Source organism: Ochotona curzoniae, unplaced genomic scaffold (assembly GCF_017591425.1).
Source record: "Ochotona curzoniae isolate NIBS_2020 unplaced genomic scaffold, NIBS_Ocur_1.0 scaffold_1037, whole genome shotgun sequence".
Lineage (NCBI taxonomy): Eukaryota > Metazoa > Chordata > Mammalia > Lagomorpha > Ochotonidae > Ochotona > Ochotona curzoniae.
The window spans coordinates 20,459,566-20,531,654 of record NW_024467083.1 but is presented as its reverse complement, the minus strand read 5'-3'; the positions used below and the strand labels follow the sequence as shown (position 1 = coordinate 20,531,654).

Genomic DNA, 72,089 nt, shown 5'->3' with positions numbered 1-72,089 from the left:
ACCGGCGCCCATATGGGATCCCGGGCGTGCAAGGCAAGGACCTTTAACCACTTGCGCCACCGCGCCGGGCCCTATTACTGTTTATTTAAAATTGTTTATTTTGTTCATATACAGTTCTGTTGAGTTGCCTCTGTTCTCTTGCACAGCTTCTTGAGCTTTCTTTTTTTTTTAAAGATTTATTTCCATTATTTTTTTTATTGGAAAGGTGGATATACAGAGAGCAGAGACAGAGAAGAAGATCTTCCGTCCGATGATTCACTCCTCAAGTGAGTGCAACGGCCGATGCTATGCCGATCTGAAGCCAGGAGCCTCTTCAGGGTCTCCCACACGGGTGCAGGGTCCCAAAGCTTTGGGCCGTCCTCGACTGCTTTCCCGGGCCACAGGCAGGGAGCTGGAAGGGAAGCGGGGCTGCCGGGATTAGAACCGGTGCCCATATGGGATCCCAGGGCGTGCAAGGCGAGGACCTTAACCACTGCGCCACCGCGCCGGGCCCTCTTGAGCTTTCTTAAAACAATTATTTTGGATTATTTGTCAGGCAATTCATAGTTCTATTTCTTTGAATTTAGTTACTGGAAAAATGTGTTCCTGTAGTATCCCTGTTTCCTTAAGTCTTTATGTTTCTTGTGGCCTTGAGTTGATGCATGCTTTGCTCTTTGCACAGGATGGTCAGCTCTTCTGTGTAGTATGAACTGGCCTCCGTGGGAAAGACTTTCACTCATAAGGAGTGCCAAAACACCATGTGAGCTCCAGCTGTGAGGGGATGCAGCATCGGCTCCAGACCCATGATGAGCACATTGGTGCAGTCTATGTAGCTTCCTAGCTAAGAGTGAAAAATCGCAGTGAAGCAGTCAGGGCTTCCAGTGTCCATGGCAGCCGTGAGGGCTGTTCAACTCTGTAGTAGCATATGGTGAAGTCATGGCCAGGGAGATCCCTTGGGGGCTGCTCCCAGGGTATGCCACACTCATATGGCCAGTGGGGCTAGTATTCAGTGTGCGAGTGTGCCTGGAGCGGTCAGTGCCTCTAGGACTTGAGGTGTGGTTATGCCTTTCCCAGTGGGGGTGCCAGTGTCAGAGACGAGGTCCCTTATGGAATGGCCTTGGCTGCAGGGGCCAGGGTGTGTGTCCAGTTGTGGTCCAGGCACAGCAGCAGCTCCTTCCCCGAGAGATCAGTAGTGTGAACACTACTCTGTCAGTTGGCAGGGGTCCTGGGGAGTTAAAACTATGGACGGTGGGGGTCCTCCTGCTCACCTTTGCTCCCATGGGGAGGTCATGCCGTGGGGAGCCCTCTTGATGCCAATAATTCCAGACCAGGGGGAGGATTGTGAGATGATGTAATTAGGACACTTCTGACACTTCTTCATGTGGCCACATTTGGATGTGTGCTCCTCTGATCTTGCGTTGCACAACAGCACTTTCCCAGAGCTATTTTAATTGGTATGTAGTTGTTTACTCTTTGGGATTTTTGTTGGATTCTTTTTTTTTTTGCTAGTACAATGACTAATGGGCCTCATTAGGCCATCCACTTTGTGATGTCACCCTGACTTGCAATTTTTCCACTGATTTGAAACCATTTCTCCTCTTTTCTAATTAATTTGTTTGAGAGGCAGAGAGAGGAGAGAAACAGCACATTCCCACCCACTGGTTTACTTTCCAAATGCCTGGAAAGGCTGAGTCGGAGTCAGGCCAAAACTGGAAGTTGAGAACTCAAGGTGGACCTCCCACAAGGTGATACGGTGCCCAATTGCTTGAGCCATCACCTGCTGCCTCCCAGGACCAACATTAGCAAGCAGCCGGAATCATGACTCCAAACCAAGTACTCTGATATGGGAACCGGCATCCTAATTGCTGAGACAGACGCCTGCCTCTCCTATCTTCGTGATTAGTTCATATGGGTATTGAGTTCTATGAATTCCCTCGGGTACTGCTTTAAGTATGCCCCACAAATATTCATGTCACCTTTTCCTTTTCATTCAGTTAAAATGTTTTTTCCAAATTCTCCTTTGCCTTTTTTCTTTGAGCCATCATTTAGAATGTGTTGTTTTCCAGATTTTTGAAGATTTTTCCAGAGACCTTTCTGTTACTTATTTCCAGTTTAATTTCTTTGTGCTTCAAGGACATCACTAGGGGCAGGCATGGTGGCTCAGTGGGTTAAGCTGGGACACCAGCATCCCATCCGGGAGGGCTGCTTTGTGTCCAGCTGCTCTAAGTCAGCTTCTTGCTAATGCACCTGGACTTGAACCTCTGACGATCACATAGGAGACTCAGATGCAGTCCTGGGCACTGGGGGAGGGGATCAGCAGATGGAAGAGATGAAAACCCTCTCTGTTTCTCTTTTTCTGTCGCTCTGCCCTTCAAATATGTAAACAAGGATCTGGCATGTGGGTCAAGACACCACCCTCGACCGTGACGTCCCATATTGGAGTACCAGTTCAAGCCTCAGTCGCTCCGATTCTGCCTGCAAAGTGGAGGGCGATGGCCTACAGGCTTGGAGCCCTGCTCTCACCCGGGGGACCTGCCTGGGCTTCCGGCTGAGGCGGACATTCAGGGAAGTGCCACTGGAGAGAAGATTTCTGTCTCTCACTCTCCTTTACTCTGCCTTTTGAATAAACAGTTTGAAACAAATATACAAATTCTTAAAAGTCCGTTTACATTTATCAAGACATTTCAATGGCCAACAATATCTCTGTGGCAAATGTTCTGTGTGCTCTCAAGAGTACGATGTGCTATTTTGAAATTGGGTGGAATATTCAGTAATGGTTCTATCTGAGAGGCAAAGAGAGCAAGAAAGAGAGAAAAGCAGAAAGACAGAGAGAGAGAGATAGAGAGAGGTTTCACATTTACTCACTCACTGCCTAAATGCCAGCAGTGGCTAAGCCTCAGCCAGGCTGGAGCTGGGTGCTAGGATCTCAATCTTGCTCGCTCTTGTGGGTGCCAGGGACTGGACCACCTGGGCCGTCACGGGCTGCCTGCACGGGGAGCATCAACACAAAGCTGAGACCAGAAGCAGAGCTGGGACTTGAACCTTGAACCTCTGATTCGGGAGGCAGCCTCCACGCTTAACCTCTAGGCCAACACAGTCCCCAAGTTTTTGTACTTAAAGTGGTGTCTTATAAGAGAGAATATATTTCAGTGTTACTCCTTAATCACATTCTGAAATGTTCTGCCTTTAGTTTGCTATTTATAGTTTATTAATGTTTTACTTTAAATGAACAATCTTGCTCATTTTTTTTTTGCCCTTTCTCTCTTTCTGTTTGTTTTAAGAGTATTGTACGCTTCTGCTTCTATCTTGTTAGATGGCTAGCTTTCAGTTGTTTTTTTTGGTTTTCCCTTGCAGGTTGCTTTTAGGTTTTTAATGTATATCTTAAACTTTTGATTTATTTTCATGTGATGTTAATATGGATTCACACGCAAGAATTTTACATGGGTCTGTGTTGCGGTATGGTAGGTTAAGCTGGTCACTGCAGCTTACAGGCACCCGTTTAACACCCAGTTGCTCCACTTCTGATCCAGCTCCCTGTTCATGTGCCTGGGAAAATGATGTTTCAAGTGCTTGAGCGCATGTACCCTGGGCATCACCTGGGTGGGGTTCCTGGCTTTGGCCTGGTCCAGTCGTGACTGTTGCAGTCGTTCAGGGGCATAACCCAGTGCCTGGAGAGCTCTCTCTGTCTCAGTAATTCTACCTTTTAAATAAATAATGCTTTGTTTTTTTAATGTTACAATAGGACACTTCTATTTTTCCTCTTTCAGTTCTTGTGCTATTGTTGTCATGCTTTTTTTTTAAAAAAGACTTATTTATTTTTATTGCAAAGTCAGATACACAAGGAGGAGGAGAGACAGAGAAGAAGATCTTCCATCCACTGGTTCACTCCCCAAGTGGCCGCAACGACTGCAGCTGTGCTGATCTGAAGCCAGGAGCCAGGAGCCTCTTCCAGGTCTCTCGCGTGGGTGCAGGGTTCCAGAGCTGTGGGCCGTCCTCGACTACTTTCCCAGGTCACAAGCAGGGAGCTGGATGGGGAACGGGGCTGCCGGGATTAGAACCCGTGCCCAATGGGATCCCAGTACATTTAAGATGAGGACTTTAGCTGCTAGGCTACTGCTCCAGGCTCTGTCATAATTTTTTTCAACATATGAATCCCTCAATATATTATGCTGGATTTTAAACATTATAAAGAAGAAAAAAGAAAAAAGAGAAGGAAAGAGTGAGAGAAAAATAGAGAAGGAAAGAGAAAAAGAAGGAAAGAATAGAAAAAAAGAAAGAAAAAGGGAGAGAAGAAGGGAGGGAGGGGAGAGAGAACAGTGCAGTCTTTGGTGCTCGCCCGTGTGGTGGTGGCCTTTCGTTGGTGCAGATGCACATCTCTGGCATTCTGCCTTCAGTCGTCCCTTTAATGGTCCTTGTACTGCAGGCCTGTTTTGCACAGATTCATTGCATTTGTGCGTGCTCAAGGAGCGTTTTCCTTCTGTCTTGGCTTGTGAGAAGGGAGAGGGCTTTCATCTGGGTGGAGACCCTGATTCACAGCTGCTTTCCGTGGGCCTGTGGAGGTGCTGTTCCGTTCTCTCCAGGACTGTAGTTACTTGGGTTTGTTTGTTTTGTTTTGTCGGCCAAGATATATTTAATTTACTTGAAAAGCAGAGTTTCAGAGACAGAGGGGAAGAGACACAGAGAGAGAGATCCTCCATTCATTGGTTCTCTCCCTAAGTGACAGTAATGTCTGGGGCCGGGAGAGGCCAAAGCCAGAAGCCAGGAGCTTCTTCTGAATCTCCCACGTAGGTGTGGGGGTCGAGCCATCTTCCACTGCTTTCTCGGCCACATCAGCAGTGAGCTGGATTGGAAGTGAAGCAGCTGGGACTCAGGCCAGTATGCACGTGGAGTGCTGGTTCCGCATCAGGAGGATTTACTGGCTGCACTGCGGGCACCTCAGTTCTTACCCTTGGTCACCTCAGTGTAAATTTCCCTCCTCTGCTTTAAAGGCATTCTCTTTGCTCCTGATTTCAAACAATTTTTACCATAATACTTTAATTTTAATCCCCCTTTTTTTTAGACTTGGATTGTTGACTTCATATCTGGATTAGTCATCTTCATCACATTTGGAAACTCTTAGCTGTTACTCACTGAAATGTTTTCCCTCAGCTATTTCAATTAAAAATCATAATAGAACACATGAACCTTTCCTAAAGATTCATGCTAGATTATTCATTTGAAAACCTTTTATTTTCTGTTTCCTTTTTCAAAAAAGATGTATTTATTTATTTGAAAGGCAGAATTACAAAGAGAAAGGGCGAGATGCAAATCTTCCATCTGCTGGTTCATTCCTTGGATTGCTATGGCAGCTGGGGATGGGCCAGGCTGAGAGCAGGAGTTTTGTCTGGGTCAGCCATGGAGCTGGCATTGTCCTGCTCACTTGGGCCATCATCCATTGCTTTCCTAGGTGCATTAGCGGGGAGCTGAACCGAAGGTGCTGAGGCAGGGACTCAAATTGGCACTCATATGGGATGCTGGCATTGCAGGCAGTGGCTTAACATGCTGTGCTACAACACCAGCCCCATTTATTTCATTATGAATGTTTTCCATTTCTTTTTAAATATATTTAATTTTTTGATGATGTTTACATCATTGAGAAGGATGCATGCCCACGTGGACCACTGATGAGGGTAGGGAGGCTTGAGGAATAGAGAAAAGTAGATGAGCCAATTGTTTCCAATTTTTTTTTGCTTCCTGTATTTGGGGGAAGATGAGAGTATATCAGTACTTGGGGATGGCGGACTGCCACTTGATGTCATCCTAAGATTCCCCCATGTGGGCACGTTCTGAGGGGACTGTTTAAGTGGTTTCAATTGTTCTGAGATGCTGTTGATCTCATTGCTCCAAGGTTGAGGAAACCCTTCCAAGGTCCATTGGCTGACAGAGTCCTCCTTAGAGTCTCCGTTTGCCCAGATACTTGCTGTCAACGCGTGAGTCCTACCCTCCATGGTAGTAGACGTCCTCTGTAGGCCTAAGTGAGCTATTGCGTCCTCCATGTGCATCTGGGCATGCCGCCCACTGCACAGACTCCAGCAACCAAGGAGGCCCAGTTCTGACAGACCACACTTCCTATGATTTCCTATGTGCTTGGTGTTTTAAGTCCAGCAGTCCAGTTGGGGGGTGGTGGCAAAGAAACCTCACCAGAGGCGATCCAAGGCCTGCCTCCTGTGTGTGCCAGCCAGTGCGGGGTCCGGCTAACTCTGCCACATCAGTCTACACACAGGTGGTTGCAGTTGCCTGGTCAGTTCTGTCCCCAGCCCCATGGATGTGTTTATTTCTATTTCTTCAAGGTGAACAATCATTCTTGCATAGTATAAAATCTTCTGTTATTATCATACAATGTTTTCTTTATTCCAGACATTTTTACATATTCCATGTTCCTAATTTATTTTTAAAAATTCTTTTATTTTGATAATCTTTACATAGTTGATTAGGGCACAGAGGGTCAAGGGCTACAGGAAAGTGGGTAAGACCATTGTTTACATGTTAATATATATTTTTTCTGTATCTGGGGTAAGGGGAGAAATAAAGGGAGAAGCCCCATCCAGTCTCCCACCCATCCCTGGATCCCCAACAGGGTGCATGCTCCGAGGGTCCTGCTCAAGCAGTTTTGATAGTTTAACAGTGCTGAATTGCTGCCAATCTCGCCATTCCAAGCTTGATGAAATCTCTTCAGAATCCACTGGCTGACATAGTCTCTTCATGGTTGGGGTTCTGAGATCAGCAGTTCACTTGGAGGGATCCACAGAGAAACTTCATCTGAGGTGATCCCAGACCTGATTCTTGTGTGCTTGCCAGTACAGGATCTGGCACAGTCCATTGCCCGTGGTCAACTTATTTAGATGCTGGTGGTTGCGATTGCTGGGTCAGTTCTGTTTCCAGACCTCTTCCACAGGACCAGTGGGTGTTGCAGTCAAGCCTAATTCTGTCTACTTCGCACTCGGCCCTCATGCAAACCAGTGGGAGCTGCAGCCTAGTCGGGGCAACTCCCTATAACCTCCACCAGGCCTGATCCCTACCCTGGTTCCAATGCTTGCCACTACGTACGGCAGACTTGTTCAATCTGTCCCACTTCCCATTTAGCTCTTATATATGTTACTGGACATTGAAGCCTAGTTCAACCTAACCAGCCCTGCTATTCAGCCCACACACATGTTGGTGGGCACCACTCTCTGTCTAGCCACTCCTGCCCCAGGCCTGGTTTTCATGCTCTCCAGTGGGAGTGGTAACCCAAGAGGGAGGTGCCCGCTATTTCCCTACTGGCCCACTTGCACTGCTGGATCATGCACTTTCCAGGTGGTTCTGTGGTTTAACTTGACAGAATTAGCCCCCAGTGCCAGCTTCTGCTAGCTGATGCTGGGCAAAGCCCAACCAACCCTCACCCACTCTGATTAATGCTTGCACCAGTCAGAACAGTCAGCCCAGCCTGGCTTTTCCCTGGTCTAGCTCACATGCGGCCCACAGGTATTGTATCCTTCTCCCAGCATTTTCTTGGAAGCCATCCTACACGGGCTGAGTTGCACAGAAAGCTGGAACAATCTTCTAGACACAAGCTGAAACCCTTCTTTCTTCCCTACTTCCCCACTTCACGTTTAGCGCCAGTGCCAGAGGTCATATTCATAAAATACAACCTTTGTATCAGTCCATCAGCTGAGGGAGTACAGTGCTGCTTAGGAGTATTTCTGCAAGCTACTCCTATCGTGACAAGGCTAGCACAAACTTGAGCACCCATGCAAGTGATTGCAAATGACATGACTCAGACTGCTCAAAAGATAGTTTCCCAGGCTATAATAAAAGGCAAGAAAAAAAGATCCCCCCTCCATTCAACTTATCTTTTATTAATTTGCTGATTTACAAGGTAAAGAGACGGATAAAGAGATTTTAACCACTTGCTGGTTCACTCTCCAAGAACCTGTAGCAGCCAGGCCTGGGCCAGACCAAAGCCAGGAACCCTGGAACTCATTCTGGGTCTCCTACGTGGGTGTCAGGGACTGAAGTGCATGAGCCACCCCGTGCTGTCTCGATGGGCTTGCTCAGCAGGAAGGCGGCAATGGAGGTGGAGCTTGGGCTCGAACCCTGCACTCTGATATGGGATATAAGTGTCCCAACCTGACACCTTAACTGCTGTGCTAAATCCCCACTCAATTTACCTATAGCTGAATTGCAAGAATGTGTGTAGCCACCCCTCCTAGGCTACTCATCACAGACAAGATGCTCTGGCATAGCATAAAGCTGCCACTGGGTGGCTAGCACCCCATATAGTGCCAGTGCATGACCCGGTTGCTTCACTTCAGATCCAGCTCCCTGCTAATGGCCTGGGGAAAGCACTGGAAAAAGTCCTAAGTGTTTGGGCCCCTGTGTTCATGTGGAAGACTCGAATGAAGCGCTTGGCCTCTTCCTTGTCCAGCACTGGCCATTGCAACCATCTGGGGGTTAACCAGTGAGTGGAAGAGCTCTCCCTCTAATTCTCTATTTCTCTATGTAACACCTTCTCTAAAAAATGGTGTATTTACAAATTTTATAAGACCATATACCACATTGTTTGGGCACTATAGGATTTGGACAGGATCTCACTGGTGATGCACCTTGAAACTTCCCCTTTCAAAAAAAGATTATTCGAAAGGCAGAGTTAGAGCAAGAGAGGGAGAACAGATTTTCCGTCTGCTGATCCGTTCCCCAGAAGGCTGCAACAACCAGGGTTGGACCAGACAGAAACTAGGAGCCTGGAACTCCATGCAGGCCTTCCATGTGGGCTCAAGCACTCAGGCCATCTTCCACTGCTTTCCCCGCGTGTATCAGCAGGAGACTGGGTCAGAAGTGGCATAGACTTGGAACAGGTGCCATATGGGGCACTGTCATAGGCAATCATAAGCAGCAGCTTAACCTGATGTGCTAAAATGCCCACCCCAGACCTTGGAATATGCCTTCCTGGTGCAGGCGTCTCTGTGGCCCCGCCAGGCCCGCTCACTGCGGCTCAGCGCCGAGTGGGCTCCCTCCCAGGCAGCCCTGTGCTTCCTCACACAGTTCCCAGGCCACCAGCCCCTTCAGACATCTCGCCAGGTGCCTGTTGGCAGATCAGAACCTTGTAGGACACCCCTCCTTACCTGGGAGCATCTGCCCCTCCTTGAAGACCAGCACAGATGTCACCTCCCTGCGAGCCTTCCCGACCTCGCTGGGGATAACCAGTGCAGCCACAGCTGGTTCCAGATGACCTTGTGTTTCATGCCTGCCTCTCCCGCCAGCATCTACTACAGTCCCTCCTCCCCTGCATGGGGGTGCTGACTTAGCTTGCTCCTCTGCCCCGGCTCTCCGCATGCATTCCAACCATCGCGCTCTCCTCATTTTCCTTCCACTGCCTCCTGCTGACTTCCTTGGCTCCTTAGGCTTTTGTGTTTTACGGCGTCAACAGCATAGGAAAAGCAAGACGGTTCAGAAGCTGAATTAGATGGATGGGTGAACCAAACAAGGCTGCCAGAGCTTTTCCAGGCTGATTATGACATTAAGGAAGCATCCACTGCACGGCCAATGCTCTCGGTGCTGCCTGAAGTGCACTAACAGCTTTTGCTTATTGAGGGGGCTTTGCCCTTAAAATTTTATTTAACCTGAGAAGACGTGTGTGTGTGTGTGTGTGTGTGTGTGTGTGTGTGTGTGTAGGATAAACAGCAGGAACAAACAAGAGAGGGTGAAAGGGAGGGAGAGATCCGCTTGCTGGCTCACTCCCCCAGTGCCAGCAATGGTCCAGAACCCAGACGAAGCCAGGAGCAGGCAGGTGGATGCAGTTCTCACGTGCCCATCAGGCCCTCGGTCCATCCCTGCTGTTTCTCCAGCGTCCACACTAGTAAGAAGCAGGACTCGGGATTTTAAGTCTTGGATTTGCTCTCGGAACGTTCACCAGAAGCACGTGCAAAGCACGTTCCTCTGACCTCTTCCACGAGAGAAGGCTGCCGCGCTGCGGGTCTCCGGTCCACCTGCGGCTCGCGGCCGCCGACCTGACCTTGCCTGTCGGCGGAGGTGGAGGACAGCAGGGGGCGCCCGCGGGTCGGCGTGCCGCAGCAGGGCGGGGCTGCCTGCGGGAGGCGCCGGCCTGGCCAGCTGCTGTCCTGGGGGAGGGGGTGCGGGTGGCGCTGGCCCGGGAATCGCAACACCCACGGGTGAAGCTGCCCTGCCAACCCGCAGCGCCTTGCCACCCAGGAAGTGCTTCTGTGCCAGGGGTCCACCCCAACGGGGAGGTCCACCCTGTGATGCCCAGGTCGGGGTTAGCAGAGGTTCCCTCACTTGCCCACACATTTGAGACACCTGTCGGGGCACCCGGGTAAAGTATCACCTCTATGAGACTTAGGCCGTCATCAGAGTACAGTAAATTTCAGCCCTTAGTAAGTTATGTGAAGCCGACTCCACACTTTGCTCTGTGTGTGGCGTGTCCTCAAGCATGGCCCAGCGCCTGCGCAGACCCAGCAGCAGCAAACACCTGTGGGACACGACTCCCAGTGTTCTGTGCCCGGTTCCGCCTGCCAAGCCCGCTGGGCCTGCCAGCTCTCAGAGGGCCAGCAGGAAAGGAATGTGCGTGTGTGGGGAGCGGTGGGGCTGGGGGGAAGTGAGGGCAGGGAGCAGAGCTTTCCCATGGGGAGAATAAGGCCCACATAGAGAGCAAGGCGAGAGCCATGCCAAGATGGGGGCGCGGGCAGAAGGGAACCGGGCTCTGAATGGGGCCTTGTGTGTGCCTGCGGTGGCGGCACCGGCTCCCCGAGGCTGGGAGGGGGAGGAGGGCATGCAGGAAGAAGGGGCCTATATGTGCGTTGGGCGCCGCCCCCAAACCGCCCCACCACTCAAAACTGCCCCTGGACCAGGATCTTCCCAGCGACACCGGATCAGCTCTGATGCGCAAAAAGATCTGCGAGGCCTGGATCCAGCTGCGGGGTTGGGGAGAGTGGCGGCTGGAGAGTGGTGGTGGAGGAGGAGGTGGTTGGGGAGACCTCTCCTGCACCCCCAGGTGTGGCGAGGGGCTTGCCAGCAAAGTGGGGTCGGAGCAAATGCCCGGGGGCTTGTGGGCCCCGCGGGATGGAGCAAGGTGAGCTGATGGAGGATCTAGCCACTGGGGTCCCATTGCCACCCTTACTGCAGCAAACCTGTTCGGGGACATAAAGCCAAGGATTTTGTGGAGACAGGTGTGGCAGGCGCATGGGGCAGCAGGGTGAAGATCCAGGCTAGGGCCGGATGAGGCAGTCAGACTGGCTTTAGCCACTGGGGACCCTCCCTTAGGGACAAGGCTGGCAGCCAAGGAGTGTTTTGTTTTTTACAAGTTTTGTTTTCATTTCGCTTGATAGGCAGAGTATATATGAATATATATGTACATAAAATCTAATCTATGTGTATATAAGGTCTATTCACTAGTTCCCTCTCCAGATGCCCCATAGCAACCTGGGCTGGGCCAGGTCAAGGCCAAGAGCTGAGAACTCCACCCACGTATCCCGTGTGGGACGGGCACCCTTGTACACGGGCTGTCTTCTGCTGCCTCCCGTGGGGTGCGGGCATGGGAGCAGGGGACCTGACCCAGACATTCTGATGTGTGGTGACAGGAACACAGCTGCTCCAAGCTGCAGCTTCACAGCTGAGTCCACATATGTGCCCCCAACAAGTGTTGGAAACGACTAATGTATCACTGCTGTCCTGAGGCTGCGGGGTTTCCAGTGGCAGGAGTAGGCACTTGAAAACCAGAGGGGAGAGGTACCTGGACTGTCAGGACTGCTTGGAGGGGGGCTTCCTGTGTCCCAGCAAGCTTCAATGACCTCATGGGGCAAGTGCGCTAGTAAGTCCCATGTGCAGTGCGCCTGGCTGAAAGCAGTCCCTTGGAGAGGGACAGAGCGTGTCCTCCTTCTGTCAGGGCCTTCGCTGAGGACAGTGTGGACTCTGGGGTGGGCACCGGGGGACAGACAGGAGGCTGGCCCGGCATTGTTGCAGGGATCCGTACCTCAGGCAAAGGGGAAGCTGCCAGGCACAGGGTCTGGATCCAAGGCCGCTGCCAAGCCGACCAGAGGTCTTGAAGCTGGGATGGACATAAGAAGTCTTCCGATTTGGGACAAGGGAGCACGTATACGCTGAGCGGGAGCTGGGCAGGATGGGCGCGTGTCCGCACTGACACTGGCTGTCACGTAGGCAGCTTCTGTATGGTGGCTGACAGCAGCGCCGGCACTTGCTGGCACCACCAAGCGTCTGCGCTGGGAAGCAGGGCTCTTGTGCAGTAAGGACTCCTGGGGATGAAGTGACTCATGCTGACACACTGCCTGGGAATTCCTCAGGGCCAAGTGGGCCCGGTGTGGTGACACTGCCCAGTGGTCCAATGAAAACATTGGCTCCACAGCCAGAAGCTGCTCCCAGAGCCCCCCAGGGAGGAAGTCACTCGCAAGCGTGCCCTGAAGACTTGCGCTCAGTTCTCAGCTTCCTCACCTGCTTACAGGGTCTGAGGGGCTGTGCCCAAGGGCTGGGGGGATGAGAGGAGGCTGATGGGGAACGTGGCATTTTGGTGCCTGGGTCCTTGGTCAACCTGCACAGTTGTGTCTAGGGGCTCCATCTACCAGCCCCAGCAGAAACCACGCCCGGTGTCTGTCTTCACAAGGGTCCTCAGTTCTTGAGGGCTCCTGATGTCACTGTCTCTGGCCTCACCTTAGTCATGCTGAGCCACTGTGCAGGTCCAGGAAAGCACCACTCAGCGGTGAAGACCTCAGTTCCTTCTCTAGCCAGCCTTTTTCCTGCCCACCAACAGCCCTGTCCCCTCAGAGCCACCAAGCAGCAGCTGGCCAGTTCCTCCCTGTGGCTTTCCGAGCTGTGGAATCAGGGCCCTGTAAGTGTTGAGGTATTGCTTCCCCACCTAGACTGAGAGTACCCTGAGGGCAAGGAATGGGTTTGAACTTGCGTCTTAATAGCTGCCTGGCTTTCTGACTCATCTCCAGACCCTTGGGGGAGGGGTGGAGGGGGAATTCATTAAGATGTTTTGCTTCTGTCGGAGGAGGAGGAGGATCGAGGTCTCAAGGCTTAGGCGAAGTCTGAAAGCTCTGATCATCCAAGTCTCACTGTGGGCAGGATGTGCTGTGTGCAGCAGGGCTTCTGGGACTTGCTCTAGCTTCAGACTCACCTTGAGCCCCACCTTGGCCCTCTGAGTCGCTCACTGAGCCTCCTGCACCAGGGCCACACAGACCAAAGTAACAACAACAACAAAAAACCCAACTCAATGAAACGACCTTTATCTACACTCAGGGTGGGCAGGAGACAGATCAACATTTCCCAACTAGACCTGGTTTACCCAGCAGAATCATGGAGGCCCCTCTGTTTTTACCCTTACTAAAACAGTAGCCTGATCTTAACCAATCAGCCTTGATTGTTCCCTCAGTCCCCACACGGAAGCAACCAGCCTGCTCTCTGGTGTGGCTGTTTTCTTCAGCCTGAAAACCTGCTCCGCCCATCTCAACACTCATTCTGCTTTCATGGAATTCTAGACTTGCACATAAAGCCAGCTAAGATCTTGATGTTTGTTGTAGCATTGTCTTTCGACTGGTTTAAGTCCCGCTGTCACTTGCTAAGGGCCCTTGTGTAAATCTCCAGTCCTCCAGCACCTCCTCAGTGCTCGGGCTGCCGGGAGCTGACAGCAGCCAGGTGGGGACTGGGAGGGTCATGTACACGTGAAGCCGTTCACCCGGGAGCCCAAGAAGCCGCTCTCGCCTCTACGTGCTGTTGACCTTGTCGTACATGAGTTTTAGGAGCTCAGGTTTCCTTAGGACAGAGGCAAATAACAAAAAGGTGAAGCACTGATTCTCTAAAAGGGTCCTGAATCCCCAGGAATCTTTATTTCTGGCAGGTTTCCCAGGTTATATTCAGTAGTTTGAACATGGCTACCCCCATGTCTGTCCTCATTTTGCTTCTAGCAATGAGCTGGCCACTGACATGCAAAGGAGGGACAGGCTCTCAAGTTCTCTCAACTGGCGCAGTAGCAGTTAAGTTAGGAATGACTGCTGTGGAACAAGTCATGACGCCCTCTGACTCATTAGGAAAATGCATCCCTCTGTGAAGCCAGCAGTTCGAGACAGTTGGAATTCTGTTGCAAGTACTGAGCAACAGAGTCATCTTTATAAATCCCACACAAACACACTGACAAGCCAGTGCTGCTGACAGTTGAGGCTGTTATGGGAAAACGCAAACGGCCAGTGTTTGTTGAAATGATCATTAACTGTTTTAAATGCTTGAAATCGAAGATGTGTAAGCCACCACACTGTTTGACCATCTTTTGTGCATCGAAGGATTTCTCCAAGTGCTGTTGTCTGCTTACAGCTGGTGTCTGCAGACAGCCCTGCAGCACTCACCAGAAGTTGGGGACATGAGTTAATGTGCAATGAGAGGGCAGGGAATGACGGGACACTAAGCTGGAGTCCAGCAGCCCCGGGCAGCGCCGGGGTCCCTGCAGCCTGGGAAGCACATAGACATTCTTTTCTCTGAGGATGGAATCCTCTGGCTTCTTTCAGCTTCTCAAAATGTCCAGAACCCCCAAATGGCTTTAAAATTAGATTGGAATCCTGGGAAGGGTTTTTCCAGCTCTCAGGAAAACCGATGCTCCAGTTAAGCAGGGTGGGGAGGGGAGGGCTTTACTCCGATGGGTCCATAGACTTCACTTGGTGCTTCAACACCACCATCAAGTGCTCCCACTAAACCACCCACCCATTCCTTCCTCGGGAAAATATGCCCAAATTGCACAATATTCTCGGTTTTGTACAAACAAGACTCTTCTCCCCCAGACAGGGATGATTTAACTTGTTTTAATGTAGTTTGCTATAAAAAAATTGAAGATTTCTGCATGGTACATTTGGCTTTACAAATATTAATGACTAACAGTTAATGCCTGTGTTACATGTTGTACATCATTATCATACACAGCTTTCTCATCATGGGTTAATATCAAAGCTGCAAATCCTGGGTTTTTCCTAGCACACACACGCACACATACACAATCTACAGCAAACTTAAATACTAACCTATAACTAACTGGATTATTGGATCCATTGCAGGATTGTGCTTGTTTATCTCAGAAGATAGGCAACTTAGCAAAAATACACATCTCTCTTGCATATCCCCACTCCCAAGTTACACTGTAAAAGAAATACATTATTCAGTGTACTTCCTAAGAAATAAATGTTCTTAGTTTTCTTTCTCTCTCATTTTATATATTTATATATATAATCTAACCCCAAAACAAAGGAAGAGCACATGCAACGTTTAAGATTACCACATAAAGCAAGAGAGGTACTAAGAGGGGCAACGAAGCCCCCACCTGTTCAGGCTAACTGCTTCATCAACATCGCTTATTTTGGTTGTGCATGGGGATCAGGTTCAATGCATGATTGCTTTGGGTGGTTTCAGACACCTCGCTACATCATTTTGGTAGGTATCCTGGGTATTTTAAATATATTTGCTTTAATCAAATCCTAGGCCGTGGGGTCGGTAATGGTATACTACTCTACCATCAGTTAGTCACTGATTTCCATCACCTGTCTCTCCCTCTGTCCACTTGCACTGGAATAACATGCAACAGAGTTGAATTACAGCAGGGTGGGTGCTGCTGGGATGGCTGTTGGCTGGCAGAATGTACGGGAAGACACCCAAGCCTTGGCCTGCAGCACACCAGGTCCCGGCTGCCCTACCACCGAGAGGCTGGTTGGGAAGAGCAGGTGATCGCTTCAGTCTGCACCCGTGTCAGCACCCCAGTTCACACACTTCAGAGGCCCCCCAGCTTCTGTCCACACAAATGTGATATGATGGCAATGAGAGGAGAGAAATTCTGGCAATGAAGGGGGCTACAACTTGGCAGCTTCGCGGCTCGATCCAGCTGCAGGAATGTTTACTTAACTAGCTGTGTTTAAACATTTCTTCAATCAGTTCTTAACATTGAAAAATGAGAATGCTTCTTGTGAAAAGTTGGATTTCACAAGACTTCGAAGAGCTGGCACCCCTGGGTCTAGAAGTCCTGCAGCACAGGAAGCAGCTGGAGCTGAAGTGGGGGCTCCCAAAGGGCCTGGGTGCTGTAGTCCGCTCCAGCTGTTCTGTGGCACTGAGGGAGTGACCCGCTTCGCCTCCTGGTGTAGCTGGTTTTGGTGTGAAGCCTTGCTTCTGCCTTTGTATGCAGGCCGGTCTACGTTTGGAATTTCCCCACCATCCCAGCCACGTGTCATTGCTTTGGTAGGTAATCTTAATGTGCCATTCTACTTGTCCTTTATGCTATATTGCAAACTTCAAACATAAAATCACACTAATATTAATGTGTTCAAGTGTGTGTATGTCTGGCACGTAAAGGGGTATTTGTCTATACAGATACATGAATATTTCCATTTAGCAAAAGTTAATTTGGTTCCACAGATACAGACAAGTGCTGGCAGCTTAGGAGAATAAACATAACAATTTGGTTAACGTGTCTAGAATTCTGACTTATAATATTACAAAGACTGAATCTTAAGTTATTGCTTTTTGATTACAGCATGAAGATTCTACTCTGCTGTAAAACTTTTATACAAAGTAACTATTTCCTATTCAAGTAATATCATTGGACTCAGAAGTTCCTTACACAACAGTAGATGCTTGAATGGTGGTTTCATTCTATTCTAGAATGTACGAAGGACACTGGGAACGACTGAATGTTTCAACCCCAGCGGCCTGGAGCTCAGGAGGGCTGCTCCAGGGCTCCGCCAGGTCAGCGTTCCCGTGAGGCCACCCCCAACTCCGGGGTTCCCGTTCTGCGGAGACAGCCTGGCTGCAGAACACGAAGCTTGTATTAAACACAGGACAAGAGGATTAAAAGCAGTGTTGGTGCTTAACATTCAGAATTCACAGAGGATCTCATTCTCTGCAATTCAGTGATCCGTTTTGTGTTTTTGCCGCAGAAATCACATTCATATGGCAGGCATATTTCAGGCACTTTTAGAACATGTTCATTTGGAATAAAAATCTGCACAAACCGCTTCTGCATAATTCAAGAATGAGGGTTGAGAGATGCTGGTCCCCAAACAGACAGCACATCACCACCTGCTAGTCGATTAGCTTTCTCCGTAACAACCTGACAGCGACTGCTGAGCTTGAGACGTCTCAGTGCCCTTCTAGCTTCAGTACAAAGATGGGAGCCATAAAAATCGAAACGCCTAGGTTTCTACTTAAAAAAGAAAAATACAAAAAGGTACAACCCACTAAACGTATTATACAGATGGTTTCAGCCACTATCAAAATAAATAACATACATACTCTGACTCAATGGTCTGACTTGGAGCTTTCAGATGAAGTAGGACGGAATGTCTAATGTGGAGACCTGCCCTTGGGGACTAGCTGCTGGTGGGCAAAAGTATATCAACGTCCTTGCCGTTGGCCACCACGGTGTTGGCAGCGCAGCTGCTGGCGAGGTCTTCTGTGGTGGCCAGAGAGGAGGCCTGCGGGTGAGTTTTGGTCGGTGGAAGAGTAGCAGATGCAGTAGGGGTGAGGCCAGGCTTTTTGGGTGGGATGGGTGGAGGGTTCCCTCTCTCAGCCCTGGGGATGGTGGGGGACTTGATTCCCGGAGACAGGGGGCTCAGAGGACTGGACACTTTCCCTGGAGTAGGTGAGTGGCTGCTGTCGCCTCGGGGACTGGCAGTGCTGGCCAGATTACGGTAGTCTGTGCCGAAGGGAGAGCTGTTGGGAGAGACAGGCTTGATGGGCCCTTGTTGGCTGGTGAATCGGGAGAGCACCTGAGTGACTGTGTTTCGGGCCAGCTGCTTGGCGGCCAAGTTGTCCAGGAGGGTGGGGGACAGATCCCTGGATGGAGGGCTCTGGAGCCCACTGGCTTGTTGGTCCTGATCGGCTTGGGACTGAAATTTGTGTCGAGCTGCGTGGAAGCGCTGGTTGATCCCTACTTGGTAGGAGGTCTGGTAGCCGGGGCTGCTGGCTGACGAGCCCAGCAGGCGTTTGCTGAGCACTGGTGAGGAGCAGGGAGAGGATGTGAGAGAGGAGGAGGCGGTGCTGCTGGGGGACAGGGAGCTCCCACTGGAAGGGAGGTGTGTGGCTGCTGGCACCGTGGTCTCGGGTCCCACTGGACACCCGCCGTTCTCCACTGGTCTCTCCTGGGCTGATGCTGAGGACTTCTCGCGTGGGGACACTTGGTTTTCAGCACCACTGCCTGTGCTCAGCTCCCTGGCTGTCTGTGTCTCCAGGTCACAGTGGCCATTGGCTTTGGCGTAAGAGTAAGCAGGACTGGAAGGAACAGGCAGCCCAGGGCTTGTCACCTTGGCTAAGTTGCTCCCGTGGATTTTTTCCACTGGAAAACTCTCTGTTTGGCAAAATACAGACACTAGCATGGGCGGCTCCGTTGCTGTGCCCTGGGACATGGTTGCTGGTTTCTTCAGCTGCCCTTGTGGGCCTTGGAGCTGGTGGGAGGCCTCCAGGTCCTTCACTACCTTCTTCAAACTTTCCATCTCTTCTTTCAGAGTTTTGGTCCGGTTTTCCTCTCGGTTCAGTTTTGCTCTAAGCTGTTCCCTCTCGATGTCAAACTCGGACAACTGCTTTTCCACCTGTGCCTCGGTCTGAAGGCCCCGCTTCCGCTCGGCCGCCAGCTCTTCCTCCAGCTTGCTCACCCGGCTCTTCTCCTTCTCCAGCTTCAGGCTCAGCTCTCCGGCCTTCTGGCCCTCCTCGGCGGCCTTGCTGCTGGCTTTCTTGCACTCGAGCACCAGCATGGATGACAGCTGCTTGTGGCGCGAGCGTTCCTCTTCCAGCTGACTGGACAGCTTCTTCTGCTCTTTTTCAAATTTTTTTACTTGGGACTTTTCAAATTCCAGCTAGAGAAAAACACAACCACTCTAATTAGAGCAAGGAAACAGAGAGACTGTGAATTTGGGATCAGGTGTAGTGACGGGGCTAAGAGTTATCTGATACACAAGAGTGCCATGGAAGTCCTGGTGCTCAGAGCAGGTGCTTCCGGGGAACACTCTCTGGATGTTCTCCAGTAACTCAGCAGGCACTTTGGGTTCTTCTGTTGTCTTGGGGTTCTCAGTGGGAGGTATGATACAACATTGTGTTGGGAGTACCCAGCACCAGAACCAATCGAGACATCAGAAAAGCTACACAAACCAAATTTTGTGATGCATGTGGCAAAAGCCACAAGTTTTACAGTTTCAGCAGTAATTTTCTCTAGCCTTAAAAATAAGAAAATTTGTTAGGCTGAATCTTAATTTTTATACAAATGTAGGTTGTTTCAGTTGTTTTCCGTGTTTAGGGACAGAGAAGGATGAGAGGGAAGGAGTTAAAGGAAACTCTTTTGTCACCCACCCATTTTTCAATCTCTGGGACTCATTAGTGTGTGAAGAAACTAGCTTAGTGAGCCGCGGTCAGAACTGATAGCAGAAACAGAAGACCTCACTGTGTGCTGCAGGCAGTCAGGGTAATGCACCATTGCTTCTGGCATGTGTGTGCATGTGCCCATGACTGGGGGCTGCAGCTCTAAGTGCTCCTTGGTGGGTCCTGGGGAGCAAGGTACCACAGGAGGATCTCTGTCCCAGAAGTTAATAGGAGAGCCTGGATTTGCTCAGCACTCGACATGTGACAAAGACTCCTGAGAGCTGTTGTATCCTGCAGATGCTGACACCCACAGTTAGGAACCTGTTCATTGGCCTAACCAAGAGTTTTCAGACTTGACCACAGAGGCCTTCCTCTGGGCAGGACCATTACATCCTGCAGAATCCTGGAGGAAGGCTACTCCGGGCGGATGTGGTCAGGATTACTCCACCCTACTTACCTGTTGAGTCAGCCTCTCTCTCTCCTTTTCCAACATGTAGGTGACATCGTCTCCTTCAGCTGTGTCCTGTGCGTGCCTTTGCCGTTCCTCTTCAAGGTCTAGGATCACCTTGAATTTATTTCCAAACAGGAAAGGGTCACATGTACAATACAACCAATACAAATGCCTAACTAAGTGCCTAATACAGGTCCAGAGATGAACTAAATCAATGAAAGCCAGCCAAGGACCATGAAAGATCACACTTCCTGGCAGAGTGAGATATGCAAACTATGTGCTAGAAAACAGGAAGATACTTACTTTCAGCAAGTATACAATAATATGTAAACAGAGAGAAAAGAGTAAGCAATCAGTAAGCTGTAGAGGTTGAGACAGAAAGCCTAGGAAACTGTAGGCAGTGTGGTGTGACTAACGGTCAGAGACGGAGTAAGATGGGGCCACAGAACGCTTAAATCACTGGAGGCACCGAAGAAGGACTCCAAAATTAAGCATTTAAAATACGTGACATCCTAACTGTGTCTCGCTCAATTAGTAATATGCATTCTTTTTTTTTTGAATCAATAAATATTTATTGTATGTGGATGAAATGATTAATTTGTCATTCTATTATTGGTTTTAGCTGATGTCTTTGTTTGTTTTTTATTGATTACATTGCATTATGTGACATAGTTTTATAGGCACTGGGATTCGCCCCCCTCCCTAAACCACCCCCACGGTGGATTCCTCCACCTTGTTGCATTACCACAGTTCAAATTCAGTTGAGATTCTTTCATTGCAAGCATCTACCAAGCATAAAGTCCAGCATCTTATTGTCCAGATAAGTTTAATGGTTTCTTGGGGAGACCATCTCTGGTCTGAAGGTATAGCCGAAAGAGTATCATCCCGATCAATTAAAAGCCCCGACATTACATCAGTAATGATTTATAATGTTATGGAATTAGTTGACATGGTATTGAGTAACCAATATGTTAAAAGAGGAAAAAAAAAAAAAGAATGCAAGTTCTGAACCACATCCTGTGAATTTTACATTGACATTTCACTTATTAGTTTATATACAACTGGGTTCTATACACCTAAAATGGCTATAGATTACTATTCAGCTGTCTCATGTCTATTTTAATTTTAGTATTTAGCAGTTTATAGCATTGAAGCATGATTTTGCTGAACCTGGCTGTTTTACAGGTAGTCTAACTCTATAACTCTAACAAGGCATATGTCAACAGTTTAGGTGAACAGTTTTAGGAGGGGAGTGCAGAGAAATCTTCAATACCCCAGTGAGGAGTAATTAATAGTTTTAAGTAGTAATATGCGTTCTTAATGTATGCTAGATAAAAGGTGAAATGAGTCTTTGTCTTATACATAAAATGGCTTGATTACTAGGATTTTAAGTGGAGACTTTTCATGAGGTCTTTGACTTAACCTGTCTACCCCTATTCTACTTAACCTGGGACCAAAGGTCTAATTCCAGTTTTAAAGAGCATACAAATTTAAACGGCTGCTTTCCCCATAACCCTACTGATGGCTGCAAGATATCCTGAATGGCAGCCTCTGCCTGTTCTGCAGGCTGGCTCGGCTCAGACCTCCAGGGCAGAGCCCTGATGGCCCACTCTAATACAGTCTTCCTGCTTTATAATAATTTAAACATAAAATTTTTTGGTGTACTTCTGGTTAAAAAAAAAGGTTTAATTTCTCAATTTAATAAGCTGACTTTTGGATGAAGGTGGTGGGCTATCTCTTTTTTTAAGATTTTAAAAATGTATATATTTCTTTGAAAGGCAGAGTAATAGAGACAGAGGCAGATAGAGACAGAGAAATCTTCTATGTGCTACTTCACTCCCTCAGTGTCCCCAGTGGCCAAGGCTGGGGCCCAGGTCCGGAGCGAGGATTCCCAGCACTCGGGCCATCATCTGCTGCCCCCGAGGGGTGTTACCAGGAAGCTGGATCAGAAGCGGAGCAGCCTGGCCTTGAATCAGGCACAGTGATAAGGGATATGGACTGTGGGCAGCCCAAGTAGTACTTAGCCTGCTGTGCTACAACACTCTTCTTGCTTTAGATTACAGAAACGTAATGGGAAGACATATAAAAAGAACGAGATGTTAGCAAGTGGGAAATGCTGATAACACTTGAAGAAGGCACAAGACTGGAGGAATGGTGACTCCTGTAGCTTGAGCCACTGTAACATGCTGAGCCTCAGGGAGATGGAACTTGGAATTGATAGGTGCTGTGGTGGAAAGGTAAAAAGTCAGAAGGAAAGCTGGGGAACTTTTTTTTTTTATTATTATATTTTTGACAATCTTTACATAGTTAATTAGGATAAAAAGGTTCAAGGGCTACAGGAAAGTGGGTAAGACTATTATTTCCACATCGTTTCCTTCATGTATCTGAGGTAAAGGGGGATATTGTGGGAGAAGCCTCACCTAGTTTCCCACCCCCCCAGGGTGGAAAACTGGGGAACTATTCAAGGTCTGTTTTAGAAGTCGTCTGGGTCCCGGCGTGATAGCGTAGCAGTTGAAGTCTTCACCTTGCACGCCCGGGATCCCATATGGGTGCCAGTTCTAATCACGCCAGTTCCACTTCTGCTTGGGGCCTGGAAAAGCAGTCCAGGACAACCCCAAGCTTTGGGACCCTGCACCTGCATGGGAGACCCGGAAAAGGCTCCTGGCTTCGGATCAGCTCAGCTCCAGTCATTGTGGCCACTTTGGGAGTGAGCCATCGGATGGAAGATCTTCCTCTCTGTCTCTCCTCCTCTCTGTATATCTGCCTTTCCAATAAAAAGAAATACATCTTAAAAAGAAAGAAAGAAAAAACCGTCTGTCCTCTGCCTGTGATTCTTGCACATACTTGTCTAGTGTTAGCACCCAGGAACCTACAGCCCAGGGACTCGAAAGAGAATGGGATGAAAAAGGGAGATTTGGTTTCTTTGGAAAAGGTGGCAAGGGGTGGAAAGGAAAGCATTTTGGAAAAGATGGAGAGCGGGAAGGAACAAACTAGGGAACTCTGTGTTTTTTGTTTTTGTTTTTTTCATTATTATTATTACAAGCAGAGAGTAACTGTTCAAATCAAAACTGTTGTGGGGTGGGCATCTGGTACACATCCTCCAACGCGGATATCCCCTATCAGAGTGCCTGGGTTGGGCCTTGGCTTTCTGCACCAGTCCAGCCTCCTGCCAGTCCATACCCTGGGAAGCATTCGATGCGTGTGTGAGTACCAGGGTCCCTGCCATTCATGCAGGAAACCCAGATGGAGTTCTAGACTCCTGGCTTTGGCCTAGACCAGCTATGACCAGCTATGACCAGCTATGACTACTGTAGGCACTTGGGGAGTAAATCAGCTGATGGAAGAGCTCTCTGTTTTTCTCTCTCTCTCTGCCATTCAAATAAAAAAAATGAAAAAAAAATTAAACTCAGAAAAATTCTGAGTCAAAAGGGTTAGTACCTGAATGAAAGCAAAAGTTTTAAACTGGGGATTCCCTTGGAGAAAAATGGAACCATGGACAACCTAATTATGCCTGTAGGTGCTATCTGATATCTAGTGAAGTTGGTAACCTACTTTGATAGAACACTTATGAAAAGAGCAGACCAGTCCTTGCTCTCAAGAATTTAACACTAGGAATGTTTCACATTGAAATATTGTGTCAAGGAATTGTGAATTATTTTTAATTTCCTCTCTCAAGTCGCCTAGTGCTACAAATCTTCTGAATACTGCATGTTCCACAGCCCTGACCACTAGCCATCCCCCTCCGCATAACTCAGTTCTCTCTTACATAAAGTGGAAATAAAGCCTGCCAACAGAGTAAGGATATTGTGTGGATTTTCTTAGAGGATTGCAGAAAAGGTCACAAAATTTAGACAACAACTCTAACGTGTTGATCTCTTTTCAATTGCAGCATAAACTTTCTTTGGGTCCTTGGGAAAATTTGAGAATCTGATTAAAGCCACTGAAAGATGCACAGTCCTCTGACAGTTCATGACTGTGGAATGTCTGAAGGCCATGCATGGTTAACAGCCTTTCCTTTGGCCTCTGACAGGAAGAGTCATGGACAAACTGTTGTGACTTAAGCAGGTGGCTCCAACGTAGGTAACCACAAAAGTAAACTACAGCCCACAGCATTTTGCAGCTGCTAACTCAAGTTTCCCAATCTGTTTCTTAACAAAATGCACTGATACATTTAAACTAACGGTTTTGAAAAGGGCAGATTCCAGCCAAGCCTCTTTTACAGGTCAAATCTAAGCTCTAAATGACAAGCTTGGGAATATCATCACAAGCACTGGAATTCCATTAAGTCGAGGCAGGGGGGAACACAAGTTTACTTTCCTCAGACATGGAAACACACACACACCACTTCCCAATGGAGTAGAACAGTTTTCAGGTAAACAACCCTAGCGACTGTTATGACTTCATGAGTAGTAAAATGCAATGAAACCCCAAATCAGGAATAAATGAAAATAATCTATTTGGCTTGTGAGTTTATATTGAGGTAAATTCTTTCTTTCTCTGGGATACAGCATTCCCCAAATACCTGTGAATCTCTATTTATCACTAACGTAAGCAAACAGAGAACACTCTGTTCAGCTTCAAGTTTGGCCAAACCCCAGTTTGGAAGATCAAGGGGCTGAGAAAATATATTAGGTGCACTGGACTGATATATCAAGAAGAAAAGTCATCTTAAAGAATGTGTCTGGCACGCTCCCTCCATTTAACACTTGCAATGACTTGTGTTTTGTATCTTCTAGCTCCTACATAAGCCAAGAGTCTTTTCCATACCCAGGAGGAGGAAGCTGGCAGCTGCCGGAGGGTGTCAGCCTTGCCCTGCCCCCCGGGGGCCCTACCTTTCGGTGCCTGCTCTCGGCAGCAGCCAGCTGGGACAGCATGCGCTCCTGCATGTTCTTGCACTGCTTTATCACCATCTTGAGGATGGACAGTGGGTTTGTGCAGACCGGCTGCTTCTCCCCATCATTCTTCTCCTTCAGTGTTTCAAAATCTCTCTGCAGAGCCATTAAAGGATCGCTGATGTTATATTTTCCATAACGTTCTTCAATGAAAGTGTCTCTGTGTTGGGCCTGTGAGAGGGAAAACAGCAAATGTGTTTTTTTTAAAATGACGGAGGAGGGAATTTCTTAGTAGCAAGCAGGTAAACATTCAAGGAGTGGTCTGTGTAAAAATGTAACCTGCTGACTACAAATCAGATCAAACCCTGTATATACACAGGCAACATTAGCAAGGTGGCATGAAACGAATCTCTAGAGAGCTAATGATGATTTCAAATTTAAAGTCATTTGTAGATGAGAAAAGTATTGCAGAGAAGTTAAATAATGGTCCAGATTACTCACATACCAAGCTGTCAGAACAGGGATTTAAACCCAAGCAGCCTGGCTCCCAAGTCAGTATCCTCGGCCACTATGCTCACTGCCTCTGCTTAGGTCTGCTTCTACTGCCAGCACATGCGTCTTTTCTTTCTGTATTATGACATTTGCATTTCTAAAATATATTAAACATAATACTTTCTTGAGTCCACATACTTAGAGACCTGTTAAGGTGCCCAAAGGCATGTCAAGGCTGTTCACATTATAATGCAGAACCAGTTATAATTTGTACCCAGCAAACTTCACTCTGGTTGGCCTGTGAGGCTGGAAGCACTACGACCAGAGCTGTACAGACAAAACCCTCCCGTCTCTTGCCAGATCCCACCCTCTCCTACGTCTCTCTAGTTGCTGCCTCTCGCCCTCCTTTCTGTTGGCAACAGGACTTGGTAGGCCTTGAGGGGGAGAAGATGAGAACTGGATGCGGACAAGGCGTGTGAGCCTGCTCAGAGGTGACAAGATCAGAGGGTGGGCTTCACACGTTTTAAAACTCTGCTAGGAGCCTGAAGTACAACTTCGCACGAACATCATATACTACATGCAGACAAACAGAGTGACACTAATGGCTACTACAGACATAAAAAAGCTTCCAGACATTTTGTATAAGCAAAAACAAAGTGTTACCAAAGGGCTGGGGAAAACTTTTTGAAAAAGGAAAGACGCAATTTTAAGTTTTCAAGTTGAATCTGTTTATGTAAATAACTGATGGATTTCGGTGGAAGTTGTGCTTTTTTTTTCCACTGCCAAACAGATAGAGGAGTCCATATGAAAAAGATACAATCTCACGGCTATGCTTCAACTTAAAAACATTCACTAACATAAAGCAGACATGGAGTTTACGCAGAGGTATGCTTCAATGTTGAATATCTGCTGCCTTCTTCCACTGACGTCCAAGGTTAGGCTCCAGGAACTGCCTGGACTTCCGCTGCAAATGTGTGTTGGTGTTGGGGGCAGATGTTGAAAGCAGGAGCAGTGGCTCTGGCTTTTGCCTCTGGCTTGACAACAACCACTCTGGGATCCGGATGATACGTGTACATTGGAAATATGAAGAGACCTGTTTCTCTGACAGCCATCTCTCTAACCTTACTACGGGTGTGTGTGAATTAAAGTGTGTGTTCCTCTCTCTACAGTATATGGCAGAGAGAGAGAAAGAGAGATGAGTGTGTTGTGTGTAGTGGGGGGGGGGGGTCTTCTTTTCTGGCTGCATTTCCAGGGGCATCAAGGGGGGCACGCATGCTCCAGGGTTGGCCGGGGCGGGAGGGGATTGTCCTGCTCAGCTGTGGCCTGGGGCTGCAGCGTCCCCACCTGGCTCTGGGAAGGAGCAGGTTGACATAGCGGCCACAAAGGGCCAAATCCCTCTCCCACTGGCGTGATCCTGAGGGACTGAGCAAAGTGAATTTTGAGAATCTTCAAGTCCAAGGTCTTGCTTCTGGGTCTTCTTGCGGCTCTTTTCTCCATAAGTAAGCCGTTGCTCTTCATAAAGAACAGAAAGGATAACGGTGCTAAATTTGCTCTGATTCCTACAGAGCTGAATTCATCGACTGGAGACCACGTGAGTCGTCCTCGGCTGGAAACATGAGTCACCCACAGCCTCTGGCCTGGTGGCACGAAGCTGGGACCCGAGCAATGAAATCACTGTGCATGCAAACATGAGGAATACACAGGACTCCCTGAAAATATTTGGTTGTAGCCACTAATGTTCTTCTTTTTTCTTTTTTAAAGATTCATTTTATTTTTATTGGATAGTCAGATATACAAGAGGAGAAGAGACAGAGAGGAAAATCTTCTATCCGTTGATTCACTGCCCAAGAGACCGCAACAGCCGCAGCTGAGCTGATCCAAAGCTAAGATCCCAAAAGCCTCTTCCGGGTCTCCCCTGTGGGCGCAGGGTCCCAAGGCTCTGGGCCATCCTTGACTGCTTTTCCAGGCCACATGTAGCCACTAATGTTCTAAGACAAATCTAGGTTTAGAGAATTACTTAAGAAAAGGAAGCAAGAAGAAATAAAAACCTTCATTTAGTAACTGAAATACTTTCATTTATTATCCTTGATGACCATTTCTGAGTGGCTAATGATGGCAAAGGAAATTATTACTGTTACAGAAATTATTTTAATAAGGCAAAAAAATTGGAAAACATACATTTGAACACCCTGAGGACAGCAGGCTGGGGGAGTGGGAGTTGGGTCTGGGCTGCTTCTCAGGTTGAGTGTACTGCTAACTAAGTGAAATACGACTTTTAAAAGCCCACACTGTGATTAGCTTGTGTTATTAATAAGTGTCGCAGCATTATGAGGGACAGATAGGAAGCTTCTGTGGTGTGCCTTTCGCCTAGTAGTAGGCTGTCGGTCTTCCCTGGAAGTACTTCAAAGTAATTCCCTGGGCACTCGCAGGTGATTACAAGGTCAATGCAGGGCTTCGCCTGAAATGAAAAGGATCTGTGCACTAATCTAAAAAAGGCTCCTGTCACACAGCCGTTCTTCTAAGCATTGACATCCTAATATCAGGTCAAATATAGGAAGAGTTAACTCTAAGTCTGCACTTCAACAAGTACTGTGGCAAATGGGAGATGGAATGCCATATTTTTCAACAACTAATGACTCAGGCAAGCTGTGGATTAACAGGTTTAACAGTGCAAATAGCAACAATAACCAAAACCAGAGGTTAACATCTGAAGAATGAAAACAGCTTTAATAGAAATGTATATTGGTTATGTATTCCCATACTAATCTAGCAGCTCAAATAACACCCACTGTTTAATGCCACAGTTTGGGGGGTCAGATATCTAGGAGGGGCCTGGGCGGGCGTCTCTGGCTCTGGGTCTCATTAGGCTGTAATCACACTGCTGGTGCGGCGACATCAGGGAAGCTATGGGGAAGCCATGCCGGGGGCGTGGGGGTCCATTCCTGGACTTGCTCACGTAGCTACTGGCAAAGGTCTTGGCTCCCTGCAAATGCCAGCTTCCCACGCAGCAAATAAGGAAGACTGGAGGAGGAGAGGAGGAAGGCAAGAGGGTAGGGGGTGGAGGGGAGGGAAAGGGGGAGAAAGAAAGACCCTTAAGATGAAAGTCCCAGTTTTTTTGTTTTAAACTATTTGTTTAATTAACCTGCTTACTTGAAAGGCAGAAAGACAGACATCTTCCATCCATTTGCTCACTTCCCCAAAGTCATCAACAACTGGGCCAGGCTAGGCCAAAGCCAAAAACTCCACCTGGGCTTCCCATGTACTTGAGCCTCATCCAAGACCTTCCTGCATGAACTAGCAGGGAGCTGGACTGGACACTGAGCAGCTGGGACCCAAACTGGCACTCAGATATGGGATGTAGATATCCCATTACACCCCACCCCCGGTGCCTTCTAGCAATTCAACGTACCACTCACTGCTTCTGAGACACTTTCCTGGTTACAAAGAGTAAACGGGGTGAATGTGGGAGGAGGGCTATCTAAGGGTGTATGGGCGGGGGGGGGGGGGGAGTAGACCTGGAGGTTGGCTGCCATACTGTGAGCGACTAGCTGTGACACCACTATAATTTATATCCTTGGTCAATTTAAACACCAAATATCTAAACTCAAAAGTGTAAAGGCTGAGTTTTAATACTGTAATTGTATTTCAGATAATTAATAAGAGATTTTAGCTGATTTTGAATTTGAGTCTTTTGGGAAGTTCAGTAATAAAATTAAGTAACCTAGTGGCTGAAGTCCTTGCTTTGCATGTTCCAGGATCCCATATGAGTGCTGTATCCCAGCTGCTGCACTTCCCTTCTAGCTTTCTGCTTGTGGCCTAGGAAAGGAGTGAAGGCTAGCCCAAAGCCTTGGGACCCTGCACCCATGGGAGAGACCTACAAGAAGCTTCTGGTTTCGAATAGACTCAGTTCCAGCTGTTGTGGCTACATGGGGAGTGAACCAGTCCATAGCAAATCTCTGTCTCTCCTTCTTGCTATAAATCTGACTTTCCAATAAAAACAAATAAATCTTAAACAAAACAAAACAAATAAAATTGGGCCTGGTGCAGTAGCCTAGTGGCTAAAGTCCTTGCCTTGCACACGCCAGGATCCCAGATGGGCACTGGTTCTAACTTGGGGGCCCCGCTTCCCATCCAGCTTCCTGCTTGTGGCCTGGGAAAGCAGTGGAGGATGACCCAAAGCCTTGGGACCCTGCACCCGTGTGGGAGAGAGACCCAGAAGAAGCTATGGGTTCCTGGTTTTAGATCAGCTCAGCTCCAGCAATTGTAGCCACTTGGGGAATGAATCACCAGAGTGAAGATCTTTCTCTCTGTATATCTGACTTTCCAATGAAAATAATTTAAAAAGTCTAAAAAAAACCCTAAAATTAATCAGTTTATTGCAATTTCCTTATTTTACTTTAATGCCCATGTACTCTATAAACCGAGATGTCTACCCTGTAGAACTCGATGTGTTTAATTTCAGACAACAGGAAAAGAACTGGCCGCTTAGACAGATTTAATGATAGGGCGCATTATCACAGCAGACAAAACACACTAGGCATCTGTACTCATTTATTTTTCTTACTAAAAGCTTAAAATAAAATCAAATAATATCCTTGGAGTTTGCTATATCTGCTTTCCAAAAGTTTCAACTGTGTTATTAGAAACTTTAAAAACTGTTAAGCAGTCACCTCTTAGCCCCTTTCTAAGAGCGTGGGTGTGTTCCAGTCTGAAGCAGGAAACAGATCTCTTTTTCTTTGATCACTGTTAATGTGAAAAGTGATTCCAAATCAAAAGGTGAACAATTAAGGCCCATTTAATTTGGGGGTTTCTATTCAGTAATTGGATTACAATGCACCTTTGCTACTTATAATTCTGAAGTGATACTTTAGAGAACAATCAATAACATTAATGCTGTGAGCTTTTAAAATAATTGAATATCTTTATGTTGAGGGTTATAAAGTCAAAAGCATACATATTCCAAGATGGTTTATGCTAATGCTACCAACACCACACTGAAAGCAATCACGTTCATGTACAAGTTGTCAATTTCTGCTCTGGAGTGCCTGCTAACTATAAATAGCTGCTTCAGCAACTGGCAGTAAAGCAGCCCTTCTGAGGAAAGATGATAACGGCGTAAAAGTACCCCTCGAGTCTGGAAATTCTTTCACTTGTTGAGAGAGAACTTGATTCTGATGATAATGACAAAAGATTTGGTCCCATTTGAATCAAACTTTGCTATCTGGAAATTGGTGCAAAATCCAACATGAGATTAAAGAAAAGTGAGCATTTTCATGATTTAAAGACTGTTTTAACTGGCTTTGAAACAGAATGAGCTTCAAAGATCTCATTTGGGGTCTATTTGCAATCACACTCATTTATAAAAGTGATTATGCACATAATAAGGGCAGATGATTGCATTTTACATTTGACTAAGTGTAATAAATTCTATTCAGGATCCAAAATGGCTAGGTTAAGCACAAACAGCCACAGACTGTATGTCTTATAACCGAGCTGCTCTAGGGCTCACACTCCCCAAATCCTAGAACTCTAATGGAATGCAGGCAATATTCTTTTTCTCTTCTGTTTCACTTTTTTTCCAGTCTACGCACTTGACTGAAACACACTATATGCGCATTCAGGATCTGATGTGGGGAAGAAAATGCGCACAGCAATTCAAATACTAAACAAACTAGTGAACGATAACCGCAAGAATGTTTTGAGCATGAATTAAGGATTGTAAAATTTACCTCCTGAAATACTGTATTAGCACAGTTTTAAGCCCATAGTGAAGCCGAGCAGGATGCACAGATTTTCCAAGGCCTGCTCTCCCATTACAACATCCCCACTGGAGGAGCACATTTGTTCCAAGAAAAAAGAAGGGTAATTTTTAATAATGCACAATATTCTGAGCTCTCTTTTATAGGGCTGTACATCTCTTAAAATATGACAGCTATGCTTACCAGATACCATATAAACAGAGATCAATCATAAACCGAACAAAAAAATGCAAATGGCCAAAAAGCACATGCAAAAAGTATTCAAATCATTATTTAACAAAAAGGTAAAAATCAAAACAATAAAACACCACAGTACAGCCATTAGTACGGTCAAAATACAATCCACATCAAATGTCACAAAGGATACAGAAAAACTAAAACACACAATGCTAGTAAGAGTATAAAGTGGAACAATCACTTTAGAAATAAACCCCCAAATTTCTTAGACAGATACCTAGCAGTAATCAACTTCTAAGTATAAACCCAAAGGAAATGAGCACATAATTACACAGCTATCCAAAGCAGATCTATTCAGAGTGGGCCAAAATGGAAATAATCAAATCATCAATCAGCAGGAAAACAGAATGTCATATAGTCAAACACTGGTATACTAATCAGTAATAAAAAAAAAATGTATTAGTGATACACACATATGGAGGCACTGCTAAACCTGAACACAACTGTATTCCACAACAACAAGAAGGCATATATTCTGTGTGACTATATTGAGGTAAAGTGTGGAACAGAAAGAACTAAACTAGAATGAAAAGATTAGAACAGCAGTTGCCCCGTAGGTGGGGGGTGAGTGGCTGGGAAGGGGCTCAGGCGACTCTGGTATGAGGAGAATGTCTTGTGTCTTAGGAGAGAAGGCAGGGGTAAGGGCTGCATGAGTGTGTACGCTTGTCAAAACTCACTGCTAACAAGATGTGTGCATGTCCTTACACATAAATTATAGCTCTAGCGAGAAACGTAGATATGGGTACTTCAAACAACTTTGTGAAACATGGAAACTGGGGGACAAGTTTGTGTAAAAAGGTTTGTAATGTGTGCTTACTTTCTAAATAATATGCATTTTGCTATAAACTTACTGAAGTACTCATATAAGGAAAGTAAAAGGGAAAATTAAATTGCATGTGGCATATGCTTTGTGTAAGGGTACTTCAAAAAGTTCACAGGAAATGAGACAGTAAGTTTATTTTGGTGTAGAAAAACTTTGAAATCTGTGTATACAAGAATACAGCACTTCTGAAGCAGATGCTCCTGATTTGAAGAATGATGACATGGAAACAACAGCAGTGCTAAGACCTGCCCAGCAGTGCGAGTGTTTTACTGTCAGACACTCCTCCGGGAGCACGCAGCACTGTCCTCGCCACTCGACAGAGGAAACTGATGATTAACATGAGACTTACCAAGGGCAGGAAGGTAATTAAGTAGGGAGATGAGCAATAAACGGCACACTGTCAAGTACTGAATAGTTTGGCTGACTGACTGACTCGGAGGAGTACACTGCAGTATAACCCATCTTCATCAGCAGCTCACAAACCAGTCAGAAAGTAAGTGGGCATATGTGTGGTATGGCCCCCTGATCACAATGTAAAGTCTGCTTTTTATTACATGTTACTGTCAACAAACTTTGCAAAACACTAGAACAGAATGAAGACCCCCAAGAAATCTGATTCCTAAATCTACTTTTTTTAAGGAATACGTGTAGTAAATTTCTAAATTCTAATCAAAGTGACAGATAATCAGAATTAGTTAAATGATTTATTTTATTTTACTTTTTATTTTATTTTTATTGGAAAGTCAGATATACAGAGAGGAGGAAAGACAGAGAGGAAGATCTTCTGTCCAATGATTCATTCCCCAAGTGGCAGCAATGGTCAGAGCTGAGCCAGTCTGAAGCCAGGAGCCACGTGGGTACAGGGTTGCAAGGCTTTGGACCGTCCTTAACTGCTTTCCCAGGCCACAAACAGGGAGCTGGATGGGAAGTGGGACTGTGGGGACATGAACCAGAGCCCATATAGGATCCTGGCATGTGCAAGGTGAGGACTTTAGCCACGAGGCTATTGTGTCAGACCCGATTAATTTTATTTTAAAGTTACAAATGTTATAAATCTACAAAGCAGCAGAGGTTTAGCCTGACATAAGTTACGCAAAACATTAAAAAACACAAAACACCCCGTGCTGCAGGTATATCATTAAAGAAGTCTGCGAAAATTTCTTTTTCCTTTTTTTTTTTAAAGATTTATTTTATTTTTATTGGAAAGGCAGATATACAGAGAGGAGAGACAGAGAGGAAGGTCTTCCGTCCGATGATTCACTCCCCAAGTGGTCGCAATGGCTGGATCTGAGCCAATCCGAAGCCAGGAGCCTCTTCCAGGTCTCCCACACGGGTGCAGGGTCCCAAGGCTTTGGGCCGTCTTTGACTGCTTTCCCGGGCCGCAGGCAGGAAGCTGGATGGGAAGTGAGGCTGCCGGGATTAGAACTGGTGCCCATATGGGATCCCGGGCGTACAAGGTGAGGACCTTAACCACTTGCGTCATTGCGCCGGGACCAGTCTGTGAAAATTTCCCAGGCATCTGGATGGTCTTCAGGTGCTTTTATTGAAAACTAATGGCTACAGGGTACAGTATGTAGAGTTAGGAGATGGTGTGGGAATACAGACTTGACTACGTAAGAAGTAGCTCTTGGCCCTCAAGGCGCTTAAAACCTTATAGCAGCAAATGAACAAGTTGCCTCTGCTTTACCAATGTGTCCTAAACAGAATCATTCATGTTCATAGGAGCACAAGTAGAATGTGTTTGCTCAGGACTTTCTAAGACTCAGACTTTGGGTTCATCAGGAATAGGAAGGAAAGGGCCAGCCCTGGAAGTGGGTGGGTTCTGGCAGATAAATGGGACTATCAGCAAATTCATGAATCACAGGAAACAGTGGGGATGGGACACATCCCCAGACTTGTGTGTAAGCACTGCACGACAGGACCCAGCCCAGAGCCTGTAGCTGTGCAGGAGAGTTTAAGGCATCCCAGGGAACTTGGCAAACTTCATGATGTGCTCAGCCCCTTTCACGCTCTGTTATTGCCAGTGCAGAAACTAGCTTCAGTGTTAAAGTATTAAAAAAGACCTCACTATGATAGAAGTGGAAGGTATTTTTTCCCCCGCTCCAGGAGGGGCTTCTCTGAAGGGCGAATGTGAAGCCATAAAGTTTTGGGATGAGTTTAACTCTGGAACTGGTTTGAAGCAAGGTCCTTAAATTACACAGATTGATACCACACAGAGACATGATACGGCCCAAGTGGCCCAAGTGAAGACCCCGGGAAGAGATTCCTAGGTGGGCTGAAAAGGACAAAGTGGTCACTCTGGCAAGTTTTTTAAGGAATAGGAAAGTGAAGGGTGGGGAGAGAGCAGAGATGGGGTAACATGAACAAGGGGGCTCGTGCCACACGATGGTGGGAGCAAGCTGCCAAGGCAGGCAAACAGAAGTGAGGGCAGTGTAATCAAACTGACGTAAGACAGAGCTGAGTCCTATCTATGACACATTCAGAGCAAGAACTGGCCCATGTCACAGGTCAAGGGTTGGGAGGGCAATCTCTGTGGTCACGGCAGCCTCATGTATTTCATTTCAACCAATGGTAATGCAGACAGACCAGGGTTCAAATTAGGGAAAGAACATTTTCTCTAGAGAGCAAAATGGGTGGAGAGTAATAAAGATCCAGTGGCAGGAATCTAAATACTTGAGGCGTTACCTGCTTCCTCCTAGGATGCACCTTAGCAGGGAAGTGACACAGAAGCAGAGCTGAGACTCAAACGCAGGCAGATCTGAGCAGGACATAGGGATCCCACACAGCTCGTTAATCACCGAGCCAAAAAGCTCACTGTCACTAGGAAACGTTAAATGTCCCTAGATACCAACGGGATAATTAAGATCCTTTTCCCATTTGAATCCCAGCCCCCTAACAGAACTGGCCTTCTTCTGGGGCATCTGAGGCTTTGTTTCAGCACTGTCCTCGAATGACTCAGATCCAAGATGCACAAGACAGTCCTATGCCCGATGGAAGAGAGGAAGGACCCAAGACTGAGAAGTTTGAAAGGGAGATATTAAGAGAAAAGCACTTAGAGTTATCCATTTGGAAAACAAAAAGGGGATGACGAGGATTTAGTGAAAGCCAGAAATAAACAAAAAAGTTCCAAATGAAAACAAATAAAACCCACAGACAGAATATAAGTAAACACATTGTAAAAGGAGAGGTGCCTACTTCCCATCCAGCTCCCTGATTGTGGCCTGGGAAAGCGTCGAGGATGGCCCAAAGCCTTGCAACCCTGCACCCGCGTGGGAGACATGGAAAAAGTTCCTGGCTCCTGGCTTTGCATCAGCTCAGCACTGGCCGTTGCAGCCGCTTGGGGAGTAAACCAGCAGATGAAGTATATTTCTCTGTCCCTCCTTCTCTTTATAAATCTGATCTGCCCTTCCAATAAAAATAAATACATCATAAAAAAAACAACAACAAAAAACCAGAGTATTAGGAAGCTAGATCTACTGATGAGTGGAAAAGCAGTTAAGAGCTAAAGTCAAAATGTCTTAGAGGGGCCTGGTGAGGTAGCCTAGCGGCTAAAGTCCTTCCCTTGCATGTGGCAGGATCCCATATGGGCACTGGTTCTAATCCCGGGAGCCCTCCTTCCCATCCAGCTCCCTTCTTATGGGCTAGGAAAGCAATGGAAGATAGTCTAAGGCCTTGGGACCCTGCACCTGTGTGGGAGACCCAGAAGAGGCTCTAGGCTCCTGGCTCCGGATTGGCTCAGCTCTGGGTATTGCAGGACTTGGGGAGTGAATCAACAGACGGAAGATCTTCCTTTCTGTCTCTTCTCTCTGCATATCTGACGTTCCAAAAAATAAAATAAATATTTAAAAAAAATGTAAGAGGACAGACAGGGAACCACATTCAAAAAGATATTCTGGAAGCAGAGACAAGAGGTTTTGAAAATATGTGGAGTAACAAAAGGAAAAGGACAATCTGACATATTGAGCTCAGGTGAGTGGGTGGTTGGTGAAGCTGTCAATCAAACAGAGGGCACAGGACAAAGGTTGTTAGGGAAGGATGCTGAGATTGTGACATGGGGTATTTGGGTAAAAATGTCAAAAAAAAAAAAAAACCAAAAAACGCTGGGGTATATGGTTGTAGTGATAGGAGAAAAACCAAATCTTGGAGTTAACTATCTGTTGAAATCCATGGAACTGATGAAATCATGACAGAAAGGGGCCAGCACCCTATATGGGCTTCAGGTCAGGTCCTGGCTGCTCCATTCTGGTCCAGCTCCCTGCTGATGGGCTAGGAGAGCATCAGAGAAAAGCTCAAGTCCGTGGGTCCCTGTAGCCACATGGGAGACCTGGAAGAGGCTCTTGGCCATTTGGGGAGTGAACCAGCAGACGGAAGATCTCTCCATCTCTGCAAATCTGTCTTTCAAATAAAAATAAATAAATCTTAAAGAAGAAGAAGAAGGAGACTGAACAGGTGAAGATGAGACTGTGCTGAGAATAAGGTCCTGAAGGAGCATCTATTTTATGCAATCGAGTTCTGCTACATTATGCACTACATTATGCCAGGTACAGATACAAAACTGCCTAATAGGCTATTTTAGGACAACTGCTTATGGGGATGAAGCGATGGATCCCAGAAACTGAAGATACAGGAACTGTTTTAAAAGTAGTCTGACAAGGACAAGACAAGTCTGACACAGAAACCAAGGAGAAAGAAGCTTAAAAAGCAGGATGGTCAACACTGTTACATGCTGAAGAAAAAGTTACATAATCCAATGATGACCAGTCTTAGCAGGTTACTTATAATGTCAAACACTTGAATTTCAGTTGAATGCGGAACCCTAAGCAAATGAGTAATGAGAAACCAGAGGCAGCCGTACGAATGACATTTGAGAAGGAGCAGGATAGAGTGGCGGTTCAGAAGAAAGGCAGGACTGAGATTTTTTGAAAACAGTATACAGACAAGTCCAAATAGGCTTTAAGTCCAGGACAGCAACTGCAACAGCAGAAGGCAGAGTCAGGAGGAAGCAGGGAGACAGTGGGAAGAGGAGTCCAGGGATGAATGCTTCTCCTGAATAGGCTAATACAGGGAAAGAAGGTCTTATTAGAACTCCAGAACTTTCCCATCAGTAAGAGTCTTCAAAGTTTAATAATAGCAATACAACCCCAGTACTCATTTCTACCAACAAATTCAGTTTTTCGATAAGCAAACTGTTATGTTAGGTACTAGATTAAACTGAATATTTTTTGAGCAATGCATATCTTAGAACTCGCCAAGTGCAGCTTGAGTTCCCACGTCTGGGAAGCGATGGAATATTAAGAACCACACATACGAAACTTCAGGTGGGACAATGCTTCAAAGGTTGTAGGTTCCCTGCGCTAACACCAAAATCACTTGAAATTTCGATCATGTAGCTGATCATGCTTATGTAGTCTGTAAAGGAATCTGCTTCAGAAGAATAACATTTTAAATAGTCTACACAAAAGCAGATTTTGGGAAGTAGAAATTTGTTCTCTTGGGGAAAAAAAATTTCAGGATACAGAAGCAGTAAGTCCATTACACTACACTCACTAACTATATTCTAAAATTAGCAGAGATCTGAGGTGGACATTTTGCATTCAAGTTAAGGTGCTGTTTGGGATGCCAGCACCCAACACTGGAATGCCTGGATTTGAGTACTGGCTCCAGCTCCTAATGCTGAGGTTTTTGCCATTCATGTGGGAAACCTGGACTGAGTTTTGGGCCTGTTGCCTTAACCTGGCCCAATCCTGGCTGTTGTGGCATTTGGGAAATGTGATCAGAACATGGCAGATCCATATCTCTGCCTTTCAAATAAATTTAAAAAATAGAGATTTATATGAAAAGTATAAACTTCTTATATGACAGTAAAGCTTTTCCCCAGCTCCTAGCTTAAAACCATATCTCTCACAATAATAACTTTAACTTCTTCATTACTAAGTGAATATTTTCTTATAAAAATCTTAACTATAAAGTACTAAAGTTCTTTCTGACCATAAACCAATGCTCTTTCCTCTCTAAAAGGTCTTAGTGATTTGGGTGTGCTTCTGCGCCATTTCTAAGAATATATAATGTGTGTGATTATATATGAATATCTTGTAAAACCATTTTGCTTTCACTTATGGTCTTAGAGTGCTTTCTGAGTCAATAGATAGCTTTTCTCTTCATTAAAGACAGGTATTACGTATCAATGATGTTTCTTTAACCAGATTTTATCGATAGACATTTAGTTTATTTGCAGTTTTCTTTCATCTGTTGATTCACTCTCCAAATGGCTTCAAAGGCCAGGATTGAGCCAGGGCCATGAGTTGCATCTGGGTCTCCCATGTGGATGGCAGAGCCCAATGTTGGGCCTTCTGCTGCTTTCCCAGGCCATTAGGAGGTAGCGGGATCGGAAGTGGGGTAGCTTCGAATCAAATCAGTGCCCGTACAGGATGCCGGCGCTGCAGGTAGCTTTACCTTCTGGGTAACAGCACTGGCCCCAGCGGTGAACAGCCTTGTGCACATATGAGAAAAGCTTCAAAAAACAGAACACTATTACAGTGTGGCTTCTAAAGAAATAATCTCTCATGTAATGAAATTCCCAATGCAATCTAAAAAAAGCGCTTTCTTTCTATAAAGATTTTCAATAAGCATCACAAGGGGGTTTCCTCCTTTCTTCCAAAATATTCTTGTAACTAGCTGAACTGAAGCATTAAGTAGGGATCAGTTTTAGTTTTAAATGCAAGGTCTATGTTTTCTTTTGCTTCTCTTTCCAGGGGAATCTAGAAATATCCTCTGATTAATTCCAAATCACAGGGCCAACATATACAAGGGAGACACAATAAGCGGAACTCAAAGTAACAGGAATAAGCTGTTTCCCTTTTTTATTTGTTTTAGTTTCAGCCTGAATAAATGAGGCTATAAATTTTTTCTGAAATCTCTGGCTGCTGGAGAACTGTGTGTTCTCATTTTATAAGCTGAGTTGCCCCTCTTTTTTCCCCAAAAAGGTGTAACTCCCCTCCAGTTAAAAGTCCCCAGGAAGAAGTCAGTTAAACAAGAAATATGATTTTTCATCTGGCACCTTCACTTTCAAAACCCCAAAATGCTAATTTTGAAAATGTTCACGATGGATAAGATGTGACAAAAAGTTAGACAGCAAATAGGCAATACCAAAGAACTATTTTTATGAACTAGTTGTTACATATGGGATTCAATGTTTTTCTAAATAGAAAAAAGATGCTTAATCACTTAAGAATGCAGTCTTTCGTTCATAAAGCCTCAATTTAAGAAGCACCGTGTACATACATGCCTGTCTGTATGAAGAGTAGCACCTGCTTCTTTGGGCTCTTCTCTGCTGGTGTGGCCACTGCTGACCTGGAGACTTTTCTCTTGCTAAGCTCACGCTCCCTCCAGGGCATACCACTCTCAAGGGAACCATGCCAAGAGGAAGGAAGGAAGGGCCTTTGTGAGATGTATTTCTGGCTTCGCCAGTGCCAACTTCATCTGTTTTTCTCCCCTATGCAAACTGTTCTATAACTTATTTTTCCACTTATATCTGGGAGACTGTTCTGTGTTATACACAAAGATCTATTCTCATTCTCTTTAACATTTTATTGCACAATCATTCCACAATTTACTTTATCAGACCTGTACTAACAGACACTAAAGTTGCTCCTAGCATTCTGTTTCTCTGAATAATGTGCAACAGATATCCTTGCACATAAACTCTATAGCATAGGTCTAAGAACATACATAGTGTTTTTAAATTTAGTGACAGGGCCGGCATTGTGGCATAGAGAGTCAAGCCGCTGCCTGTGATACATCCCGTACTGGAGTGCTGCTTTGAGTCTCAGTTGTTCCACTCCTGCTCAAGCTCCCTGGTAAAGTACTTGGGAAAACCGTGGAAGACTGTCCAAATATTTGGGCCCCTGTCACCCTTCTGGGAGATGCAGATGTAATTCCTGGCCCCAGCACCAATCATTGTGGCCATTTTGGGGTGTGAGGCAGCATATGAGAGATCGCACTCTGCCCTTCCTTCTCCCTCTCTCTGCAGCTCTGCCTTTTAAATAAATACATAGATATTTTAAAAACAGATTTTAAAATAGAGTTAAAAATGTATGAAAATGTGGGATTCTCTTCACCTTCATGGTGCAGTCCATAGAGGAGTATGTATTTTACCTTTTTATTGTCAGATCTTTTTGTTCACTTAGCTGAGCAAGGTTTACCTAACACATACTATTTGGAATTACAAACAAAACAAAACAAAACAAAACAACAAAAACAAAACAAAACAAAAAAACCTCTAGTATCTTCATATTAGAGTATGCATAAAATAAGTGTTTACTTTTCCCTAAATTCAAGGTTTTCCTGTCCTTAAAACATTTATCAGAGAGAGAGAAAGAGAGCCTATGTGGCTGAACATGCCAGGGCAGGGCCTGGAGTCAAAGCCAGGAGCAGGGGGCTCAGTTCAGGTCTGCCACAGCCACCTTCCCGGGGTGTGCATCAGCAGGAAGCTGGAATCAGGAACCTGGGGATAATTCTGGCAGAAGATGTGCAAAGGTTTGTACACTGAAAACTAAAAGCTCCGCTGACAGAAATTACGGAAGACAAATGCTGAGTTACACCACGGTCATGAATAAGGAAACTGATGTTATTCTCCTCAATGTGATCCACACATTCAATGCAATTCCAACCTAAATCCAACTGAGAAGTTGATTCTAAAATTAACGAGATAAAACCAGGAGTGAAGAAAATGACTTTTAAGAAGAAGGTAAGTAGGAAGACTAACACTACCTGAATTTAGGCTTACAAGGCCATGACAGTCGAGAGCATACAGCATTAGCGTCAAAGCAGACAAGGTTCAGAAACAAGCCTAGGAAGAGAGGGATGACCATGACACACACGGCCATGACGGTTTTCAACAAAGAGCGAGAACAACTGAATATTCATCTGCATACACACACACACACACACACACTGTAGACTTAAGTGTACAACGTAAAATTCCAAGAATCACTGGAAAACCAAACAAAAAAGGAAGAAATTTAACCCACAAATATTTTTTAATGAATTAGACTTTATTAAGATGAAAAACTGCTTTTCAAAACACAGAATCAAAAGAACAAAGATACAGATCTTTCTTTTTTTTCCCCCCCTTAAAAGTAGGGGAAGAAAATGGAGAAACGGACAGTCAGGCAGAGCTCTCATCACTGGTTCATGCCCAGTTGCTTTCAGTGGAAAGGGATAGGTGAGGCCAAAGCCAGAAGCTGGGAACTCAATCTGAGTGTTTCAAATGACTGACAAAGATGCAAGCACCCAAGCCATCACCTGCTGCCTCCTGGTGCAGCTGGCAGGAAGTTGTGCTCGGGGACAGCGCCAAGGCTGAGACCTGGGACTAGCTCAATGCCTACACATCCAAGACAGTATCTCCACCATTCTCCTGACCACCTGCACACCATCCCCAACCACACTGAACAAGACGCATTTGCTCTTTCCTGATCTAAATTATGACTAATTTTTGTTTAAAATCTTTTTTTAAAACTAATAAATATTTAATGCATTTATTCTCTACAACAAATGATGCCTTTAAATAGGTATATATCATGGAATGGTCAAATCTAATTAATATAAGCATTACCTCACATGTTAAGGTTTTTTTTAATGGTTCAAAGACTTCAACTCTGAATGATTTTGGAATACACAAATAATTGACTGTACAGTTAATCTAACAGTTAACCATCTTAACTGTAAAAAGAATAGTTAGAAGAGAATGAAGTAATAATAATAATAACAATAATAATAAAAAGAGAATGAAATAAGCCACACCATATTGGGAGAAAACATTTGCAGGGCACTTATCTGATAAACTTGCTTTTAGAACTCAATAATGAGATGACAAACAATTCAATTAAAAAATATGAGCAGAAGGTTCTAACAGGTATTTCACCAAAGAAAAAATACAAATGGCAAATAAATACATGGAAAGATATCACCATAATTAGTTAGTGGGGAAATGCAAATTAAAATCACAGAGAGTTATTATACAACTATTAAAAATTAAAAAGACTGGCCATACCAAATGTTGATGAAGACATAGAATAACTGGAATGGCACAAGCATGTTGGAAAACACACCTACTATAAAAGAGTAATTCCGTTCCTAGATACTTATCCCAAAGAAACAAAAGTGTTCATTAAAAAATTTTATTTATGAATGTTCATGGCAGCTTTATTTGAGATAGACTGAAATGAAGAAAAGCAACAGATGAACTGTGAAATACTAAAAAGAAATGAGCCATCAATACATACAACATGATGAGTATCAATTATGATGAATGAAAACTTCAGGCAAAAATAACAAAATTCTGATAGATGCGAGCTAATCTCCAGTGCCCAAGAACAGGTCAACTGTCTGGCAGCAAGGTGCAGCGGCCTGGAGAGAGGCAGCGCGGGTTACAAGGGTGCACAAGGCAAGCTTCAGAGGCAATGAATACACTTGTTGCCTTTACTGAAACAATGGCTTCACAGAAGATTTTGTGTGTAAAAACTTATCAATTTATATAAATCAAACATGCAGTTTACTGCATATCAATCATACTTTATAAAGATGCATTTATTTATTTTTTTTAAATTGAATTCATGTTTAATAATTACAGGCACCGTGCCCCACCCCTGCCCAGGCAGCAGCAGGGGTGGTGCAGGGGCTGGGGCATATGCCCCCAGCAGCGAGGACAGCAGTCCCAAAGAGTGATTTTCAGAAAATAAAAAAGGACCCCAGGGGCAGGCGGTGGTGTCCCCCTGCAAGACACACCAAATTTCAAGACTTTATATATAATATAGCTCTGTGCCCCAGATAGATGCATTTAAAAACCAAAAAATTAACAATATGCCAAATCTAGCAACAGAGGAATAAACAATTGAAATTAACAGACAAAAAAAAAATGCCCAAAAACCAATTCTGCAAAAAAGACCTCTCCAGTATGGCTACGAAGTCTGTTTTCATTGTACAACTAGCAGGGAGTGGAGCCAGTGTGGTGGTACAGCGGGAAAATGCACCAGCTGAGGTGCTGCCCTTTGGGCACTGCTTCAAGGTTCAGCTGTTCCACTTCCCATCCAGCTTCTGCTAACACACCTGGGAAAATGGCAGAAGATGGCCCATGTGTCTGGGCCCCTGCACCCACATAGGGGATTTAGATGAAGCTCCTGGCTGGTGGTTTCGGTCTGACCAAGCCCATTTGGGGAATGAATCAGCACATGGAAGATCTCTGTCTCTCAGTCTCCTTTCTCTATAACTCTGCCTTTCACATAAATAAATCTCAGAGAGAGAGAGAGAACTATTAATGTAATATCTGTCCATTCCCCAGTGTACACCTGTAATCCTTCAGCTGTATGAAAATAAATACATGCTTTTAGTTATGGGGGTGAGGCTTGAGCAATTCAAAACCACCAACGCCCTAAAGGCATAAAAGCATCACCAGTAACAACTAACACTTAATGGGAAAGTAGGAACACCCACCTTCTTCTATTTCTAGATGAATGGACTTTAAAACTTGTGTTCTAATAGCAATAACTAACAGTGAATGTGAACCAGTACCGCAATTAGTATTTACTCTCATTTAGCTCTAATAATAGACAAACATTTTGCAGATAAAGCTTACAGGGTAAATTGATTTGTCTGAAATCTACCACAATTAAGTGCAGAGCTTCTGTTCTTATAACTGAATGTTCTTGTAAATAGTTTTATAATTATCTTTATGGCTTTTTCCTGAAAATATAGTGTTTCATGTATGGACTTTATTTAATAAAGAACAGGAATAAGATACCAATCACTTCACCTACAAAAAAACACACTGTGTTGTGGCACCATGCATTAAGCAACCCTGGTTGCTGAAAAACATCCTCACAAGTTAAACCTGTGGGGTGACATATTACATTGTCTAGCACTCCAAATACATTTCTACTTGGTCATGTCTATAATATTTCTGCCTGCAAATTTTCTTGCTTATAAAGTTTTGCAATGGTCTTTGGCCCGAAACTATAGAGTTCTATCCTAGGCTTCAAAAGAGTTTTACCTGTTCTATGATTGAGGCATGCGTGGAAAGGAAGTCAAGATTCTTTAAGCTAATTTTACATGCAAGTTGTAATTATTTATCATTTGTCATTGTATGAGCAATTTAAGAATGCTTTTATATAAAACGATCACACAGGGCTGGTACTGTGGTACAATGTGCTAAGTAAGTCACTGTTTGCAATGCCATCATCCAGCGTCCCATATTGGAGTGCCAGTTTGAGTTCCACCTGTTCCACTTTTCATTCAGCTCACTGCTGACGGACCTGGGAAAGCAGTGAAAGATGGGTCCAGGTATTTTTAGGGTTTTGCATCCATGTGGGAGATCTAGAGGAAGCTCCTGGCTCTGGTCTGGCTCAGTCCCAATTGTTATGGCCAGTTGGAAAGGGAACTAGTGGATGGGTCATTTCTTTCTGCCTCTTTTCCTCTCATTCTGCCTTATAAATAAACAAATCTTTTTAAAAATTGATACCATAATTGCATGACAGATTCTATGTGATTGCAGCTAAGTGGTATTCTAAGTGTCTAAGACACGCAGCTATAAAATACCCAGTCTGACAGATTCAAAAGAAAACTACTTAACCTCAGTTTTATTAGCAGGAAAATCTATATCCAGAATTTTAAAATGGCTGTTGATTAAGGTTCTCTCATTCTCTTCTGGGGTGGTCACAAACCATTCCCTAGCCTCTCCTGGCTCTCTCACTGAACTGTGTGGTTCTCCCCCTCTTCTCTGGCTTCTCCCACACAGTCACCAATAATGTAATTTGCTCTCACTAAACAGGGGATTTTTATCATACTCTCATTCAGAAAGTAGCTGAAGGGAAAGACTTTTACAAAGACCTTTTTCTCTGACATGATCCTTCTAAAACAGAAAAACAAGCCATATCAAGTTTAATGGGGACCAAACACAATATAAATGGTCTCTGTAACAAACAGACTTCAAAAACAACAGAAATAATATTAGATTATTTCCTACTGGCTTCCCTGGGTCTGTGCCAAACATCCCTTGGCTGCCACAGAGGTGGCTTTGGGGTAGAAAGAGAACATGACTACGAGGACCCTACAAGGGTACAGCTGCAATCTGTTCTTGGCAGAAATTCTGGAAAGATGAATCAAACTTTTTTTTTTCCACAATTCTAACTTAATAGGCAGGATCCACTTACAAACTAGGGGGACTTTATAGTATGTCACTAAAGAAATCTAACCTTCTTTGTGTGACCTATTACTCATTGAAAAGAGGCAATGAACCACATGGTTTTGTTCAGATACAAACTGAAGAACAGATTTTAAATCCAGGAAAAAAAATCTATTTTGACAGTGAGGAGAAAAAGAACAAGAAAAGCTTTTTAAAATGAAAACAAAAGAGAAAGAGAAAACCAGTCATTGATAGTTAAAACAAAGACCAAAACCTTCTCTAAAAGCATGACTTAAAAAATGAATACTGAAAGAAAAAAAGAAAAAAAAAAGTTTCCACATGAGACCAAACAGTTCAACAGGTATTTGTTGCTAAGCAAAAGCTATGTGATTCAGTAACATCTTGATATGTTTCATAACCAACCAACCAAGCAAAAAAGTAGTCCTGCAGATCACCTTAGCTTAAGGAATCCAACATGGCAGCTGCTGTCCTCAAATGCAGCTGCCACCAATTTCATCGGCGACAGATTCAAGGTGTGTCACCTTGGGTGCGGCTATTCATTTCACCAAAACTGCACAGAGTGTAAGCATCAGTCTACCTCTACCATCTGCAGACTGTATGCAAACTATGTAACAGTTGTGCCTGTTTCAGAATGGCCTCTTCCATCAAAATGCTTCCTTAGTCACAGCTCTTCACCTCTTGAGCTGCTCCTTCAGCTGGTTAGAAGCTGACTACACTCACTAGAATTGGATTCATGCAGAAAAAAAGCAGATCTCAGGAAAACATGTGCAATACACATCTCAGCATCTGCCCACAGGAAAACCAGGAGGCGGCATGTCACACAGCAAGGAAGATCCAGCTGCACAACATCCGCTCTGAAATCAGTGTTTTAGAGCAACAGGCTGCAACGGCAGTTATTTCATTTGTTCCATAAACATTTATTGAGTATCGGTCTGGCAGGGACTATGCTGAGTGCTGATCATGGAATGACTGGGTGCTCTCGGTCCATACAATTTCTATGGCTGAAAAGTGGCGGTCATCCTGATAGAACCATAAAAGAGACAAGAATGTCATCCTCTCACTTTTCCATACAGGCAGCCATTGTCCCTCCCCACACCGATCATGAAGGAACGGAGGCAGATGGGAAGCAGGAGAAGGAAATGAGAACAGGCACTAGGGGTGAAGCTTAGGCACAGCTCAAACTACACCCAATTCAAACAAAGATGGGCTAAGTAAGGGAAGAGTATCCTGAGTTAAGGTCAAGCCTACTGGCAATACTAATGGAACTCAATTATGAGAAATTGAATAGGATTTTCATGAATTTACAGGGAAGGATAAAGAAACCTCTAAGAGTGACAGAGGAAAGGTCCATGAAAGTGGCTAAAAAACCAGCTGCTGTTTACTTTTATCCATGTCGACAAGGCGGATCATCAAAAACTCAGCACTGCTCAGAACACATCAGAGACAGCCATCAAACAACCAGCAACCACTGAGTGCTTGTCAGACAGGTAGTATGTAACATAATGCTGACAGGATAGAAATAAAAGGGTAAAAATAAATGAATCCTACACCACTGTAGAATTTGCAATGTTATGCAAACTAGAAAGTGTTTTATATAAATGTGTTTTAACAATGTATCCTTGGGCCCGGTGTAGCAGCCTAGTGGCTAAAGTCCTTGTCTTGCAGTCGCTGGGATCCCATATGGTCACTGGTTCTAATCCCGGCAGCCCCGCTTCCCATCCAGCTCCCTGCTGTGGCCTGGGAAAGCAGTCAAGGATGGCCCAAAGCCTTGGGACCCTGCACCTGCGTGGGAGATCTGGAAAAAGTTTCTGGCTCCTGGCTTCGGATTGGCTAAACTCAGGTTGTTGCAGCCATTTGGGGAGTAAACCGGAGGACAGAAGATCTTCCTCTCTGTCTCTCCTCTTCTCTGTATATCTGACTTTCCAATAAAAATGAGTAAATTGTAAAAAAAAAAAAAAAAAAAAAAAAAAAAAAATTCTTACAAAAAAATAATGTATTCTCAATACAGATTAGGAAGTTATGTTCTAGACAGGCTGAGTAACTTGATGAAGAACAGTTACGCATAGTGGCATGATGAGCAGAACTCAGCAGAGGACTGGAACATATGCAACCAGACACCTGTCAAGGCCATCCATGTGTGGTCCCCAAGAAAGCCATAAGGCAGCGTCTACGTTTCCATGTTAGAAAGGAACTGCCTCACAGACTCTGGAAGATCAGAACCACTGCACAGTACTTACTACGCATGAAAACACAGCCAGAGAAAACAAAAAAAGCAGTAGTTACCCCAAGACATACCAGATAAAAATGCCAGTTTTTTTTAGTTGGCTTTAAAAAAATACATTTTTAAAAAAAGATTTATTTATTTTTATTACAAAGTCAGATATACAGAGAGGAGAAGAGACAGAGAGGAAGATCTTCCATCCAATGATTCATTCCCCAAGCGACCGCAATGGCTGGTTCTGCGCCAATCCCAAGCCGGGAACCAGGAACCTCTTCCGGGTTTCCCACAGGGGTGCAGGGTCCCAAAGCTTTGGGCCGTCCTCGACTGCTTTCCCAGGCCACAAGCAGGGAGCTGGATGGGAAGTGGGGCTGCTGGGATTAGAACTGGGGCCCATATGGGATCCCAGGTCTTTCAAGGCAAGGACTTGAGCTGCTAGGCCACGCCACTGGGCCCAAAAAAACACAGTGTTTTACTTTAAATAATTTCGATAAATTGAAACTTTATTTTGAGTACAATTATCATCTCAGAGTAATCCAATAAAAGACTACAGAGATACAACTAAATGAACGGGTATAACCTAAATCAGTGTGGAAATGGAAAAAAAATAAAAGAAAACTAAAGATACAACTTTTAGACTGATGGAATTACGATTCCTTATAAAGGACTATACCATTGCAGTAAAATGGTAACAAATGCAAACAAGAAAACCGCCTGTTTGGGGGTGGGAGCTTGTGGGGGGAAATCCCAGTCTATACGATATTGTACTGCATAATCCAAAAATTCAATATATATATATATATATATAAGATACAGCTTTCTTTATGAACTCAATTATTGACTACCTTACTGATTTCCTAAGGTCCCCAAGAATAACAGTGAGAAAATGTTCTTTGTTGCTACAAAAGAATCTTCAACAAAATGACTTCATATGAAAATATGTGTGTTCCTTCTATTCAACAAGGAGTTAGGAAAATTTTGTGCAGTGTGAAAACTTACTTCTGAAACCTTTCATTAAGTGAACTTTAAGATCAACTGGGCTGACTTAGTTGCGCCTTGCAGGAGCGACTCTTTCCAGCACGCTTACACTGCACCTCTCTGCTCGGCTCTCCTTTCCTTTTGGGAAGATCATATTCCCACCATACACATGGTTACCCTTAAAGTCTTTTCTTTCCTACCCAAATATGCTGTCAAGGCAGACTGGGAGAACCACTTGTTTAAGCAGAAAGGATTCATGACACTCGAAAAGATTTACACACTCCGGTATCCCTTCACTCAGACCTTAAGAGTTTTCATATTCTTCCTCCCCGCTTTTGCCTCGACACACGTCCGATGTCCCCCACCCCTGCACCCTAACGAATATCAAACACTTCAACAAAAGAAAGAGTTCTTAATCTGGTGTCTGGAGAGTCCATGGATACTTTCTTGGGGTCCTTGATCTGTCAGGCATTATATCCTGATTGGGTAAACATGGGTGCATTTATCTTAGAGTTTTCAGGAAGCTCTGGCAGGAGCCAACATTCAAAAACCGCTGAGGCTTGCTAAACTGAAAGAATGGGGTTTCAGGTCTAGACTTCCCAAAGAGAGAACAGGAAGTATTGAAGGGGTGGAAAGGCTTCACCAGGGCCCCCGAGTTATAGCACAGGGGTGGCTGCCTCCAGGAAGCATCACTAGGGGTCCCCTTCCCCTGCAATGGGGACTGCTACAACACCTTAGTAGAGCAACTGATCGCCCATGAAACGAGGACATACCTTTAAAGCTTCTATCACAAGGTCCCTTGCTTCGAGCTCTCCTTCAAGAATACTGAATAGCGTCAGGAGTTCAGGCTTGCTGAGTTTTTCCAGATTCATTCTGTCAGCCTGAAACAAAGACAGTCATCAGATAATCTACAGAAGGCAGGGTTGATCTGATAAAACCAAAGGGAAAAAAAGGAGACTAACAAGAGCAATGATTGCAGTCTGGATTACTGTAAGAGGAGTTATAACACAGTAGCTTTCCATGGTTCATCATAAACTGAACAGTAAGAGAAAATAAAACTCACTTGTGTTACTGACCCCCTCACCACTCAAAAAGCACAACTTTGGTCATCTTCATTTGGGCACATTTACTAATGAACACTCAAGGTCTCTGAAAGAATTGGTCATGCATTTTGTTCACCAGAAGTTCATGTAATAGTGTTACAATGAATACCAACCATTAACTGAAGAATTGTGAGATCATGCAAGATCTCCCAATTTCAGATAAGGAAATTCCGAAGCAGTGTACAAAACATTCTGACATCCCACTTTAATTGGTTAAAATGAAATTGGAAATGCTGTCTGAGATGAAGATTGGTGGGAATAAAGGAGAAAATTTTCTTTTCAATTGTCTATTTTCACAGCAGCAATCACAATATTTGTACTCTGCATAGTAAAACAGATTTGAATACAATAACATACAAGTCTATTCTTACAAAAAACTTCTTAAAATACTTTGTTTAAGCATCTTAATTGGCAAGGCAATTACAAACTGAATTCAACTTCATTCAACTTACATTTCTACCAACCATCTTTTGAAATAGCTGCTAAAGGCAAATTGGCACAAACTCACTCCTTTTTTTGTTTGTTTTTTGTTTTTAAAGATTTATTTATTTATTGGAAAGTCAGATACAGAGAGGAGTAGAGACAGAGAGGAAGATCTTCCATCCGATAACTCACTCCCCAAGTGAGCGCAACGGCCGATGCTATTCCAATCCAAACCAGGATCCATGAACCTCCTCCCAGTATCTCACACGAGTGCAGGGTCCCAAAGCTTTGAGTCATCCTTGATTGCTTTCCCAGGCCACAAGCAGAAAGCCGGATGGGAAGCAGGGCCACCGGGATTAGAACGTGCATCCATATGGGATCTCGGCGCTTTCAAGGCGAGGACCTTAGCTGCTAGGCCACGCTGCCGGGTCCCAAACTCACTCCTTTCTATAGATTAATTTCTCGCAGGCCAAACACACACTCATACCTGCAATAAATCTCAGGGCCTTCAGATCAGTGTGTGGGCACAGACACATTTCACCATCTGCAAAGTAGTGCAACTGCTGTTTCCCCTCACCCACTTTCTACTTCCACATTGCCATTCTCACATAGTTCCCCTGAAATTGAGTGACAACATGACAAGTTCACACACCTTCTGGAACTACTCCTTACCAAGTTGTGGAGGCACACAGAATGCTTTCTGATTCCTTCCAGAGCCACTGCCTTTACATAAAGAGAACATGGACAGAATGCAAGCTTCACTACTTTCACTGTTTCAGAACATGACACACAAGATTTTTTATCACACAGTAAAACAGCCTCAGTGTGACCTAAGTTTTAATAGTTAACTTTGTGAAGTCTCTCAACTAGTAAGTGATTCTCACTTTGGTATTTGAGGCGTGCCTCATAACAATTATTTTTTTTACTTCTTTTTAAAATTATTATCACTTTATGATACAGTCCCATAGGCCTTGGGATTTCCCTTATCCCCTCCCCAATTTCCTTCCCTCCCACTGAATTTCCCTATGTTATTACTGTAGTATAGTTCTTTATACGCAGTCATAGGTCCATCATTGCAGGCATGGACAATGGCAGAGAGTCCAGCATTCTATTGTCAAAATATAGTTAACAATTCTATTGGGAGTCCATCTTTGATCTGGAAGTAGAGATGCATACTGCATTGTATCCTCACATCTGGATATAACAGTCTCCATTACATAGTTACCATACATCCCCTTGAATGAAAAGCCATAAAACAAGATCAATAATAGGAAGAAAAAAGAAATTAGCAGTGCCTTGAAGTTAACATGCTACTGGATGACTGATGTTTCACTGAAGAAATTAAAAAGAAAATCAAGAACTTTCTTGAAGAAAATGATGCTACTGTATGATCTATGAGTCACTGAAAAAAATGAGTTTTTGAAGAGATGAAACAAAAAAAATCAAATCCATGAGATACAGTTTCTGCTGATCTTTGTTAGTGGTATGTGTCTCCTGTAGGCAACAAATAGATGGGTTTTGCTTTTTAATCCAGTCTACTAATCTATGATGTCTGATTGATGTATTTAAGCCACTTACATTCAGGGTTGATACGAATGGGTAGTAATTTGGTTATGTCATTTTAGGATTGGGTTGTTCATTGATTTACTCTTCTGTTGTTACCTTGCTGGAATGTTCTTCACATTCGTCTTTGGTTTTGGTGGGCGCTATTCCTTTTCTCTGTCAAGAGAACATCTTTAGGTTCCTTTGTACGGCAAAGTTGGAGGAGGCATATTCTTTTAATTTTTCTTTACTATGGAAGAATTTTATTTCATTTTTTTTAAAGATTTATTTTTATTATTTTTTTATTGGAAAGGCAGATATACAGAGAGGAGAGACAGAGAGGAAGATCTTCCGTCCGATGATTCACTCCCCAAGTGAGCGCAACGGGCCAATACTATGCCGGTCCGAAGCCAGGAGCCTCTTCCGGGTCTCCCACGCGGGTGCAGGTTCCCAAAGCTTTGGGCCGTCCTCGACTGCTTTCCCGGGCCACAGGCAGGAAGCTGGAAGGGAGGGGGGCTGCCAGGATAGAACCGGCGCCCATATGGGATCCCGGGCGTGCAAGACGAGGACCTTTAACCACTTGCGCCACTGCGCCGGGCCCATTTTATTTCATTTTTAAAGGAAAACTTTGCTGAGTACGTTATCCTGGGTCAACAATTTTTAGCTTTTAGAACCTGGAATGTATCACTCCATTCTGTAGTTTCCCCTGAGAGGTCTCCTGTGAATTTAACTGCCTTTATATGTCAATTGATGTTTTCACATGCACATTTAAGGATCTTTTCTTTATCTTGAAGAGAGCTTGATTATCATGTGCCTTGGTGAAGGTCACTCTTGGTCAACCCTGTTCTGTTCCCCTCCTAAATGCTGTTTCCCAATTCTTTCTCTAGATTAGGGAAGTTTTTCCTTATTATTTCATTGAATACACTTTTAATCCCAGCTTCTCTTTCTGCACCTTCTGGGACTCCCATAACTCTTATATTTGGCCTTTTAATAGTGTCTTTCAATTCCTGAATACTTTTCTTTGAACTCCTGCTTTATGTGTTTCTCATTGTTGATAAGAAGCTTTATAACAGGTGTTGTGAATTCTGTATCCCCCATTTTGACCGTATTCTTCAGTTAACTTTGAGGCTGGCAAAGGCTTTTGCTCCTTTGCAGGACAGTTTTCAGTAATATTCATTGTATCATTATGTCTTCTTTTGCTCTTGGTCACTGTACTTCTTATCAGATTCTTCTCCTTGGGGCAGGTTTCTAAGCTGTGTCACCCACAGGTCTACAATTCTATTTTGCTTATTGTAGTGGTGCACGGCTCTTTGTTAGCAGTCACTTGTGCCACTTCCTCCAATGAGTTCCAGGTCTTGGTTCTTTTGTTAGACATCCACCATGGTCTCTGTAGCCCCAGCTCCTGGCTCACCAGTCTGCTCCTCCTGCGATACCATGCTGAGGCTGTACTGTTGTCTGTATAACCTTTCTCCCACTTCTAATTCAAGTAGTTTCCAGGATTAGGGAGACACCAGAAATCCTATATAACTAGACTGTTGTTGGTGCTGATCTTGTCAGAACCTGTTGGCCATTAGGTCTCAGGGCCACTTAGACCTATTTTGACCCATATGATGCCAAAGTCAGTATTATTTTCCCTGTGGGACCAGTGCAATGCACTGAGCTCAGTGAGTTCACTCCCAGCTCGGTGCATGCACAGCTCATTGTCCCTGCAGTCATACAGCCTTTGCCACACTGTACAAAATGGTGTCTGATGTGCCATTATTAGAGTTCTTGATCTGCTGGACATCAGGTCTGAGGGCTACCTGGACCTATCATCTTGGGTGGAACCTATAGGATGTCACGTTGTTGTACTTCATTGATCCAGAAATGAGTTGACTCCAGCTCACTGCACATGTAGTCCTGCCCTCATAGCCTTTGCCTCCTTAAACAAAATGGCACCGGATTGAGCTCTAGGGGGCTGAAATTCATTCTGTTCCCGCACTGCCTATCTGGGACCTGCTGCTCTGTCTCTGTTCCTGTTCAATTCAAACAGACCAGCAGAACAGGCAGTTCTTTGTCCAGGGTCATCCCCTGAGCTCCTGGTGAACGTTCCTTCACACCTTGTTCTAGTGGAATTCTGGTTGCTGCAGCATTTCACATTGTCACTTGCTGAATGCCACTGGGCATCGGTCACTGCACCACCACACCATCGTTTTTGCTGCTTTCCTGTGTCAGTCTCCAGGGATCCTTCTGCTGTTGTTTTGTCCTATCTTATTTGCTGGAATGTGCCCTCTCTGCTTCACACTAGCTAATGTTTCTCCATCTGTTTAATTGTGTCCTTACTCTATTCTGTCATCTTGATTCCTATAATAACAATTATTTTTTTTAAAGAAAAGCAAATAAAATAAAAATTCCATCAGGCTAATAACGTTACATAGAATGTAAAATGGCCTATTGGAAAGTGCACAAGGCTTTGTGCTAAGTTGTGTGACAGGGCAAGTTTTCTAATTCTCAGTTTTCTTTGCTGTGAGGGGACAATGATGCAATCTCACAGGTTACTGTGAAGATTGCGTTAATAAATGCAGACTATCTTATCAAATCGAAGATACCAGCTAAATAACTGGATAACTCTATAAAAATGTTTTATTTATTTGAAAGGGTGGAAAAGGAGATTCATTTTTCCATCCTAAACAGCCTGAGTTGGACCAGACTGAGGCAGGAACCAGGAATTCAATCCAGACTAAATACTCGAGCCCTGCTGCTTACCAGGATGTGTGTTAAGCTGGAATCAGGACTGGAGCCAGGAGTTTAACCAGGCACCTGAACATGGGATGTGGGCATCCAAAATGGTATCTTAGCTATGCACCAGAAGCCCACCCTGTTTTAATTACTAATAGTTACTATCTTCTTTGATTTTTCAAAGAATGTTAAGAAAGAGAGTAGTATAATTCAGAGTAGCCCATATCAACAGCATCAGAAATCTTCCACTGCCCTTTTGTAGCTGGGAACTGTACCTGAAAAATGTGGCACGTCCTGGAGTGAATCCACTGTTTTCTTAGATAAGCACCCCCATTCCTCATGGTTTCATATTTTTATTTCCCTCAGGGAGATTATAAGGTAGAGGAAATATCCTATCATTTACTGTTCTCCCCTCCTATTATGTAGAGCAGATAATGAGCATGTGGTAAAGGGTTCTATAAATAACAGCAGCACACGGTAAATCAACTGAGCTTAGGAACAGGGCTAAAAGTGACAGTGTCTACCCGGGACTCTCTTCTCAATATCTGCACAGACCTTGAACATTCTTTATGTATTACAGACCCCAAACTATGTCTGTAATAAAGTACAGACAAGTAAAACAAAATAGGCTGAAAGTGAGGAGCACAGAAATTTAGTCTCAGCTCTGTCACTGACCAGTTACATGGCCTTGAGGAAATTACACCATTTTTGAACAGGTAAAATAAAAGATTAGTTAGTCTCTAAAGTCTTTCTTGGTTCTAGTCTAACATTCCAGATTAAAAAAAAAAATCAAGGTTTAGTTGTTAGTGAAAATGAAGAGGTAAAATATATAAAGAACTAAAACTATCTAAATCAAAGTATGTACAGTGTGATATATATTCTCAAGGCTAGCACTGTGTATATATCTGTATCCTCAGATAGATTTAAATCTTCAGAGTCACTTTAATTATAAAGTAATCCAGCTGAAGCAAGAACAAAGTTTGTCACTGGCAAAATAATTTCTTGCTTGTGATCTCTATAAATCACTTCTGCATACAAATTTTACCAATGTGTGTCAACTTCAGCATAGTAACTGCATGAAGTGGCTACAACATAAACATTATAAGGAAGGAGGTGGTGTTGTGGTGCAAGTTAAGCTGCCACTTACAATTCCTACATCTGATGTGGGGTGTCTGTTGGAATCCTGGTCACTCCCCTTCCAATTCAGATTCCTGCTAATGCAAGCTGGGAGGCCACAGACTGACCAGTTGCTTGGACCCTGCCACCCACATGAAAGATTAGACAGAGTTCTGAGATCCTGGCATTAAGTAGGGGACTGAACAAGTGGATGAAAGATATCTCTCTTTCCTTGTTATTCTTTCAAATAGATGAAAATAAACAAAAATAAACATTAAAAAATGTATTACACAGAAGGAAAAAGGAGGGCCACAGCTGTGTAACTCAAGCATTAATGTTTTTGCATATTTTAATGATCTTTCTTTATTAACACTCAAGTTTAGCAGTTCCTAGTTACTCAAACCTAATGTCAATACTCGGAATTTTAATTTTTTGCCTGAAATATAAGTGAACGACAGTGCAACTGTTTTAGGATGGTGGGGATGGGGGTGATACTGACCTGTTAATTGGTGGAGTTACACTTTTGTCCTCAAGTATAAATTTCTTAGGGTTTTCTTCAGTTAAAATTTGGGAAACTTGACAACTATAGTTAAAATGCCATCAGCGTGGTAGAATAGTGTCCAGTGCTGCAAAATAAAAAATATATTGATAAATTTGGTAAGTCCTGTTAATATCAGCTGTCATTATGGTAGATAAAGCCTAGTAGCTGTAGGCAGATACCAAAAAGGAAGAAAACGCCAGTTCTTGAAGCTAAATAATATATTTTAAAATGTACCAGGAATCTGACTTACCTTTTACAATTACAATTCAGACAGGTGGAGCCTTTCAACTTTTTTTAACTTTAAAATGTCCACTGTCAACTGTTAGTCATTCAGACTAACTTCTGAATGTCACTAGAAGAGAATGACCATTCTTCTCTCCCTGAACCAATAAATTTGCTTGACTCACCATGTATTTGCACCAACTCAGAAATATCAAAATCACAACTGAAATGTCCAAACTGCCAGGTTTACATATGGGGAATTTTAATCTCCTCACCTCCTGCCAATCCCACAAACAAACGAATCAACAGGTCTCCATCTCAACGCTAACACAGGTTATACAGCGACTAACAGCTTCAGCCTCTACTTCCCCTTCTGTTTTCAAACAGTAAATGCTGAGTTATTAGCAATTTTTTATATGTTTCATATATATTTATGTGTATGAAGTCCAGTCAGTGTTTAAAAAAATGGGCTTTCAATTTATTTTGATAAAATGTAATTTTTGTCTTGCCTTTTAAGAAACCAAATCTGAAAATCTACTTGATTTGTTGAAACCTAACAAATCAAATAAGGACAGTGTCAAAGGAAGAAGTAAGGCAGCAATACTTGTTGTTTTTAGTCAAAGAAGAATCAGTTATTAAACTAATTAAGACTCTCTCAATTTAGGAGAGAAGTGTGGGTGTTTTACGCTGTCAACAATATGGAGTTTTAACATCATGGTGGCAAACCACTGAGTGAGCTATCCCAGCCGTTTCTGCTCAATAGTTGGGGAGAACGAGACAGCTCAGGATTTTCAGAAAAAGACAGTTCTAATCCTACATTTATTAACCAGAAAGATGACTGCCAGATTTTTGGCATGCCACTTTAGTCTACAGACTCATTCCCCTCATTTTCTAAATGAACTGTTGCTTGTATTGTCAACAAGTGTTAAGTGACTTTGAAAGACAAGCTCATTTCAACCAGATGTTCAGCGCATTGCTTCCTCCAAGACTCAACCTTCCTTCGGGCTTAGAAATAGGTCTGTCTAAGGAATGCCGCAGCCTATGAATTTGAAATAAAAACCTCTTGTGGACAAACTGGATACATTATCATACCCATGATAGAGCCAGCTATAGCTATATTATGCTTTACAGTTTTCTCAGGAAAAAATTCATACAAATATATACAATTAAAACAGCTTAAGCTCTCTAAATCTCCATACCCAGAAGAAATAAACCCATGAGGGGTTTAAGCATGAAGCTTCTGTTTTCACAAACTGATTTTAACTCAGCTTGTCCTGCACACCATTTGGTCTATCCACAGGCTGTTTCCCACCAAGTCAGCGTCAATGTGTCTCCTCTAGATGAACTCTGAGGTACCACAGTCCAGGAGTCACGGCCGTCCAAAGGGGCACCCTCCCTCCCTGCTGCTTCCTGAGCTGCCTGGGAGGCGGTAGTGTGGTTCAGCTCCGCCCACTGTTCTCACCCGGCCCCTCTCTGGATGACCAAGCTCCACTCTGCAACTCGGAGTTACTTCTTCAGTAGAGCAGGCATTGTGGCCCTTTCACCACACAGAGGCTGACGCAGAAAAGAATCACCGCCAACAGCTTCCACAGCTGTGTGAGACGGAGGGCAGGGCAGAGCGGAGTGTGAGATGTTTGGCAGGGCGGAGTGTGAGATGTTTGTCTAGTATCTGGGTGTGAACATATCTTTCTGTGGGACTGAAGGTTCTTTTTCTTCTCAAGCGATAAGGGACACAGATGGAAAACATTTTTAGATGAATTTTAGGTTGTTCTTGATAAATATCTTTAAAAAAGAAAAGAAAGGAAAAGACAAGGAAAAATCTATACCTATATGTTTAAAAAAAATCAGCTCTTGTATTTTTAAATGTCAGTTATTTTACTTAGGAGAAGTAACCCCTGCAAAGTTGGATAAAAATGACTTCTTTATCATATACTCAGATACCAAATTTAAGCAACTTAGACTACAACTGACTTATAAGCCATCAGTAAGTTTTTTGTGTTAATGATCAGACATAATAAAGATATAAAGCACCTTATTCCAGTTATATTCTTTCATGTACATATAAAGAAATAAGAATGTAAGAGGCTAGTTAAGCCTTAACACTCAAAGAGCTAGGGGTGGGTGTTTGGCCTAGAGATGAAGACACCTGTGTCGCTTATCAGAACTCCCAGGGTTTGATGCCTGCTTCTGGCTCCTGGCTCCAGCTGCCTGCCAACATGGGTAACTTAGCTGGGACTGAGTTGTGGTTCCCAGTTTCGTGCTGACCCTGCCGTGGCCATGGCTGGCAGTGGAGAATGACCTGGTGGCTGAGCGCTCTCCCCTCTCTCTTCTTACTCCTCAAACAAAATGAAAACAAGCAAATACACGATGGTTCTTAAGTTATAAAAAGGGTGTTTTCACAGCTTCCCACAGGGTGTTATACTTCCTTTAAAACCTAGTACACATGAAATAACAATGAATGAAATCTGTCACATTTATAAAGACTAAATCCAACTACAGACAAAAATGCACTGCTATTTTTAAAAACCTATCTAAGGCAACCTCTTAGGCGAGGGGTTGGAAGTGTTGACACGTTACCTTGATATCGCAAAAGCTGTAAGGTTCCCCAGCATCTGGTGTATCTGGTTTTCAAAAGGGTTATTTAGGCATTTGGGGTAAGAGAGTGACAACATTCCAAAAGAACCCTCACCTCTCTCGGCATTTTAAGGTCAGTTTAGGAAAGAAAAAAACATCTGCATGCTCTAAGAAAATCATTTCCTAACCCAGAAAGTAGATCTTTCATGCATTTGTTAAAGAAGGTCACTTTTGTTGTCATTATTTACAGAAATTCTAAAATCAAGGCAAAAAAAAATCTCGTTTTATTCAGTTTACTTTTTATATTAAGCAGTATTAAGTCTGATCATCAACATCTGAAGGGAAGCTTCTCTCATACTGAACTACCTGGATCCCCAAACCACATGTTAGCAGGCTGAGCTGTGCTCCCTTAAAAGCCACATGCTCAAGCCCTCACTCCCACTTCCTCAGAAGGTGACTGTATTTGGATACAAGGGCTTTAAAGGGATCATTAAGTTAAATGAGGTCTTTCGAGTAGGCTAGAATCCAGTATGACTGGTATCTTAGGCAAGAAGGGGCAACTTTGGATATAGACAGATAAGAGGGAGGTAAGATGTGAAAACACAGGGAGAAGACAGCCTGTCCAACCCAAGAACAAACCGACCTTGCTGATCCATGGGTCTTGGACTCCCATCCTCAAATTATGGAGACTAAATTGCACTTAATTAAAGCCACCTGGGGTCAGTGGTGCTCTATTTTGGCAGCCCCAGCAAACTAATCCAACACACTAATTATTTTCTAGTTTTAAAGACCATTACATCAAATCATCTTTTCCTCCCCAGCAGAGCACCATGATGTAAGGGGTTGTGAAAAAAGATCACAGAAAATGTGTGATATGAAACTACATATGGGCTTTAAAAAGTTTTGCACCCACACACATCTTTTAGTCTTCATTGTGCCCTGGTATATTATTTCTCAGACTGTCTTGCTTTATCAGCCTTTTTTCTAACCATGCTACAGACGGCAACCTTTACAACAGAATGGCTTTAGAACACTTTTAGAGGGCCTCTGAAAGGAAAGTACTTTGAGTTATCCTGAAATATCACATGAGCAATGAACTTAACAAAGAATCGACAATCGTGCTATGGGACCAACACTGTCAGCAGAGACGTGTGTAGTTCTCAAAAGGCCAGCTCTGTGATTAAGCTAATATTCTTTATAAATAAAAGCCAGCACTTCAGCATTGTAGTAGTACTCCATTCAAACACACAATGTTTGTAGCAGATTCTAGAATACCATGTTTTCTGAATTTATGCTTACTACAGAAATTAGTTAATGACAATATTGTACAATATCATAATTTCATGATTCCACAGCATCATTTTTAAAGAAATCAAGTGAATGAGAAAAGACATATATTGAGCTGATATTAATGGCGTGTGCCAGAGCGTGCTCTTTAAGTCGTTGACGTGTGTGAACTCAACTGATCCTTGTGACACCTTCAGGTGACAGCTACATCCACCAAGCAGTTCATCATCACCCCTCACCCCCCATTTAACACATGGCGAAGCAGAGGCAGAGACAAAATCACTGGCTCAAAGCTCACCCAGCTAGTAGGCAGCAGATGAGATTTGAACACAGGGAACTTGACTACAGAGGCTTTCTTGGCAACCACTTCTACTTGGTGACCACAGCTCATATCAGATCTTTAATCAGCCTTAGGAATCTGGTGGTGATTCACAAATAGGGAATGGACCTCTCAAACAATCTTCTGCATCCGTCTCCTATAGATGAGTACTGAGGCCAGAGCTGTTACAGGAATATGTTCAATAGACGTAGGTTAGCATGCAGGTCTGCTTAGGTCTTGTGTAAGCTACTTTCTGGGCTACTGCGACAGATATCAAAGTTTTGCTCTGTCATTTTGCTCATGCATCTCTTACTTTGTATGTATGTGCTTACAAGTTGCCAACAAGATTTATAATATTTATGGAAGAAAACCAGGAAGAAAACCAGTCTTGTGATCATAAACAAATAACCAGACATGTCTACCCTTCAACCAAGGACATCAGCACAAAGCTATTAAAACAGGTCTGTCTAGCTGGGTATCTGCTTACACCCTTTCAAGTATTCTTCTGTGAGCAAAGACCACACCAGAACTACACCAGCTAAACTGCTGCAGTGTGTATCAGTGAAGACGAATAATAGTTTTAAGTATTAATAAAAACTTTTTTTGTAAAAAGATACATCTTTTAAGATTAGACTATTATTAGAAACTGGAACCACTTCCACAGCATTTAGTAGTTGGCTTTAACCTGATTTAAATGACAACATTTCAAGCAAATTTCTGCCTATAGCATCTATGTATTAGCCTCCTTAATTTTTGCTCTTTTAAAATAAAATCATCACAAGAATAGAATGGTGACATGTAGACTGATTTATTTCCATCAAGCAATTCATGAGCTACAATTCTACAGGAAGCCTGGAACACAAAAACCCTTTGAATGCTAATGCAAGCTGAAGTCATGGACTGCACTAGGATTCCAAGCTGGGAGAAACTCCATATGGAATATGGTATTGGAGGACAAACCATAAAGCAGCTAAAGTCCTTGTACCTGAGCCATGCCTATAATCGGACTCTCCCTGAACTGCAAAGAACTTCACCCAAATCTGACCAAAATCTAAGCAACAATAGTGTTTTGTAGATCACAGACTTTGGCAAGCCACTGAATATCACAGGCAACAAACCAAGCACTGGTTAGTGCTGGGACAATGATTCTCCTGGGGGCGGTGTATTACACGGTGGGAAGGGCAGGATTTGAGTCTCATGGCCTTGTGCTTGACTCACTGAGCTTTAGTTCTTCATCTGCAAAACGAGCATCCTAACGTGTGCTTAACAGGTGGCTTTGCGACTTAAGTCAGTTAGTGACTGGCCTGTTCTCTCACTGCTTATCCTGGAGGAGCATTCACTTGGTTCCATCTGCAAGGACAATTAAGTTTGGCTTTTCCCAATGGTTTAGCATTGTCTATCTATCCAGTGCCTAAATTACAGATCAAAGCAAGCTTACTTCCTCTGAGCTGGCAGGTTGATCTGCTACAAGAAAAAGACAGCGTGGCCAGTTCCTTGGAAACTCAGTTGAGGGATGCACATTTGCAACGCATTTCCAGGCCAACCAAGCACATTCTTCTGCCTGAATGAGCTCTCTGTGCTCTTAGGACATGGGTACTAAGCAGCATGCCTTTTTATAGCTTTTAATCAAGTCACAATCTTATTCTGTAATGACTGTGAAATGCAGCTTTTTACATCAAATTAAATACATGGTGGGTGGGTAAATATCTACATTCACAACTCAGAAGGAGGTACTCTGTTATTACATCAACTCAACTGCTCACACAGATCTGTCTTAATGCCCAACGAGGCTCTGCTTTTTACTAGACAACTTCTCTTCCTATTCTATTTGATGAAATGTAGCACCTACAAATATCTGGTTCAATGAGTTACTAGAAGAAGGGCTGGCACCATGGTGTAGTAGGCTAGGCCTCTGCCTGTGGCACTGGAATCCCCTGTGGGTGCCAGTTCATGTTCTGGCTGCTCTACTTCTTTAACCAGTTCCCTGCTATGGCCTGGGAAATCAGTGGAAGATTGCCCAAAGCCTTGAGTCCCTGTACCCACACGGGAGACCAGGGAGATGCTCATGGCTTCTAGCTTCAGATCAGCTCAGCTCTGGCCATTGCATGCACTTGGTAACTGAATCAGTAGATGAAACATCTCTCTCTGTTTTTCCTTCTTTCTATAACTGCACCTCTGTCTTTCAAATAAAAATAAATACATCTTAAAAACAACAACAACAACAACAAAAAACACAAAGGGTAACTGGAAGAATGCTGTTCGGTATTCTTGAATCCCAGTCAACGCAACTAGACTTCATCTTTTAGGAAATGAGAAGCCATTTTTAACTGGGTGAATGAGGAAAGCATGGTTTTAGGAGGGTTAATGCTTAAGGTACAGACTACACTTGACAAGAGAATTTGGAAGCAGACAGAGTAGTTGGAAGCAAAACTTACCAGGATAGATATGAGACAAAAACATCTGAACTGGGAAAATAACACTAAGGACGGAAAAGACTGACAAAGGGATGCTAAAGAGAACTTACAGCAACTTGGTTCTATTTCAGGAAGCAAAGAGGGGAAATAATCCCAGATTCGCTGAGGTTTTGAGGCTGGGTGACAAGAATGATGATGCCATCGACAGAAACAGGGATGTTGGAAAAGGAACTGATTTTAGAGAGAAATGATGACTGCACTACGAGACATACCGACTGAGGAGCAGTCAGACCCCACAGGGACGGTGCGAGGAGCCAGCCAGGGCGGTGAATGCCCAGGGCTTACCAGCGGAGAAGCGTTAGGGCAGCCCAAAGCAGAGCAGTTTCACATCCTCACAGTGAAGAACCAGTCTGGCTCTGCTACTCTTCTAGCACCAGGAAGGACCAGTTAGCACAAGTCAAGCCATCCTCCCTCCACCCACTTGCAATTCCAAAGTTAGTATTTTTCTTTTTTTTTTTTTTCTACAATTGATCCCTCAGCTATCCTCCTTCCCTCTCTCCTTCATAACACAGTTCTTAATCTCATAATTATGACCTTTTGGCTTTCCTTCACCGGCTCTCACCTTTCTATGAGGAAAGCCAGAGCACACTCTCTCCCAGCACCTTGCACTAAGAATTATGCACATGCCCTAAAGTGCTCAGGGGCAGGAATCTTTTCAATAAACCCATCATCCTGTTGTCTCCCATCTTCATTTTCTTTTTTGAAAGATTTAGTTATTTGAAAGGCAGAGAGAAAGAGCAAACTCTTTCATCAACTGGTTTACTCCTCGAATGGCAGCAAAAGCCAGGTCTGGATCAAGTGGAAGCCAAGAGCCAAGAACTCCACCCATGTGGGTGACAGGGGCCCAAGCACTTGGACCGGCTTCCACTGCTTCCAAGGCACATCAGCAGGAAGCTGGATTGGAAGCAGAATGGCTGAAACTAGAACTCAAGCTCTGAGATGACATTGTCACAAGGAGTGTCTTCACTCACTGCACCATAACTGGCTGCTGGTGCCTTGCTCTCCTCATCGAGGTCCTACTACACTCTCAATGATGGGTTGTCTTCTTTAAACTATTCTTAGCTAGAAGTCAGAAAGGTGTCATTCAAGAGCAAAGGATGCATTTAGAATGAAAGCTTTGGCTTTGTCCATGAAACGCAGTTTGGAAATACCTGGGAGGGACAACCACATCACCACATCCTTGATTTCAGGACCCGGCTTCCGTATCTTCATTCTCTCTTTCCCTCAGTCTCACTGCCCCTAATCCGTGTGTTCTCACCCCAGTTTTGGTTGTCCCTCTAACAACTTCTTGCAGTAGTTTTGGTTCTTTTTAAAACCGCTTCTAAGTTTGAGGGTGTGGGGGAGGAAAGTCTTCACAAGTAAGATAAAAGTCACATTTAATCGAAATTGTCATTGAAAGTCCCTGAAGTCTCAGAAGACAGAAGCTGCCTAGGAACCACTTGCTAGTGAGGATGGTGGTACTCAAGTCAGCGCTGGTTGGAGCTCAGCAACTGGTAATTCCGAATGAGGTCATCAGCTGGCTGGATCCCTTGCCTTTCTTTGTCCTCAGGCTAAAAAGTTCAAAAGAAAACTTGCATAGCAACATTATTAGACACACATACTTCCAAACAGATAAAAACACTCCTAAAAGCTCAGACTTCTAAGATCATAACATATGCAAACTTTGCTTCCCTCTACTTAGGCATCTGAGTGATACACTGAAAACTTTGTAAACAAATCAACCAATAAGTAAAATCATGCAAAAACATGATTTTAAAACAAAAGAAAAGCTAAAGAATAGTTAACATTATTCTTTCATTCACATGCCATGTGCTAATAATAATAATAATACCTATCAAGTAGTAAGTGCTTCCAGCACACAGGCCCAAGTAACTTGTCTCACAGCTGAGCTAACTGATGTACTCTGCAGACAGAAACTCTGCTGCTGTCCTGGGTCACACCATTCAGTGGTAGCAGAGTTGGGATTTGAACCCTGGTTTGCCTCAGAAGTCTGTGTTGTAAGCAATCACTCTCTATGGGATCACCATTAAAAAAAAAAAAAAGCCATCATCTCACCTGATACAAGAGAACCACAACTTGGAAGACCTGACTTCAGTACCACAGCGAACATTCAGGACAATGAAATGGCCTGTTTAGAAACAGTCAGGTAAGCCACCAGAGAGGTCACTAACCAGAGACTAGACAAATTTCTCCTGGAGATAAACCCTCGTCTGTCTCAGCAAACAGCAGTTCGACAGTTTGTTGCACTTCAAAGGGGAAGCAATCAACTCAAGGTGCTCAGTTTAAGGGACAGCCCCACACCCCGGACCCGGCCAAGGCGTCAGCCCACTCTAAACTGTGCTCTGGCCTTCAGGATTGGTCTGGAGGCTTCTAGAGAAGCGTCCATTCTGTCCTGTGCTGTTTGTAGTTTGTGCTAACTGAAGCACACAAAATCAACTAAAATCCATTTTTAAAAATTCCAAAGTAAATCAGTAACGTGTCAAAATCAAATACACGGAAACTCTCCCTCAACAAAAATCCCCACCAGGACGGTAGTAAAAAATAAAATTCTACAATGCAAAGACAGCTCTTAGGCCTAAGTCTGGTTCATATTTCATGACACCAAAATTCTGCTACCTAACCAGCAGCTGTTTTCTTATGATACTGGAGTTTTGTAATACCTCAGGGAAAAAAAATCATGTTCAGCCAAGAGAAAAAAAGCATACTGCAGATACTGACAAGAAGTCCCATATTTTATCAGGATACTATCTTTCCAGTAAAGGCGACAGCTTCAAACTTAGTTTTTCTTTTTTTTTTCCTGGCTCAAACACTCGTTAAGCATTAAGTCACACTGTGTGTGTGCGTGTCTGTGTGTATATAAACACAGACCACACACACACACACACAGGACTATAAGGATAAAAACAAAGCTCCGTCTCCGTCTGCCCTCATGGGCTTCATCTGCATACAATGTTTTCCTGCACTGAACGTGCCAAACAGATGTTGACAAAGTTAGAGGAAAGATTTCCAAGATGTAAAGGTGTATCAAACAGGGCTTGCTTACTGTGCCCAATGGTCCGCTTTCCCCTCCCAGTTTGTTAAGGTCCTGGCAATGGCCACTGACTTGGTTTCCTCAGTCTCTGACCCCAGCTGTTCAGGTCATCAGATACATACACACATCTCCCAGTTATCTGGGATTTGTTATTCTGGGTTTTTTCTGCGGCTCTGGCCAGGGGCCCCCACCTCCCCCTGCGGGGGCAGCAGGGCAGTTGCGTTTGCTCAGGGAGACCCTCCACACAGTCTCTTCTTTGTGCTCTCTTCCTGCAGATCTGGAAACAATCAGGCGGCAGAGCCGTGAGCCCCCGAGAGCGAGCTCAGCTCTGAAGCTTGGAACCTCACCCCCCAGACACTGTTCCCTTCACGAAGGCACCATCACCCTCTGGGAGTGCAACTTCTTGCATCTCAGCGCCTTGGCTATATGTAACAGCAGGGGAGGGAAGTGGGGGTGGGGGGAGCTAAAAATAAGGCAGATTTTAATAGATGGAAGTGCTAAGCACAGAGGATTCCTGAGGAAGCAACCACAGCAGCGTCAGGCAGAAACCATCGCCGATGCATGCATCGGCTGAAATGCACTCCGACCTGCCAGACCCTTCACAAGGGCTAGACAGTCTCGGTAGGGACTGTGATAACAGCTAACCTGTCCCGTGCCTTTATTTGCCCTTATCTCGGAGATACAAAATGTACCGCCGAGACTGTAAATTTTGGTAGAAGATAATGGAATTATAAAACCAATCAATAACGTCCTATGTATGTTCGCTTCCCTGGAGAGGAGGTGCTGGGGAAGAAACCATCAAAGAGGGGCTAGCGAGAGTAACCAAAGGCCACTGGATCAGATTAATCATAAACCTGGACCGCGGACCCTGAATTTTCTTCCAATACTTCCTGCCTTTTGTTTCAACCTGCGGTGCAGCGCAGTCAAGGTTAACTGCCTCCTCCCTGAGCAATGCAGCGACAGCCCACCCAAGGCGGGGAGAACCCCCTCTCCTAACCTACTGATCTGTACTGTCCCATGTGAAAACACACCGCTTGCTCATTGTCAAACAATACACCCTGTATTCCTGCCCACGCAAAGCCAACACGGCGGAGAATCTCACACGCCCACCTCGCTGGGAAACACACACAGGCTGCTTTTCCATCCAGTCGCGGGGAAGGAAATGGGGGTGGAGAGCCAAAAAAAAAAAAAAAAAAAAAAAAGCAGTCCAAACCTAAGAACACCCTGGGATGCGGGGCAGGGAGAGCGAAGGCAGAGAGGGTGCCATCGCTCCCTTTCTAAAACAGGTCCAGGCACAAGGAAGCTGTGCATTGCCCGACGGAGAGCTGGGGGTCCGAGGATGGGGGATGGGGAGCAGCATGCAGCTGGAGGTCCCTTTTTCTCCCCTTCGCCCTATTCCTCCTTTTTGGAAAACTGGTTTGCACCTTGTGGAGGACGCCAGCTCGGGTTCTACCCCAGCGAGCAGGGACAGGTGTAGCGCACCATGGGGACTGCGCCCCCACCCCATCCCACTCCACCCCCAAACCTTACAGGAATGGGGAGCCCGTGCGTCCCGCGCCGAGGCGAGGGTGTCCCGAGGGCAGGCCCTGCGCTGGAGCTGGGAAGGCGGCCCGGGCAGCCAGGACCCTCGGGGCAGGAGGAGACGCCTCCTCCGGGAGCAGCGAGCCGGAGAGGCGACGGGCGCCGCCCCCTCAGGGGCTGGGCCGCAGGGATGGCGGCGGGGCCGGGGCTCCTGGCGCTCCCACCCCGGCTTCTCCCCGGAGACGCCGGCCCCCCACCCCAGCCGCCACCACGCCCCGGCCCGGCGGCTCCTACCTTCCCGCGGCGCTCCGGCATCCGCGTCCCGCCGCCTCCGCCACCCGCTCCCCATCCACAGCCCCCGAGGCCCCGCCTCCCCAACCGCCGGCGGGGCCACTGGCATTCGCCGGGACCAATCGCCGCGTCGCCCTGCCGCGCCGGGGCCAATCGGCGCCGGCAGGAGGCGGGGCTTCTCCAGTGTCATTCCAAGCTCCTCCCGGGGGCCCCCAGGATCCCTTTTGTTTGGAGAGAGCCGGGCTGGGATTGCGGCGGCGTCACTTCCGGGAGGAAGCGCCCCTCCTCCGGTCGGGGCGGCAGGGTGGGCTGGGGCGGCTCTCCCACCTTGTGTGCGGTAGCTGGGGGCTCCAGGGCTAGATTCTTCACCCTGACTGCACGGGAAGCTCAGGACGCTCTGATGGATTGGGATTTTATCCAGAGTGCTCCTGAATAAAGTGAGCTGTGTGGTCGGCTTTCGAACCGGGAGGTGGGAAGGTGGCTTCCTGGCTCTCCCTCTTTGCCCCGGACGCAGCCGTGTGTGGTGCTCGCCGCCCTGGGACCCCTGAGGCGGAGACCTGGGGACCAACACCTAACCTGCCTTCCTGCAGACAGAAACCCAGCAGTGGCGGGTGTGTGTGCCGGGTATCCCCGTGCGCGCTTGCCAGGGGACGAGCCGGCTTTGTGTTCTTGGTCCCTTATGGGGCGTCTGTGGTGAAGCTGAAACAAAGGCCCGCATGGAGGAAGCCAGGCCTGTCTGTCCAGTGGACGGAGGAATGCAGATATTCCGTGGCAGCAAGCCCTAAGCAGGACCCGGCATCACTCTGAGGTTACAGTGAGCTTTGTCGTGAGCTCACGGACGGTCCAGTTGGGTGAATGCATGGTAACGACGCATGTTCAGCACCGCGTCCTAAGTACTTCCCACACAGATACTGGTGATGCCTAGGATTCCCTCTAACACTAGAGTCTGGGGGACCTGGTGGCCCCCAGCGGACACCATGCTGCAGACAGACGCCGGCTGCCTGGGGGCAGCGTCCAGCCTAGGACAGCTGAACGCAGTTTGCAGGTGGGGATGTGTGTCATGTCCTCACTGTGCCATGCCTTTCACATCAGTATATTTTAGAGATGAATTTATTTTTATTTGAAAACAGATTTCTGTCCACTGTTCACTCACCAACTGGCTGTTATGCCCGGAGCTGGGCCAGTCAGAAGTCAGCAGCCAGGAGCTTCTTCTGGGTCTCCCACATGGGTATGAGGCCCAAGCGCTTGGATCCTCCTCAGCTGCTTTCCCAGGTGCATTAGCAGGGAGCTGGATCGGTCAGCCCCATGTGGGATGCTAAGCCTTAGTGCTGGCCCTCAAATGTAATCATTAGCACTGGATAAGTCCGTCTATTCTGTAAGATTGAAGCCATTGTGTCCAATTTACAGAGGGGAAGATAGAGACTCAAGGTTTGAGGGCTGGTAACTGGTAAAGAACTTACAGGGCTGGCATTGTGGGTTAAGGTGCCGCCTGTGATGCCCACATCCTTTCTGAGTGCCAGCTTGTGTCAAGGTGGCTCCACTTCCACTCAGATCCACCTGGGAAAGCAGCCATGTAGGAGACCCTGACGGAGTTCCTAGCTCCTGGTGTCAACTGGACCCAGCCCTGTCCCTGCCATTGGGGGAGTGAGCCAGCAGATTGATATTTTCTTTTTAATGAACTTCTGACAAGGATGTGTAACCCCAAACCTATGCTATGTCCTGTGTACTGTCGCGCCCCCTTACATGGAGGACCCGTGGAGACAATGTGCATGGCTCCCTGTGAGCCGGTGTGAGCCCCCTGCCTCCGCATGCCGTATGTAGTGTCATAGGGAACAGCTACAGAGAGGTGCCACCTGAGGCACCAGGAGCCCCGGAGACGTCAGTGCTGCTTTCTAAATCCTGGCTCGGCACAAGCTGAGGTGGTTAACGCAGTGCTCTTTGCTGGAATAGGTCCACACAACTTGAAAAAAACTCCCATTTCCTCCTCCTCCCTTTGCTCTGCCTTTGGGTGTGCCAAGAGGAAGTGCCTCACCGCCCGACAATGAGGCAGATGTGGGAGAACAGGCTATTTTCTGCTGGTTCTGAGTCACTCCAAGCCGTGTTCATGAATCAGCTCCTCCCTCTGTGTAGCTGTTAACCCGCCACCACCCTGGCCGTGCAGCTTGTGGGACAATGGAATTCATGGAGACATTTATTTGGGTGTAAGAAAATATTGAAAAAGAAAAAAAAAAGATCCTTGCATAGTTTTTCTCATATCACACATTCTCAAGGACTTCCTATGCATCTTATGTTTTTCAAGCCTGCCCAGCTGGAAGCAGCACCCTATGACCTACTTCATTATTGCAGGTGGCTGCTGCCTGGGCTCCGTCAGGTTCTCTCCCACTCAGCCCTGAGCAAGTGCCGGAGGACACAGCAAGAATGAGGTCATCCCTGGCTAGTAGGATGCGGAGTCCTGAGGTTGTCCCATTTGCTCTGCTTTGAAGTTGCCCAGCCCTGCAGGTAGGCCAGTGAACCTCACGCAGGTTACAGCTGCGAGAGACCGTCCTGGTGCTGTTTGGTGACATTTCAATCTATCCAATCTGTAGATGGATTTAGAGATGGGTGCAAAGGTGTCTGTAGAGGTGTGGCAAAGGAGCTTAGAGTCATAGCTCAACTTTGTAGGCCAGCAGAACATTTCATTTTATTGACTTGTGGGTAAATATTGATCCAGTACCTACTGTGTGGCAGGCAACAGCTCACGGAGAAAGTGGGGGAAGCGTGTGTCAGAGGGTGGGGAAGGGAACTAGGATGTGAAAAGAGGGCTGGCCTGGAAGTGGGATCACCTGACTGTGTGTGGCTCTTGCTCTGTCCTGGGCAGTGTTGCTTCTCTGGGGTTGCCACACACAGAGTGGCTCCTGACAACAGAAATGCGTTCTCTCATTCTGGGGGCCAGAGGCCCAAGGTCATGGTGGTTTCTTTTTGTAAATGACTTACCAGTTGAAAGGCAGAGTTATGGGGAGAGGGACACACATACAGATCTTCCACCTGTTGGTTTACTCCCCAAATGGCTGCTGTGGGATGATGGGGTTTGGCCAGGCTGAAGCCAGGAGCCTAGAACTCCAGCTGGGTCTCATCCCATTGGCAGGGACCCAAGCACTTGGGCCATCTTGGGCTATGCTTTGTGAGGGAGCTGGATTAGAAGTGGAGCAGCTGGAATTTGAAGTGGCATTTATAGGGCATGCTGGCATTGCAGGTGGTGGCGGTGGCCCAGCTCCTGGGGTTCCCGGCATCCTGTGGCTGTCACTGCATCCCACGGCCATCCTGCTCTGTCCCACTGCTTCCCTACGTCCTCTCCTTTCCCTGGACGGACACCCGTCATAATGGATTTAGAGCCCACAATAATTTATGATCTCATCTCAAGTCTCCACAGACTCTCTCTCCAGTTCAACTCACGGCCTGAGCTCCAGCTGGAGATGGGTTTTGAGGGAACCACATTCAACCCAGAGCATGGTCTTCCTTGGCAGCCAGCTCTCCAATGAGCCCCAATTAACCTCCTTGCTAAAGGACAGCAAGGGCATGCAGCTGATGATTGTACATTATCTGAGTCATCTCAAGCTAAACTATGTGCTGGGTACTGTGTAATTTACACAGTACATCTCTTTGGTCTCTTAAGTTGTATTCCTAAAAGGAGTGCCAGATGCCACTACAACCATGTGACATATTTGGACATCGAGGCACCCAAAAGGTCCATTGTTTCGGGATTCCTAAGTGATAAACAAAGACTCCATGCTCAGATTTGGTTCCACAGGGCACCCTAATGACTGATGCGCTGTCAGGGCCCCATTGGCTAGCTGGGTTAGGAAAATGGGGCTGGCAGCAGGCCTCTCCGGGTTGGTGGAGCTGAGTGTCCATGCCGGGAGCTGTCTGCAGGAAAGCCCGAGGAGAAATGCAGTTGCAGTTGTGGCCTAGAACACCCGGGCTTGCGGCTGTCCAAGGCAGCAGAACTTGGGAGCGCGGTACCGGCGGGGAAGTCCAGAAGCCAGAAAGAGATCAAGCTGAAGCTCAGGGGAGGGTGAATTTTCCGCCTTTACTCCCAGCCAAGATTCTTGTAAATGTGTAGTCCTCAAACGTCGTCCTCCTCTCGGCACTGCGCAATCCAGACTCGGATGCCGGGGACGCGCCCAGATTTAGGGTGTGGCCCCACGCGGTTCCCAAGCCTGTTGCTCCCTCTAGTGGTGAGCGGTGGGTGCTGCAGCTGCCCGCCTCCGTCCGTGGCCTCCTCTGGGAGACCTTCCTCCTGCCTGATGGCCAACGCAGGGTTTTCCTTTTATGGGCTGTGTGATCTGAGAGCCCAACAGGTAGGTGCTTTCCAGAACCGGCAGTGGGAACAGCCTCTTTTGGTTTTGACTGAATTGTTGGGGCCAGCTTGGCCATGAGGAAGCCTCCAAATTGTCTTCCCAGGTGGGTGGTGCTGGGACAGCCAAAGTCGACTGCCTGCTACTTGGCAACCATCCTGAGAGATGATTATAAACTGCTGCTAAGTTTTCAGGAGAGAAAACAGGCTCCAAAGACGTCCAGCATCTCGTCCAAGGTCACGCAGTGGTTGTAAGCCA

General features: G+C 45.3%; 1 protein-coding gene across 1 annotated transcript; it reads right to left on the bottom strand.

Moving 5' to 3' along the window:
• Positions 1-17,366: 17,366 nt before the first annotated feature.
• Positions 17,367-55,833, bottom strand: CTTNBP2NL (CTTNBP2 N-terminal like). Its single transcript, XM_040998851.1, has 5 exons — positions 55,737-55,833; positions 49,109-49,216; positions 24,631-24,861; positions 19,805-19,912; positions 17,367-18,848 (listed from the first exon to the last, which is right to left on the bottom strand). Exons 2-5 carry the CDS (start codon positions 49,205-49,207, stop codon positions 17,367-17,369), a joined length of 1,920 nt encoding a protein of 639 aa, XP_040854785.1. The 5' UTR covers positions 49,208-49,216; positions 55,737-55,833.
• Between the last annotated feature and the right edge of the window lie 16,256 nt (positions 55,834-72,089).

Coding starts and splice junctions, on each gene's coding strand:
- CTTNBP2NL (XM_040998851.1), bottom strand. CDS start 49,207: ATGAATCTGGAAAAACTCAGCAAGCCTGAACTCCTGACGCTATTCAGT. Junction 24,862..49,108: donor TTGTGATAGAAGCTTTAAAG/GTATGTCCTCGT, acceptor TCCCTCTCACAG/GCCCAACACAGAGACACTTT. Junction 18,849..19,804: donor GAGAGAGGCTGACTCAACAG/GTAAGTAGGGTG, acceptor GTTTTTCTCTAG/CTGGAATTTGAAAAGTCCCA.